General features: G+C 30.8%; 7 protein-coding genes and 1 long non-coding RNA gene across 9 annotated transcripts in view; 4 read left to right on the top strand and 4 right to left on the bottom strand.

The window, feature by feature from the left end:
• Positions 1–1,338: 1,338 nt before the first annotated feature.
• On the bottom strand, positions 1,339–3,233 carry LOC130015488 (uncharacterized). The gene is made up of 3 exons (XM_056105739.1): positions 2,862–3,233; positions 2,666–2,720; positions 1,339–1,460 (listed from the first exon to the last, which is right to left on the bottom strand). Exons 1-3 carry the CDS (start codon positions 3,231–3,233, stop codon positions 1,339–1,341), a joined length of 549 nt encoding a protein of 182 aa, XP_055961714.1.
• Positions 3,234–22,918: 19,685 nt separating this feature from the next.
• Positions 22,919–28,919, bottom strand: LOC126680671 (uncharacterized mitochondrial protein AtMg00810-like). Its single transcript, XM_050375832.2, has 2 exons — positions 28,767–28,919; positions 22,919–23,890 (listed from the first exon to the last, which is right to left on the bottom strand). The coding sequence occupies exons 1-2, from the start codon at positions 28,917–28,919 to the stop codon at positions 22,919–22,921; spliced, it is 1,125 nt and encodes a 374-aa protein (XP_050231789.2).
• A 7,342-nt stretch (positions 28,920–36,261) lies between these two features.
• LOC126681009 (homeobox-leucine zipper protein ATHB-15) lies at positions 36,262–42,737 on the top strand. 2 transcript variants are annotated; one of them, XM_050376363.2, is made up of 18 exons: positions 36,264–37,304; positions 37,553–37,712; positions 37,974–38,074; positions 38,174–38,264; positions 38,644–38,739; positions 38,833–38,946; positions 39,034–39,117; positions 39,210–39,365; positions 39,455–39,529; positions 39,685–39,791; positions 39,860–40,052; positions 40,256–40,441; positions 40,543–40,623; positions 40,854–40,988; positions 41,073–41,398; positions 41,626–41,731; positions 42,206–42,355; positions 42,451–42,737. In XM_050376363.2, the coding sequence occupies exons 1-18, from the start codon at positions 37,090–37,092 to the stop codon at positions 42,595–42,597; spliced, it is 2,523 nt and encodes an 840-aa protein (XP_050232320.1). In that variant the 5' UTR covers positions 36,264–37,089; the 3' UTR covers positions 42,598–42,737. The 2 variants fall into 2 exon arrangements, with proteins under 2 accessions (XP_050232319.1, XP_050232320.1); XM_050376362.2 differs by having other exon boundaries at positions 36,262–37,304; positions 40,854–41,398.
• Positions 42,738–43,137: 400 nt separating this feature from the next.
• LOC126682915 (uncharacterized) lies at positions 43,138–43,988 on the top strand. Its single transcript, XR_007641558.2, has 2 exons — positions 43,138–43,195; positions 43,356–43,988. It is a non-coding gene; the product is annotated as an uncharacterized LOC126682915 (long non-coding RNA).
• A 4,977-nt stretch (positions 43,989–48,965) lies between these two features.
• Positions 48,966–50,490, bottom strand: LOC126682343 (uncharacterized). The gene has a single exon (XM_050377991.2). It carries the CDS (start codon positions 50,378–50,380, stop codon positions 49,832–49,834), a length of 549 nt encoding a protein of 182 aa, XP_050233948.1. The 5' UTR covers positions 50,381–50,490; the 3' UTR covers positions 48,966–49,831.
• Positions 50,491–54,574: 4,084 nt separating this feature from the next.
• LOC126683120 (protein transport protein SEC13 homolog B-like) lies at positions 54,575–56,108 on the top strand. The gene is made up of 2 exons (XM_050378954.2): positions 54,575–54,685; positions 54,975–56,108. Exon 2 carries the CDS (start codon positions 55,011–55,013, stop codon positions 55,914–55,916), a length of 906 nt encoding a protein of 301 aa, XP_050234911.1. The 5' UTR covers positions 54,575–54,685; positions 54,975–55,010; the 3' UTR covers positions 55,917–56,108.
• Positions 56,109–62,571: 6,463 nt separating this feature from the next.
• On the top strand, positions 62,572–64,086 carry LOC126680251 (GATA transcription factor 12-like). Its single transcript, XM_050375334.2, has 2 exons — positions 62,572–63,059; positions 63,238–64,086. Exons 1-2 carry the CDS (start codon positions 62,742–62,744, stop codon positions 63,910–63,912), a joined length of 993 nt encoding a protein of 330 aa, XP_050231291.1. The 5' UTR covers positions 62,572–62,741; the 3' UTR covers positions 63,913–64,086.
• Positions 64,087–71,521: 7,435 nt separating this feature from the next.
• LOC126682439 (isocitrate dehydrogenase [NAD] catalytic subunit 5, mitochondrial-like) overlaps positions 71,522–72,089 on the bottom strand; it is a 4,646-nt gene continuing 4,078 nt past the window's right edge. The window contains exon 7 of the mRNA XM_050378135.2: positions 71,522–72,007. Coding sequence (XP_050234092.1) covers positions 71,816–72,007 — 192 coding nt within the window. The 3' untranslated portion in view covers positions 71,522–71,815. The remainder of the gene's footprint in view (positions 72,008–72,089) is intronic.

Genomic DNA, 72,089 nt, shown 5'->3' with positions numbered 1-72,089 from the left:
TAAACTCAAGCCGAAGTCAGAGTAACCCGGATATTATTCAAACTTGAGCTTAGAAGTTGAAGCACACTAAAACTCCAATCTATGTAACACGCTCGAATTCTTATTAGAATTTGGCCTAATTCGAATTCGGCTCGGTCCAACTACACTACTGCCCATCGATCAAATGTAAATTTGCATTTGATGAGTCAATAATTTAGAAAACTTATTTCCCAAAGTTAAAAAACATGTGAGAGTTTGTACTAAGAATTTGAAATAATTGTAACCGACTAAAGTCTAATAGACTGATTTTAATTTTATTGCAGGTGTGTATTTTTTATTTTAACGGATCCGGTGCACTCCGCTGATCACCTTGGTGTCTGCACTTAAGTTTCAAAATTATTTGCGAAGGATTTTTCTCAGCTGTTTTTCATTGCTGATACATTGCTTGTCGATTGATTCGGTTAGTTTTTCGTATCTGATTGCTATTACTATTGATTTTTAAACTCTTGTTATGATTCTAAACTTTTCTTATGTGGTGAAGTTTTGTGTATAGCTCTTGAACCTTGGCAAGAAATTACATTGGCGAAGCAGGTCAAGTACCGTGACTCCCATGTTGACTCCCATGGCCACTAGTTGTTTACATTAAACCTTTTTTGTTGCATGCAGACTCTGTTTCAAATTTGTACTTCAATTTCATTTAGTTCAAGCTCTGTTCTGCTTCCATACCACATTATGTTTGACCAAATTTCATTTCAAATTCAAGTCGTCAACATTTTGTTGGCTATTATAAGTGACCTTGGGCAAGCTGGGGATGTCCGCTTCTCTCAAGTGTTTCATGGCCATGGCGGCGAGTTGAATAAAGTTCTATTTTTCAGTGATATGATGATCTTTCATGCAGCTTAATTGCTTGAGTTATTGAAGCTTAGTTGATTTTATATGTGGCAAGTTTATTAGGATGTTATTAAATATTGCAATAATAATTTGCTTGAACAGAAGTCAAGTAAATTAAATATGGTTTTTGCATGAATCTAGTTGTGATTTGACTTCATTCTATTTGTTCATAATTTGAGTACAATGGCTGTTCTTTTTTGTTTTACAGCATGGAGAAGGCAAAGGAGAATATTTTACTCATAAGCGTAAAGTATCAATGGTTTTACTGCAGTTTTTGAAGATGAAGAAATAGAAAAACTTCAATTGATTCAATTTTATTAGTGTTTTATGTTTTATTTTACTCGTACACTTTAAAGTATCAATTGTTATAAGTGGTCTTAGAAGCTTTGCAATTCTATATACATATTTCATGGCTTTTATTTTGATATATTCAAATTTTAGTATTGCAATATCAGATATTTTTAAGACCTACATTTTGTTGTAGTTCATAGGGGTATCATAACCGCCTCCAGAGTCAATCTGGTTTAACTTGTCGAACCGCCTCCATAGATCAAATTTGTTGTAGTGATAAACAAAAACAGTGGCCACAGCTAAGAAATGTCAATATAAATCCTACTTGCAGCTTCTATTCGTGATAGAAAGGGAAGATTCATTTTTCTAAAAACTTAAAAAAGATTACTCGAGGAGGTCGTATAGCATCAACAACAGCAACATCTTACAAACTAGACATTAAACAAAATGGGTAGCCTCCAATTGGACTGTGCAACAACCAAATTGAACCGCAATACCGAACCTAACTGAAATTTTAATTTTAGTTAAGTTTTATGGTTTAAACGATTTGATTCGGTTTTTGTCAACCTAGAAATTTGATATTCGGTTTTCAATTCGGTTTTAGGTTCTTACAAACCAAACCGACCGAAAAAAATTGAATAACAAATATTTTTATTTTTTTTGAAAAAATTAAAATTAATATGTTTATTTCATCTTTAGTCTTTATTTTTTAATTATATCTAATATATAAGTTAACAAATTTATTATAATAGATAAAACACACTAATAATATATGCAAAGTTATTATTAATTAATAATTTATTAATTTTTTATATAAAAAAACTGGAAAAAAATAATTTTAAAAATTTGGTTTTAAATCAAACCGAATAAATACAAAAAAATTTGGTTTTTTAATTTCGAATTTAAACCAATTTCTATATCGTTTTGCTTTTAGATTTTCGCCCAATTTTGATTTTTGATTTTTTCGGTTCGGTCGACCAAACCGACCGATTGCACAACCCTAGCCTCCAATACATTCCATGATGCAAAGTATAAAACATGCAAACATAAGTTTTCTCCGAGCTTTTCTTATGAATAATAATAATAATAATGCTCATGCGTCATGTTTTACATAAAAGGATAATTACAACTTTTATTATACTTAGTGTGGCCTTTACAGTCTTAAAAATACAATAATTAACTTAAGCTGGTAACGAAATAAGATATGAGAAAATAATCAGAACATAATAGCATTCTATCAAAAAAAATAAAATCAGAACATAATAGCAATTGCGAATCAAATTCTCTGTTGTATTGTATATGCGATGAAAACAGAATAAAACTTAAATGTTTTAGCAAAATATATCATCCTTCTTGATTCAATCTCTTAAGATCAAGAAAATGCAACTTTTAACATCAAGAAAATGCAATCTACTTACAAAAGATTAACCAACACAGATCTATAAACCCACTAAAGCTAAGAAACAATCACTGCGCATACTGGGAAGTTCTTTGATACACTAACCTTTTTCAAGAAAATGAATAGAACCAGAGCCTTTCTTGATTAAATCACTTAGATCCTTTTTCAAGAAAATGAATATAACTGAATGAGAGACCTTTCTTGAATCAGTCTTTCATACTAACCCTATCAAGATTCAAGAATGCACACGCATCTACATGGACCGTAACAATTAAATTCACATAAAGAAAGGTAATCCCACTGTATAATCGTGAATGACGAGATGGCGGTTATTGCGGGCGCGGGACAAAATAACGGCAACGCCGGGTTCAGCTTCATCAACGGTGGGAGGAAAAGGAGCCGGTACTCCGATAGCGGGCGGACCACGAGGATCAGGCGGATAAACGATAGTCGGAGGCGGACCATGAGGATCAGGCGGATAAACGATAGTCGGAGTCGGACCATGAGGATCAGGCGGATAAACGATAGTCGGAGGGGCAGGAGGGGGGACTTCAACCGGAGAGGGGAGTGCAACCGGAGGCGGAATGCGCGGAGGCCGTGGGAAGAAGTAGACAAGACTCCTCGCATCTGTAGTTTCAAAGTTCATTTGAGACCGGTGATGGTTTGAGTTCATTGCATTATTTCGGTACTGGTTGTTAGCGACTGAGGATAAAAAAATTTCCATCGGAGAAAGAAGACTGGGAAGAAAATGTAAATATGGTTTAGGAATAGTTTCTGAAATTTATTTTGATTTTCTCCGTATATATACACACAAAGATGGGCTTGGGCTGATTATAATTTGGCTTTTTTTTGTTGCTGGATAGTAAAAAATAGGGAAAAGTGGAAAACTACCTGATTTTGTTAAAATAATCTCAAAAATACTTATATTCTTTTTTATTTGCGGACAACACTTACAGAACAAAATAAATTGCACCTAGCTTTGATTTAATAAAAACATTAAATCTAACACTTAAAATCTTATTTCTCTATTTTTTTATATTTCAATCTATATTTAAACCCTAAATCCTAAACCATGCTAAACCCTAAATTTTAAATCATGCTAAGCCCTAAACTCTAAACTCTAAATCCTAAATTATGCTAAACCCTAAATTTTAAACCCTAAACGGTGCTAATTTCTAAATTCTAAGCCCTACCATGCTAAACTCTAAATCCTAAATTAAGCTAAACCTTAAATTGTAAACCTTAAACAATGCTAATCCCTAAATTCTAAACCCTATCATGCTAAACCCTAAATCCTAAACCCTAACTCTAAAATTTTAAATTTTAAACCCTAAAATCTTAAACTTTAAATCCTAAACTTTTAAAAGTGTGGTAAATGTTGGATGAAATAAAAAAAATAGGATCAAATGTTGGATGAAATAAAAAACAAAGGGGTCAAGTGTTGGATGAGATAAAAAGGTAGGATCAAGTGTTGGATGAAAGAAAAAGATAGAATCAAGTGCTAGATGAAATAAAAAGATAGAATTAAGTGTTGAGATAAAAAAAAGGTGTTCAAATATTTTTGGGATTATTTTCAATAATCAAGTGCTGAGTCTAATTTCCTCTAAAAAATAAGGCAAAAGTCTAAAAAACCCTTAAACTTATATCTGAATGATTAATACGTCCTTAAACTTTGACTCGGTGTGATTAAGCCCTGGAACTTCTAAAATTGAATTTATGTACATAACACCATTCATCCTCCGTTTCAAAAAAGACAAAAATTCTAAAAAAAACCCAAAACTTTTGCTTGAGTAATTAATATGCCCTTAAAATTGTTTTAAAATTTATAACATGTTTATAATTTTTTAATATATATATATATATATATATATATATATATATATATATATAATATTAAATTTAAATTATAAAAAAATTATTTATTATTAATTATTCAATATTAAAATGAAATTTAAGATTTTCCTTTTACATTTTAAAAATACTGAAAAATTATATTATATCTCATACTATTAAATGAATTATGCTAAACTTATGACGGTTGTAATCTTCCTCTTTAGGTTGCTCCAATTTTTATCTTTTTTTGAAATTATTCATCCTTTACAGAAAGCTTTCATCACTGCCTATGAGTAATGGATTTATTTTCCAGGCTTCTTAAATCCGTAGGAGAAAGTTAGGACCATGGGCAAATCGAACTAAAGTATCTGATTTGATTCCATCTAGCTAATTAAGTAGGAAAACTTTAAAAAAATTAGAGAATTTGTTAAACAATTTTCATAACTGAACCAAAATCCAGCTTTAGTTTGATATAAATTTTTCACTATTTTAACACAATTTGGATATTAGATTATTCTAAGAGAATTAAATTTTAATATTGTATCAAATTTAAGAATACATACTCATACCCTTTCCAAAAAAGACACATACTCATATTTGCATGGCATGATTATTGAGAAACCATTTTTTATTTTTTTTCTGCTTATTTTATCTTTTTGCAAAGTTAATAACTCCTACTTCATTTTTTCCCCTTTAATTTCTACCTTCAATTTAAGGGTAGAATTGGAACTTTTTTACGTCGCGTTAAAAACGGAAAAAAATTAAAGGTGTGAGGGGTTTTGAGTATTTTTGCCTTTTCAAAATGACTTCTAAACTCTTTCATCATAGATTTCAAGAAGTTTAGTTGGCTGAAGAGGGGTTGACTAATTAAGTACACAAATCTCCAAAAATGAGACTTTAATTTCATTTATATCTTATAAAAAAAATTATGCAAAAGTCTCCAATTTTTTTAAATGTTTTCATTTATATCTCAATATTTCAAATAAGTATATTTTAGCAAATAAAAAAACAATATTATTATTAATGTGTGTCAGCATCTCATTTGTCTATATTTAACCGAGTCAATAAGAAGAATGGCACAAAAAATTGAACAATTTAAAAAGTAAACTACTTAACCATCAATAAACAACATGGTGAACTGACAATTTACTAATTGTTAACTAGCACTATACTGTCATATTAATAAAAGAAATATAACAGTAAAAATATACATGTTCAGCAAATTGGTGAAAAATTGTTCAATGCCTTCGACATAATTTATCGGGTATTCACTTTCTCTGTCGCCACATGACTGGGATTCATACCACCGGCATCATATTGTCAAGACCAAAAGTTTACCATCGTTGTCACATGACCACGAACTACACCCCCCCCCCCCTTCATTATTGATCACGAATTTACTCGCTTTGTTGTCTGACCTTTCGATTCCATTGCTAAATCTCTAATCACATACCTGATACGATATTACTGGTGTACACAAAGTCTTATTGAAGCCTAATAGGTAAGTTTGTTTCGTCGGAACGATATCGGTGTTTTCGAAACATATACGATATACCTTTGCAATCAATTTATATACACAAAATAATTTGATAAATTAATGCTTGAAAAGTAAGGTATAACTCACAGATCGTGCGTCCTTCGTACGACGATAAGAACTCTTGAAATTTTAAATTATGACGCCTTAGAATGCTACGAATCTATCAAGAATAAACAAATTAAAATTTATACTTTAAGGCTTGTATTCATACACATAGACTCCAGTCAATCACATATCATTTACATAACTCAATCAATTAATGTCAATCAATCATTACCATTTCAAAATTATTATTATTTTCCTATTGAAAACCATTCTCGTATTTTCATATTCGTTTTGAATTCGTTCTCAAGTTTAGCTCTGTTAAACCTTTTCTCGATAAAATATCCTTTAAACAATTTTTTTTCTTCAGAAACTTTGCTCTTTCTTTTCTCGATACGATTTCTCATTTTTTGTCGGCTAAGTACTATACTCAATGCTTGACGACATGTGTCAAAATCTCGATTTCCATAAGCCGACGTCGTCGTTGGCTTATTTAGTCTATCTTTATTAGCCCGATTATAAAATCAGAACCCAATTCGACAATATCAATCTAATTCTCAAACATCGATTAAAAATTATTTTTATGAAACATTAGAAAATAATGATTTCTTTTTTTCAGAGTGTAAACCGATAATTTCAAATTTGATCAATTTTTCTTTTCTCTTTTCTTTCAATAATACTCTCAAAATACCAATGAGCTATAGCTCAAATGGTATAAGCGCTAGGCAGCAAACTGCTAGGTCGTGGGTTCGATTCCTCCCACAAGCGCTCCCCCTCCCCAATTATCAAAAAAAAAAATACTCTCAAAATATTGTTTCCATTTTCTATTGTCAATTCAGCCCTCTTGGCTCAAATATCGGGGTTTGGGTAAACATACCAAAAACTTTCTAAACTTTTTAAAATTTGCCATTCAATCCCTTTTCAGTTATTCCTTTTCAAAACTTGGTCAAATTTACTCAAAATCATTCATTCATATTTTTGGGTACTATTTCAGTCCCAATTCATCAAAATCACTTATTTTGGTAAAATTATTATTTTGGTCCTTAAACTTTATTCTTGACCAATTAGGTCTAAAACTTATAATTTCAACCAATTACATCTCAATTCAATTTCAAATCATATCAAATCAGTTCATATTTTCAGAAAATTCACTCTTTTAATTAATTTACCAAAAAGTCCCTCATTTTGACAAAAAGTTCAGTTTAGTCCTTTACATTTAAATTCCAATTCAATCAATTCAAATATGATTTTAAATTATCAAAATATAATAATCCGGACCTCTTATGTCCAGCATTCCAGTTTTGGTAAAATATTCTTTTTAATCCCTCAATTTGAGTAAAAATATCTTTTGACCCATAAACTTGTCAGTTTACCAAATCCAACCGAAACTCATCAAATTGATATATCCTTAGCAATTTCTAAGATATTTTTCATGATCAAGACATGATTCACATGAATATTAGGACATGCAAATCGAGTATTGAATCTTCTTGGAATATCTTTGGTGCTTTCCAGTAAAATTAGTCAAATTTAAAATGCTTTTATCTTTTTGCTTTGATAATCCCATCTGCAAATTTGATTTGAGATTAACAGAGCGGGGTCTGATGATAAATGAGAGTTTTTAAGAGAGAAATTTGGGAGTGGAGTGGTAAAATTGTAAATTTATAGATGGGGTGGCAGTATGATAGTTCGTATTATATACAAATTTCTGAAATTATAGTCGAGGAAATGACATGGTATACCCTGATTTTCAGAATCCTTACAAAGATACCTCCTCAAAAGTTAAGTTGACAAGCGTACTCTTTTTTTAATTTCCTCTTTTCATATTTACGCTTTTTTCCACGCTGTTACTTCGGCTGTCTTCTTATGCTTTTCTCCACACTTCATCATTTGTTCGATCTCCTTCTCCAACCGTTTCTTCTTCATTTTTCTCTAATTATTATCAAATTCAAAAAAATATGTGTTCTTATTTGTTCATTCAGAGTTTTGCTTCAATCTCTACTATAAAAGAGGTTTTATATGGTTAAAATTGGTGGGTGACGAAAATTACAATGATAATTTTCAGCTCCCTCTTCAGGTTTATGGTTGACGAAATCAAGTGGCAAAACCAAACCTAATTATTTTGCCACCACTGAGTAATCTCTATCATTGTTTCATCTAATAACTCAGTTCTTAATTTTTTTACATTATTTATATTAAATTTCAGTAACTATGAACTGTATTTCAATATGATAATTTCATAATTTTGAGGTGATTCTACTAAAACTAAGATATTAAAGATCATCAACATTATTGCTGATGATGTTCATTGATATTTTTCCAAAATCTCTTTAAAATGATATATGAAAGTAGAGTGGAGTCGTCACTCCACATTGTGTAGAATTAACTAAATCTAATCACCTCTCTTTTCTCAAAACCTAAACCTCTTTTTTCTCTCAAAGCAAACTCTAACCGTCTAGAGTTTTTTTGTTGTTTCTTCTCCGGCAGCCGTCAATGGTTTGATTTTGCTGTTAACGGTAGCCATCCCTTTATATATGTTAATTTAATTTCATAGATATAATAAATAGCCAATTCTTTTCCATTTTTTTCTTGATGGATTAAGATTTATCAACGAAGCGCAATTCAATTACCAAGAAGCGAAAATAAATTGAAGATCATCAACAACAAAATAGAATCGTTTATGAGCTATATTAGGTTTATTTATTTTTCCTTGTTTGTTTTTTTTCTCAATGTTTTATTTTGTCCTTTATTTGTGAAAGGTTTGTTGTCCTTCCTTTGTGGAAGGTTTGTTGTCTCTTTTTTATGAAGGAGATCATATGAAGTGGTGGTTGAACCGCATGATGTGAGTTTGCGGGTGATGAGTGATGGATGAAGTTTGATCGAAGATTGATTGAAGACTGCACTTAATTAGCGAAACAGTTAATAATTTATTTTTATTTTCGTAAGTAAGATATGCGAATCATACAGCATGTTGTCTGTTCTATGTCAGGTAATCAGGTTTCGTTTCGAATTATCCCGAATTTTTTACAAATGTAACTGTTTCATATTCGATTTAATGAGATTTGATGAATTCAAAAAAAAAACTAAATCTAATCAATAGATATTAATTAAGTAAACTCATTTTTAAAAAAAAAAGATTAAATAGATTTTAAGAGATCCAAATTGCTATGGAATAATAAGAAATTTTGGATCTGTTTTATATGTATTTGATTTTAATTTTGACATATAAATTCATAAATTAATTTGATCTTGCTCTCCATGAAAGTATGATCAAGCTCATACACTGGGTTGAACAAAGTTAATTGATGAGGTTAATTGATGGATGAATGGCTGAATAGTTATTGAGTAAAGCTAACTTAGATTGGGAAGTAATTTTGTGATACAGTGCTGTTTATCGGAACTAAAATGTAGCTTCTATAGGTTTTTAAGATACAATGTTGTTAATAAGAACTGAAAGGTATTAAATCAATAAAGAAAATAATCTACCAAACTACAAAGCAATCAGATTAGTTGGAATTTTCCACTTTATCTTGTTATTTTTGCATTTGTATATTTAACTAGATTTAATTCTTATTTTTGTTTATATGCATGTGTTAGTGATTGCTATCCTTTTTTGCTAATATAATTTTTGGATCTTAATTTTTTGTCAAGATTTACTATTTTTAATTAACACCATTTTTGTCAATTTAGTTCAAGCAAAATGGTCGCAAAATCAGTTTCTAAACATAATTTTTTCAAAGAACAACTGAAAAAAAAAGGATCAAGTGGCTGTGACAAGCGAAAAGGTCAATGATGTTCGAGTTGAATCGAAAAGCGATTTAAGTAAGAGAAAAATCAGTGTTGATAATGAATCTAAGCTACTCGGAAGCTACTCAGAAGCTACTCACAAACTACTCACAAGCTACTCGTCATACATCTTATATTTTTATATGTGGTTTGTTTAAAGCTAATTGTATAATGTGTTGTTGTTTTTTGAACTAGTACAACTTGTTATTTGGCAGTTTTTTTTGTTTCTCGCAAATTATTTAGCAAATTATTAAATGTTAAAAGCTATTAATGAGCTATTGAAAAACTACTAGCGAGCTACTGAAAAGCTACTGAAGATATTGAAAGTAAAATGTACATTTATATTTGCAATGAACATTATTTTGGCTCATAGCTTTAAAATGACTAGCATGAATGAGGCAAGTTCAACACCACGTAGATTTTTAAGAGGATAAAGACATACTATTGAAAGAACGCGAACCATTATCTATTAATACAAAAGTCAATAAATATAAATTAAAAAAAACATAGTTAGTTATTATAAATTCACAAATGAATTACGCATATTTTTAAACATCTATACATAATTATATAGTCATAATATGACTAGAATGATTGTGTGATCATTTTTATTTAGCAATATTTTACAAGTTTAAATATATATTTTTGAACACTCCTCATCTGCAACTTCCCTGCTGATTTTTAAGTATTCATGTTTTCTTAATTTTTCTCCTTTTAGGTCTTCCATACTTTAGTTCTATCATGTGGCGAGTGCACTTTTTTGCAAGTCACATTTGATGATATGTATGACATATTTTGATTGCCAACTTGAGATAATCAGTTTGGTTTTGAGACCTGCAATTATTGATCAATTATAATAAATATTAAAAGCTACTAACGAGCTATTCAAAAGCTACTAACGAGCTACTTATAAACTACTCAAAAGCTATTCAAATCATGCCAGAGTAATATATTACGTAACTGCAAGAAACTGCACTACATAGACAACAGAACCAGCAACAAAAAAGCATTAGTTTAGCAACATAATACTCTAGCAAATACAAAATATAAACACTTTAAACAAAAAAATATTACGTAATGTTATTCACCTTCTACTTTTCATATTTTATTTTAAATTCATTTAATATATTTGTTAATACTAAAATAGACATATTATTGTTGTGTATATAACCATTGAAATAAATATAATAACAAGTGGATCTCCATTTCTCAAACCGGTAACAGACGCTCAACAAAATAATCGCATAAATCACAAATTAAGGGAGTAATATATAATTATGTAACATTCATAAATATTCAGAGTATGAAAATAACTTCAAATAGTTTTTTAGGCATTTCATCGAACATGTTGCATGCATTATAAGAAATAAGTAAAATGTATATATAAAGATAATAGTGCTGTAATTGCTTCTTTTTTCTTTTCACAAATCCAAAATTTAAATCTTAATATTTACTAGTGACTGATTTTCTTTATAATTTAGTTTCCTAATTGACAGCTAAGTAACAATTTCATCATTGGAGCAAAGAAGGAAGAAAGTAAAGATAAAAGTTTACAGAAAAATAAAATTACACATAAGAGAAGATGATGGTGGAATCGCTGAACATATATTGCAATCCATTGTTAAACTAACACATATTCACTAGTGGTGCTGTAAAACCACCGCCTGAACCACCGTTGAAAGGGAAACCTAATAGCAGTGGCAGATGAAGAGGAAATCGAGCGCAGCTCCGATGGAGAGTAGAAACCGGACAATTTTCTTTGCAATTTTGAATTTTTTTAATTAAGAATTAATTTTGAATTGCTGTTCTAGTTGAGGTATGTTTGCTATTTTTCAATCACAAAAGGCGTATGTACAAAGCCTAACTTTTTAATAGGAGAGTGTTTTTGAAAAGACCAAGCCCAATTCAAGCATTTATGTACAAAGCCCATTATAGTCTAATAATCACCCATGGATCCTGACTTTTGTGGGTTTGATCACAAAACACTCTGATGTTTAAAAACAATCACAAAATCCCCTGAATTTTTGGCGGCGCCACTCACGCCCATTATGGATGAAAATACTTCTTAGGTTTTGGCGTCTGTAGTTCTAAAAAAAAAATTGGCGGCGCCAAGTGTCAGCTAAAATATCACCAAATATTCAAAAAAGACCCAAAAATACCCCTAAAAACATTAATCAAATAAAATTTCAACCACACTTAATCACACCCAACCCACCTGGTCAACCTATCTACCGCCGCCCGTCGATCCAAACAACTCGCTGACGCCGCTCTCCAGTCGTCCTGTTCAAGAATAAAAATCTGGTTTTCAAAGAACGGATTTATGTTCTTCAAGAACAGATTTGTTCTTCACTGTTTTTGAAGATGATGACCGAAAAATTTTCCGGTCATCTTCAAATCGGAGAAGATTACAGAAAAAAAATTCGGCGGTGGTTGGGTGGAGGCGATGGTTGGGTGGGGGTGGTAGTTGGATCAATTGTTGGGTTAATCGAATGGTTTATATTAGATTGAGTTAGTTTGATTTTTTGATTTTTTTCTAAATTAAATTCGGGTAGTTTTGTTGTTTGAAATTTTTTAAGGTTTTTTGCTGACGTGGCGCCGTTAGTTTTTTTTAAGAATGATAGTTGGCTGAAAAGAAGGCGCCATAGGTATTTTGGTCATGTTTGGAGTTTAGGAGGTTTTGTGAGCGCCGCCACAAAAATCAGGGGGTTTTATGATCGTTTTTAAACATCAGGGAGTTTTGTGATCCAACCCCCAAAGGTCAGAGGCCATGAATCATTATTAGTCGAAATTATATATAAATTTCAGATATAGTTCATATTATAAACAAATTATATACGGATTGTTTACGTATATTCTCTGATTTATATACTGATCATATATATATTAGAAATTAGAAATTTATTAAGATAATTATTAAAATTAGAGTACTAATTTAAATAAACTACTTACAATACTATATCAAGATAATTGCTAGAGTACTAACTCAAACATACTACTTTATTTAATAATTATTATTTAATCATTTATAATTCTAATTAATATAAACTATTTTTAATAAATTACTAATTTAATTATTATTTGATATTTTTTATTTAAATTTTCTATAAGTAAGATGAACTATTTCTAATTAACTATTATTTCAATAATTATTTGATATTTTATATTATTTAAATACAATTTGCAATTATAGAAATAATTATTAATTAAATATAAATATAGTTTTTTTAATTCATAATAAATATAATTATTTGACGGGTCACACTACGAGGCACATGTAAAATATGTAAAGTGACACTAATATTTTTTTAAAATAGCATTTTTTGTATAAAGAATATTTAGAGAGTATTTTTGTAGGATAATTATACAACACAACAGTTGCGCTATATCATTCATGAAACAAACTAATGAGGTGTTAGGCATGTGCAAATATTTAATGATAAAAATATGAATACTAATTAAAAATTCTCTATCGCAAATGTTCATTAATTTGTTATAAAAGTGATATGGTACAACCGTATAAATACTCATTTTTGTAAATTTTTCTATTTTTTTTGATATTTGTGTAAAAACCCCTAGTTTAATTCTTCCACGGGCCTTGACATCACAATTTGTCCTGTTATTGGGCCGGTACAAACAATTTTTAAAAAGTTCAATGTGGACTGATTTTTAGTTTTAAAATATTAAAATTTGAATTTCTTTATATATTTAAATTATCCAAAAAAATCAAATTCAATAATTTATGCAAAATTGTAAAGTTAAATTATATACTATACTTTTATTTAATTTAGATTGTATTCTTAAAATTACTATCTTTAAACATGATATCAAATTGGTTGAATTAGGATATGGTAAAATCTACATACGATTAAGATGATTAATTTTGACTTTTATCCGATGGTTAGATGAACAAAGTACATTAAAAGTAAATATCTGATTCTTTGGTAGATGAAGTGATGAAGGCTGCATTAACAAGATAATTCTTGATTAATTTTCTAATGGAAATGTTAAAGAACAAAGATAAAAAAAAAAAAAAAAAAATCTATATTTCAGATTTTGAAGAAACACAAAAAAAAAACTTCTAATTTTTACGTTGGCTAATTGACGCTAGGCAGTATTTTGCCTTGGCTTCTTCTTATCAGGCTATCAGCCATCTCTCCAAATATTCACACTCAACTATGTAGTTTATATCGAGATTGTTAGATAGTTTCATTACTGAAAATCTACTATAAAAATCTCGACTCTAGCCACACAGATTGTTGTTAGTGAACCTGCGAACCGGTAATTTCATTCCTGGCAAAGTAAGTAAGCTGACACCGCAAAAGAAAGACCACATTTTGGGATCACTAGGTATAGATAGTTCTTGTACAATCTCCATAGATGCAATACTACAGACAAAAATTTTTCTTTCAGACCGCAAAAGGAATTGAAACCTACCATGAATATTCCTGTAAGGAATAAAGGATTGAAATAATTCTCGTTTGATTTTCAAACAATCCGAACGGAAGTACTATCTCTTTACCCCATTTGAGATTCTTATAATCATTGAGCACCCGCACGTGAAACTCGACTTTTTCGAGGTTCATATGACCGAACCCTAGCGTATTATTCCATTGTAGAGTCCAAACTTTGGTGTGGTTGGAGAACAATATAGAAGTTCGACTGGAAGTCTCGGTTTCTAAATCAAGAGAGATGATTGTGGTTGGAGAACAATATAGAAGTTCGAGTGGAAGTCTCGGTTTCTAAATCAAGAGAGATGATTTCTTGTGGTACACTCTTCTCTACTCTTATGGAGTGAAGGGTGCCGATTGTTCTGTAGACTGAACCTTTCTCTTCGAGTTTCGTCATAGAAGTAAACCGTGGGCGAAACGGTATAGTTCTCCACGCTAAATCTCTCCCGAGAGTCAATATCTCGGAGCTTGCGGTATCATCATCCGTATCTTTGTATGCAGCTATTAGTTTATATTGGTTAGTAGATGCAACATACAGAATATGCATGTATATGGGATCCTTATGGAGGGGATCGGGTAGAATCATACCGTGGTTTGTTGTAGGGTTTTGTATCCAATATTTGGAAGTAACACTGCTTCTCGTGACCAGCAAGCCATCTCGAGCGCTGACGATTTTGAAAGTTTCGCCATCGATAGACACTAGGCCTTTGAGAAATTGATGAATGGAGATATGGCTTTCTAAAAAGTGGCGATATTCGGTTAGTAAATCGCGCCAGGACTTGCACACGGTTTTCATTCGAAGCAGTGTTTTGATCGGTAATCGGAGCAATATTGTGGTAATTATTTCTGGTGGAAGATCATGTATTCTTCTGGTTCTTAAAGTTTTTGTTAATACCGTGCATATTATCAGAGCCGTACCGACCCCTCCGACAAGGCTGACAACATGCAAATGTTAGCAGATGACTTAGTCTCAATTATGTACAGCTGCATATATCTTTTATCTGAGTTGTTATGATCTGTATATTCAAATCTGCTAACAGCAAACACTTTGCCATAGTACGAAGTAGGTTCACACAAGAATTTTTCGATAATGATGGGTTGGCCGGAGAAAGTAAAAGTTAATCTTGAAAAAGAGTATTATCAGATTTAATTGTATCTTATTGCTGTTTATATACTAATCCTATTTGAATTTTAGTAGGATAGGGTAACTAAATTAGTTATCCCTATAAAACTTATAATAGGATTACAGAAATATTATCTGAAACAACCAACGGATTAGCAAAAAACTATATTACATATATTATATTTTATTATTTAATTTAGATTTAATTCTTAATATTAATATCTTTAAACATGATACCAAATTGGTTGAATTACGAAATGGCAAAAATCTACAGCGTTTGAAATATCTGATTCTTTGGTAGCATTCACATGCAAGGCAATGAAGGCTGCAATTGCCAAAATAAATACGCTTAAAATTGGGTTATTGATTCTGGGAGTCACTGTACTTTCCCAAAGTTGCAAAATGGTCACCGAACAATTTTTTGTTCCAAAATGGTCACTGTACTTTGTGATTAGTAACTTCCGGCGATCACTAAATGAAATCCGGTGACTTTTGTCCTATATGGCTTGCCGGAAGCTGACTCACACCTTTCTTTTTGCCGGAAAATGTTTAATAAATTAGGGAAGAAGATGATGATGTAGAAAAATAAGAGTGATATCGACAATGACATGGCATAGAGGAAGGTGTGAGTAAACTTCCGGCAAGCCACGTAGGACAAAAGTCATCGGATTTCATTTGGTGATCGCCGGAAGTTACTAATCACAAAGTACAGTGACCATTTTGGAACAAAAAATTGTTCAGTGACCATTTTGCAACTTTGGAAAAGTACAATGACTCCCTGAATTAATAACCCCTTAAAATTTAACTTTTTTGAACTTGATTTATCTATGGGTACATGGTTAGAAAATATAATTAAAAATTCAAACCGTTCTAAATAGTTAACCGGTAAAATATAGCTTCGTTGTTGATACCATTAGCAGCGTCGGGTAATGATGCCAAATAAAAAAAGAAAATGCATTGAAGGAACACGGAAATAGAAGGAACTAAAAAAGTAATTTTCATATTAACTGATGGACAATAGCTTAAATGGTATACGCATTGGACAATATTCTACTAAACTCGTGAGTTCGACTCATCACTAGCCAGCTCCTCATACATTGCTTGGTACCCACTCTTAACGGTGTAGTTTATAATGAGATTGTTAGTGAACCTGTGAACCTGTGGTTTCATTCCTCTTAAAGTAAGTAAGCTGACATAGCTAAAAACAGACCAATTTCTAGGATCACTAGGTAGAGAAAATATTTTCACGACCTTCGTCGATGCAATTTCATAGACAAAGCGTTTTCTTTGGCACCGCAACGAAAAATGAAAGTCGCCATAAATAGCGGCATGAGGAATAAAGGATTCAAACAATTTCGGTTCGACTTTCAAACAATCCGCCAACGGAAGTACTATCTCTTTATCCCACTTGATATTCTTATAATCCTTGAGCACCAACACATGAAACTCGCCTTTTTCGAGGTCTATATGACCGAATCCTATTGCATCATTCCATTGTAGAATCCAAATTTTCGTGCACTTTGAAAACAAAGATTGCGGCAGAGTAATTCTAGTAAAAGTCTCGGTTTCTAAATCAAGAGAGATCATTTCTGGAGGTACACTCTTGTCTACGCTTACGGAGTGAATCGCGCCGATTGTTTTGACAATCGAGATTTTCTCTTCGTCCGTCGTCATAGAAGTAAACCGTGGGCGAAACCTTAGAGTTCTCCACCTAAAGTCGCTCCCGAGAGTGAGTAGTTCGCAGCCTGCGGTACCATCCTTGTCGTTGTATGCAGTTACCAATTTGTATTTATTAGTAGATGCAACATACAGAATCTGCATATATATGTGATCTTTATGGTGCGGATCGGGTAGAATCATGCCGTGCCTCGTGACAGGGTTTTGTATCCAGTACTTGGAAGTAACATTGCTTTTCGTGAGCAGCAAGCCATCTCGAGCACTCAGTAGTTTAAAAGTTTCGCTATTGATAGACAATTCGCCATTCGGAAATTGATGAATGGAGATATGATTCTCTAAAAAGTAGCGATCCTTGGTTAATAAAACGCGCCAAGACTCGCAAACGCCTTTCATTCGCAGCAACGATTTGATTGGTAATCGGATCAATATTCCAGAAATGATTTCTGGAGGAATATAAAGTTGCTTATTGGATTTGCTTAAGCTTCTTCTGGTCCTTGGAGTTTTTGTTAATACCGTGCCGATAATCAGAGCCATACCGACCCCGACAAGGCTGACAACAGACGACCACTTTGCCATGATCATGATTGATTGGCCGGAAGCTAAAAGATATTCTGAAAAACACAGAGAGATTGAGGTAGGTTTCAGGATCAGAGCATTTTATTGTTGTTTACTAATGGTTTTTACCACCTATTTGAGTTTTAGTAGAATAGGGTAACTACATTAGTTATCCCCTAGTTAGCACAGACACTTCACCCAATTCAACGTTTTCCGTTTCAGAAACTCGTCGGACACTTGACGTTTTGGATGAATGGTTTCTATACAAATGACAATTCTAGTCATACTATGATAACAATAAGATTCTATGAGTTATAACAACTTTACAAAATATAAACCATATCAGAATATATAGCTAACCTTATCAACAAGTAGAAAATTTGAATTTAACGAAATAATTAAAATAAGATAACACTAATAAAATTACCGCACAGAAAAATGAAAAAAGGTAAGACTATGTAATTCACTGATCAAAATAATTAAAAGCAGTACCCGTAGTTTTCCAGGTTCAAGATGCTCCTGTTTTCCAAAATCCAATCAAACCATCCACCAACAGTAAATAAACCTAACACTTATTGGACTTGAGATGTTGATCACAAATTCACAAGATTGGACTTAGACCATCTACCTCTAACATTGGGCTTGGACCATCTACTTCTAATATTGGGCTTTTAAAGACTATGTTGAATGCAAAATTATGGGCTCTAAATCAATGAGAGCAAGGTTCAAAGCTAATAGATGGCATGGAAATGAAATGAACAAAAGGTCAGTCCGCCCTTAAATTTGTGTTCCATAGTCAAATAAATTATTTCAAATTTTTTTAATCAATTAAATTCTCAAATTTATATTTCGGGATCAAATAGATCACTTTTAGTCAATTAGTTCTTCGAATTAGTGTTTCGGAATCAAATCAGTTTGCATCTGAAATGCATATTAGGGGTTGATGGACCTAAACTAAGAGAGTTTGATGATCTAACTGACTAAAAAAAGTTATAAATGATTAGAAACACAAATTAGGAGATCCAATTAACTAAAAATGACAAAAATAACATAATTGATCCCGAGATACACGTTTGAATAGTTAGATTGACCCTTTGTTCGAAACGAAATTCAAAATTTATTTTCTCTTGAAAATATTTCTTAAAAAATCATTTTAGATCATTTTTTATATAATTGAAAAGAAGAGGCGCTTTTAAAAGGGATGAACACATGACCTTAACATAATATTGTCCAACGCATATATATTGTTGATTAAAAATTGAATTAATTTATAAACTTACAAATAAATTAGTACATCAAACGGAAACATATGTAGGGGTGAGTATGGCTTGATTTGGTTTATTAAAATTCAAATCCAAATCATATTTTAAGGGAAAAAATTAAAACCAAACCGCACCAAAAATTTATACAAAATTGTGGTTCTGTTAATCAAACTTTAGCATCGGTTTCAGTTCAGATTGGTTTTATTTTTATATACTAGTTTTGCATTACGTGCTATGCACGTGGCTCGTAACGTAACTCGTCAATGAACATATTAGTAAATTTATTATAATTATATTAATTTTTTATTTATAATTAATATTAAATTAGTTAAGAATTTTTGTAAAAGTAAATGTAATATATTCAGTTATTAATTTTTTTCATACTAAATTTACTCTTCTTTTAGTTTTATAATAACTATAATTAAATATTAAACTTAATTTTATTAATAATATTTTTAAAATTAATAAAATAGAAATTTAAATAATATTATATTGACCAAATATATTATTTTAATTTTGTAGTTCAATCAAACTAAAAGATAGGTATTCCTACTAATTTGGAGACAATTTAGTTATTTTTTACATACTAAAAAATAAATTGGAGATAATTTAGCGACCTATTCTAATTAGGACTTTAATTACAATAGTGATTAATTAAATAACTAATTAGGTAATGACTATAAAACCTTTATTTAGTAGTAAACTGAAAAGGATTATTTAGTAAATTTGCTTGTCCCCCCCCCCCATCCGTGCTTTTATATATAGTACTAGTTTTTCGCCACGTGCTACGCACGTGAGCTACATTTATATGACCCGTTATTATATTAAATATTAATTAAATTGTTTAATGTAATATTTAGTTTTTAATAAATTATTATAAATTGTTTTTATTTAATTTGAGAACTTAAATTGTGCATGATATTTATATTACGCGTTGTATATATTAAATATTAATTAAATTATTGAGAATGACTCGTTATATTAAATAATATTTCCTCTAAAACTAAAATGTTAACAAAAAAATAAAACACTCTAAAATAAGTAATTAAATAACATAAAAATATTAAATATGATATTATATATAAAAAAAGTGTATTCATATTCATTTATATATATGATATTATAAAATAGTACATAAGGATTAGTAGTAGTTTTATACTCTGTAATTATTTTTATTTTTCTAAATCCTAAATGAAATCTACCTAATATATAATTATAATCATATATAAAAATAAAGAGGGATTTGAATTGCTCAGTGTCCTATTTTAGGATTAACATATTCAAATACCAGTTTATAACTTTTTTTTTTCAATTGTTGCACTTTTGGTTTTCAATGTAACCTTAAATTATAATCAAACTTAGATCACAATAATTGAATAAACATATATATAAAATTATATAACAAATATAATTAAAAATTACTATTATATACAAAAAAACACAATCACCTTGTCATCAATCAATTTTTTAAACCGATTTGGAGAATGTGTGTTTTCATCTTTATTAATTTCAACTTGATGCTTATTGAAATTTTCTTCATCATCCATCATAGAATAAATTTGAAATAAAAAATTGATTGTGTTAATATTTTTAAGAGCAAGTATATATGTAGAAGCAAATCCCTATTGTAGTTAATTTAAACTACAATTGTCCATAAAAGAAAGTAAATTGGTGTAAAATACTGAGCAATGAAGAGATCGGGTAAGGGTCCACTTAATCAACATCGCCCACTTATAAATTGCAGTTTAGCTTAAACTCTTCAAAGTAAAATTTATTATCTTTAATTATATTTATAAACTATTTAGTAATTGAAGATTAAAATTTAGTTACTGACATGGTGTTTTTTAATATGAGGTTAAGCTAAATTACAATGTCCATACAAAAGAAGATTGTTAGAAAATACTCCGGATTCTAAAGAAATTGGATAAGGGTCAATTTAATCAACATCATCCACTTAAAACTTGTAGTTTAGCTCAAACTCTCCAAAATGAGAATTACAATCTATAATTATATTTATATTTTTTTAAAGTTAAACTCCTAATTAATTATTTTTAGTTTTATTCGTTTGAATTTATTAAAGCTAGACTCCTACTTAACTACTTTAGTTTAGAATTGAACTTGTACTAATTTTGTAAATTTTTAATTTATTGAAGGCTAACATTGTAATTTTGCCTGTTCCCCCCCCCTTCACACTTATAGAATAGTTATAGATAGATAGATGTATATATACACACATGTTATATTTATATTTAAATAAGTAAACTACTTACTTATTTACACACATACACATATATATGATATTATTTTAAAGTTTGGTTTTTCGATCGATTCGGTTAATCATTAGTAAAAACTGGAAGATTCTAACCTAGACCCGGTGCATGTAAAATTCATGGACCAAGCCAATCAAATGCATCAAAATGTGAAGTGAGAAAAAAAAAATTATATTTCTAGCATTTGATTGGCTTGGTTCATGAATTTCTCATGTACCGGGTTTAGATAAGAATTTTCCGTAAAAACCAAACTAAAAATCATATTTTTTATAATTTGAAATAAAACCAACCTATTTTAATTATTTTAACCAAACCAAAATAAATTTTGTATTAGTTTGGATCGGATAAATAGTTTGCTCACCCTATAGGACTGGTAATTTATTTTACTTACTTTATTTTTATTTTGTTGAATATCAACTATATTCTTTAATTTACTTTGCTTCTTTTCTTGAGGAAAAAAAATGAAAATAGAAAACAAAAAGGTCACTTCATTCATTAATGTAAACAAACCAAATTTTGCAGAGATTTGTTAATGAAGGCTGTAAAAACAGTAGTACATTTTATTTTGCTGCCGCCGACTAAATATGGTGGCAGGCAGTCCTATCCCATCATCACTTCCCTTGCCACATCAGCAACCAGCTCAGCATTAAAGACTTTAATTTCTAAGTCATCCCATTTATGGGACCTACCATAAAAAACTAAATTTTGCAGTATTATTTTATTTTAGGAATGGACGGTGGATATGATTGCATCTGGCCTAATAGTATCCTAATAGTATGGAGATTTTGTAGGGCTAATAGTAGATTTTGACAAATTGAGTTTGATGACAAGTAATGATGATGATCTGGTCTCATCAGACGACTCTGATCATCATTTTCCCAACACAAATTTGAATTTAATGTTTAGATGTTCTTGTTAGATCCGTTCTTCTAATTCATCTAATCTCTTTCAAAAAATAAAAATATCTAATCTATATGTTCGGTTGTGATAGTGTATTCAGAAAATTTAATCGGAGAACGAATGAAGAAAAAATCAATTTGATAATTGCTTCATACCAATAAGTATATTGTTTCATTCTTCTTTAAAAATTATTCAGTATTCAGTTCGGAAGCATAACCGTTAGTTCGACACCAGAATAAACGGTTGACAAATCAAGATATGCAGAACCGGCCTAAAACTTATTTCACCATAGCTTTGATCGATTTTGACCGATTGTATGCCCAAACCGGACCGTGGCCGGGATTATCAGCTACTAATAGCTACAATCACAAATTGAGTCTCTAATCCAAACAAGCATAATGACTGAGTGATGCTTTCAATTGCGATTGCAGCCTCATTTAATTATCAAATTTTTAAATTTTAGATTCCTTAAAAGTGAAGACAAAAGGGATGAAATGAACCTCAAAACAGAAACTGAAGCAATGGACACATTAGGAAATAATAGCCATCACATAATAAATCCTGACGGGGCAAGAAATTTAAAGTTGCAGTCAGTCAAATTTGCTTTCTTTTCTAGTTAATGCAATTCTGCTGCACCAACTAATAGAAGAAATTTAGAGTATATGATATACCATTGTTGTATTAAACGTGAGCCAAAGATAATTTTTATTGAATATAATCGGTACAAATATATAGAGGGAGCAGTTGTACAGAGTTTGAGATGTATGCTAACTCTATCACTACAATCCTTATTGAGTTGAACTACATCTTTATTTGTGAGAGAGCTGAACTATAATCTTCCTTATTATCTATGTTGTTATACCAGATAATGATAATGCTGATCTTGGTGAGGATTTGTTATGCTTCCTTATCACTCCATGTGTTGTCAACCAACCTTATCTCTCCATGACAAATCCTCATCTTCTTTGCATCTGTTAATACCCTCCCGCAAACTTGGCCGGGGCCGGAGGCGAAGTTTGAAAGAGCAATAATTAAGGGCAGTTTTAGGTAGTGGTTTCGTAAGTGCATCAGCTATTTGATAGGTAGTAGGAACATGTTTTGTAACAAGGAGACCAAGTGCAACTTTCTCACGAACAAAGTGGTAGTCAAGCTCAATATGTTTGCTGCGAGCATGGAAAACAGGATTGATAGTCATATGAAGTGCACTGAGGTTGTCACAATAAAGCACTGGTGTTTGAGAGAGAGATACACCAAGATCCTTGAGAATAAAGGTCAGCCATGTTACTTCAGCTGCAGTATGTGCCATAGCACGATATTCTGCTTCCGTGCTAGAGCGCGAGACAGTTTGTTGTTTCTTAGCACACCAAGAGATAGGATTACTTCCGAGGAAGGTGCAATATCCAGTTGTGGAGCGACGAGTTGACGGACAACCTGCCCAATCTGAATCAGAAAAAGCAGATAGATCAAGTGTAGTGTGGGAAGTAAAATCAAGACCAAGATGAATCGAACCCTTAACATATCGCAAAATTCGACGAACCATTTTAAGATGAGATATGGTAGGGGCATGCATAAATTGTGAAACAAAATTAACACTATATGAAAGATCAGGCCTAGTAAGGGTAAGATATTGTAAAGCTCCAACAATACTGCGATAAAAACTAACGTCATCCAACATAATATTGCTATCAAGACCCTTGGTTTTTTCTTCAAGGGGGGTGCTCATCGGTTTACAGTCTACCATTTGAGCTTTTTCAAGAATGGTGAGCGCATAGTGAGATTGAGAAAGATGCATTCCATGAGTTGTGTGCGCGATCTCAATGCCAAGAAAATGGTGAATGCGTCCTAGATCCTTCATAGCAAACTCAGTGTGCAATAATTTGATAAAGTTGTCCAACACCTGCGAATTTGAACCAGTTAGGAGCATATCATCAACATATAAGAGAAGGATTAAAGTGCCGTGAGAGGAATGTGAGATAAATTATTGCACACTGAGTTTGATACCAAGAAGAAATTTAGAGTATATGATATACCATTTACTGTTGTATTAAACGTGAGCCAAAGATAATTTTTATTGAATATAATCGGTACAAATATATAGAGGGAGCAGTTGTACAGAGTTTGAGATGTATGCTAACTCTATCACTACAATCCTTATTGAGTTGAACTACATCTTTATTTGTGAGAGAGCTGAACTATAATCTTCCTTATTATCTATGTTGTTATACCAGATAATGATAATGCTGATCTTGGTGAGGATTTGTTATGCTTCCTTATCACTCCATGTGTTGTTAACCAACCTTATCTCTCCATGACAAATCCTCATCTTCTTTGCATCTGTTAATACTAATTACGTTAAAACTTGCTTCAGAGTTTATATGATTTAGTTATCTTTGACATTTTTTATTTATTAGATTGCATTTCAGAACTTTCATATTTGACTTTAATGTTATTGTCATCAATAGAGGTGTGCACCTTAACCGGACTACCAGAAAAACCAAACCAAACCAAAATCGAAAATGGTCATTACGGTTTACGTATGATAATATTTATTTTAAATTAGTTTAATTTGATTTTTAAATTTAAAATAACGATAAAACCAAAAAACTAGATATTTATAATTAATATATATATATTAAATAAATTATTTTATAAATAATCATTTTTTAATTCAAAAACCTTTTAATCTTACAATTACATTTCAATTTAAAAGATTTATTGTAATTATGTCTATTTTCGAATCAATTGCTTTTTTATTTAAATTTTTGCATTTTTTATCAGTTTTGATTTTATTATTTTCTCTATCAAACTAAATATAATTATCTATCTTGCACTGTTGCACATATAATTACTTAATTAGTTCAATTATTAAAATTTGAAACTGTTATGTAATCGACTTATAAAGGATAAATCTTGCTGACCCAGTCATTTTCATTGCTAGCGATAAATTTTGCCCCACATAAGCGAAATAAGGATTTAATTGCATAAAAAGTTGCTTTCTTTTAAATTGACCTTTTTATTATTCTTTGGTTTTTTAAGAGGATAGAACAACAATATTATTGCTGTTTGAAAAAGAAACATCAATTTCTTATGAATGATTATTGGAGTAGTGACCTGGGAACTATAAGTAACATCATTCATACACTTTTCATACTTATATTTAGGCCTAATTGTTTAAAAATAATCTATTTTCTTTTTAAAACACCATTTATTTTTTAAATTTTCAAATTACTAATTTTATTTTATTTTTTAATTTTCAATTTCAATCGTATTAAATTTTAGAATTAAAATATTTTTATTTTGAAGAAATATTCAAATATAAGTGGTCTCATATTTTTATATATTTTAAAATATTAAGAGTTTATTGATATTGCAGTACTGCACGTCAAATTTGAATGATATATCTACATTTTTTAAATAAAAAAATTTCAATTTGAAAGAATTAGTACAAATAAATTGAAAATAAAAAATAAAATAAAATTGATAATTTTAAAAATTTAAGATATAAACCAAATCTATACTATATATAAAAGCACGGATGGGGAGGAACAGACAAATTTACTGAATAATCCTTTTCAGTTTACTACTAAATAAAGGTTTTATAGTCATTAACTAATTAGTTATTTAATTAATCACTATTTTAATTAAAGTTCTAATTAGAATAGGTAGCTAAATTATCTCCAATTTAATTTTTAGTATGTAAAAAATAACTAAATTGTCTCCAAATTAGTAGAAATACCTATATTTTAGTTTGATTGAACTACAAAATTAAAATACTGTATTTGGTCAATATATTATTATTTAAATTCTATCTTATTATTTTTAAAGATATTATTAATAAAATTAAATTAATTATTTAATTATGGTTATTATAAAACCAAAAAAAAAATACGTTTAGTTAGGAAAAAAATTTAATAACCGAATATATTATGTTTACTTTTACAAATTTAATTAACTAATTTAATATTAATGATACGTAAAAAATTGATATAATTATAATAAATTTGCTAATATGTTCATTGAGGAGTTACGTTATGAGCCACGTGCATAGCACGTAATGCGAAACTATTAATTAAAAAGGTAGGATATTTTTTTAAAAATAAAAACAACATTATTATATTATAATATATTTTTAAAAAATTGCTTGAAATTTTTCAGGAAAAAGAAAAAGTGAAATTCCCAAGAAAAGAAGCATTAATAATTGCTAATTTTATGTCTTTTTTTTCTTCTGTTTTATAAAGGGATGAAAAAAAAAGAATCATATAATATGAACTAATAACAATATTTTTTTGTTTATATAATTATCTCTAATTAACAAGTGAATGTGATAAATTATGATATATAATCTAATGATTCTTGATGGATTCCGGCATCTCGACGGCGTTAATTCTGCAAAACAGTGTAGATGGCTAATCGGACGGTTTGTCCGATTAGCTCTCCGATGCTTAAGTCAGTTTAGGCTTAAGGGAGAATAATTGTATTTGTTATAAGTTATAAGTTGTGTGTTTAGACATACCTCAATCTCCTTTTTATAGTAGTTGAATGTATACCTTGTAGATATGGAATAGGAGAGTGATTCCTATTTAGTAGAGTTTGACCCTGATTAGGAGTGTCCTTCCTTATTCAGACAGGAGTCCTATTTAGGAAGATATTCCTAAATAGTCTCGTCTTTCTAAGTTGGAGGCTATCTTCCTAAGTTGGAATCTGTATCCAAATAGGACAGAAACTCCGAATATGCGTAGACCTTGGTGATCTTATCCGAATCCCGGGGTCGACGTGCTTTGTCCGAGTCCTCAGGGATTCGGTCTTTATGATGTCGAATGATGTATTCCAGTCAAGGTGAATTCGGTGGATTCGGCCCTTTGGGCGGGAGTCTGGTGTCGTCTGAGAATAAATCTCCTGCGACTCGGCTCCATTATAAGTAAAATAGGATTCGGTATCCATCATTAGCCCTCCCGCAAGTGAGCTGACGTCATGGTATTTTATGCCTTGGAGTATTTTAGCTTTATTTGAGGCGAGTCGTTTTGTATTCCGGCGTTCCTTTTTGCTTCTTGAACAAGATTCTAGTTTTTCTCCTTTTTCGCATGTGTCGTTCATCTATTCGTTATTTTTTGAAGTGCATTCGTTCTATCTTCCTTTGTCTTTAAACTGTTGTATTTGTTTCATTTTTCATTTTTTACTCTTGGTTGTTCGAAAGTAGCTTTGCCTTTATTCTCATCTTCAATATTTAATTCTCGTGTTTGATTTCTTCTTTTGGCGAGACTCTTGGTGAATCTCGTTGATTTATTTTGATGGCTTATCTCCAGGTATTCCTTTGTTCATGTCTTGATTGTTTTGTGTTCTTGAAATTTCTTCAATTGTCTTCTAATTTCCAATCAATTTTGTGATTCGATCCATCGGCCTTTTGAATTTTATTTGTTTATTCTTTTCCTCTTTGTTGAGATCTTTATTCTTCCTTTCTTGGTTTTCATATTTCAACATTCCTGTGTTCTTTGTGCTTGTCTTTATCTTCATTAATCGAAGTCTTTTATTCTAGCTGATGTTTACTCTTTTAATGAGTAATTGTTTCTTCGAGGTGACTCTTCTTGTTTGCAATTCTTTTTTATTTTGGGTTGTTTTCTTCTTTCTACATATATGAGTCCTTCAGGCTCCTCCACAAATACGCTGATCTCATAGGGTATTTATGCCCGTTTTTGAGATCAGGTCATTCAATTTATTTCGTCGATTTTCCTTGATTTTAATTCTTTTCGGGCGGACTGTCTTCCTTTTTTAGATTTGTTCTTCTGATTTGGGCGAGTTGTTTATGATTCGTTGATTTGGGCGAGTCGCCTTATTTGGGCTCTTGGCTTTATTTTTACCCGAATCATTTTTAGACCCGATCTTCTGTTTTGAGATCTTTCGCATTCCTTTTGATTGGCGTTTTGCCTTTCTTTCGCATTTCTCTTATTTTTCGGCGCTTATCTTGCTTTCGCATTCCTCTATTTCTTGGTGGTTCGTCTTTCGCTTTATTTTGCTTTATTTAGTTGATTCGCCTTTCGCTTTATTTTGCTTCGAGTTGATTTTGATCTTTGATATTTCGCCTTTGGAGTTAATCTATACTCTGTTTTTGGCATTTTGCTTTTATTTTTAGAGTAAATATATACTCTAATTTTTGGGCGTTTCGCCTTTATTTTAGAGTAAATCTATACTCTGGTTTTTTAGGCGTTTCGTCTTTATTTTAGAGTAATTCTATACTCTGTTTTTTTGGCGTTTCGCCTTTATTTGTTCCGATTCCTTTCTGCTTTGCTTCGTTGTATCAATTAAAGATAGTTCGCACCATTGGGTATGACAAACGTCTATATTTGACAATGGGCGATTGGCACCGTCGGGTATGACAAAACGTCTATACTTGACGACGGGCGATTGACACCATCGGGTATAACAAAAAGTCTATACTTGATGATGGGCCTTTTGACTTCTACCTTATTCATCCTTCTTTCCCTCTTCGGGTTTTCTTCATGGATTCGGCCGAATCTATCTCTTCTTTCCCTCTTGGGGTTTTTTTCTTCAATTTTCATTTTTGCCTCTTGGGCGGTTTCTTCCTTCTCCTACTTTTTCTTTGTCTCTCAGGTCTTTTCGCTCTTCGCCTCTAGGGCCGTTTCGTTCTTCCTTTTATTGTGTTGATAGGGGTGAGCACTTCAGTTTCACATCGTGCAAGTCGAGTTCTTCAGTTTTGATGTTCTTTAACGCCTTGACTATATTTTCTTCCATATCCGCTACATATGTGGTTTTACTACGATGTGCAAATTCAGAGGATTCGCCTTTGTCTTCTTAATTTTTCTTTTTAGATTGACTGTGTGGGGCTCTTTTACTTTTGCTCTTCCTTTTCTTTTGCTTTTCTTGGAGTATTTTCCCTTCGTTCTCTCTTCTTGAATTTTTGGTCCGCTCATGGCTTCGTTTTAGTTTTCACTGTTTCGGATGGTATCTCTGTGATCTTTTGGCATTGTCTTTGTTATCCTCATTCCTTCCGTTTTCCTCGTTTGCTTTGTTGTTTTTAGGGGTATTACGCCCTTCTTCTTTATTTTTCCGGTTGTGTTTCCTCTAATTTTTTGATCTTCAATTTTTGGTTTCTGGATCGTTTCTTCAATTTTGATTTTTTCCTTTGCCTTCTGGGACATCTTAACCTTCGGTTCTTGGACCATTTCTTCAATTTTCGTTTTCGTCTCTTGGGCGATTTCTTCCTTCAGCTTTCTAGGACATTTTGACCTTCGGTTTTTGGACTGGTTTTGCTCTTGATCAAAACTTTCTCTCCATCTATATGTTTGTTTCGCCTTCGGTTTGTCTTTCGAAACATCTCCTTCTTTGCGTCTTGGGTCGCTTCACTTTTCGCCTCTCGATCCATTTCGTTCTTTATTTTTTGTTGGGCGTTGTTCGCCTAGTTTTCTGGTATTTAGGACATCTCGTCTCTTCTTCCCTCTTGGGTTTTTTTTTCAGGATTCGGCCGAATCTATCTTTTTAGGATTCGGCCGAATCTATCCTTTTAGGATTGGGCCGAATATATCTCTCTTTTTTTCTTAGTTTTATTTGACTTTATTCTTCCTTTTTCATATACTTTTTCCAATCATATAATGTATTTATCAAATTTCAATTTAAAAGCATAATAATTGAAGTCATATAAAAGTGAAATTTAAACTATACTTTATTCTCTATTTGATATTTTAGAATCAAAATAAGTAGATTCATAAGCAAAATAAATAGATTCTGGAAAGAAAGACTTATCGTGATTTAACTACCGTTGATAATAAGATAATATCTCCGATTCGTCAATTTCAAATGTGATTTTGATGATGTTAGAAAATCCTCCGTCAGAATGCAGTATTGTTTATTGGAGTTTTCTCGAGACTCTTCAAATTTATCAAAAATTGCTTCCTTTATAGTGTTTCGAACGAGGCATGAGTGTCTCAAAAATATTGTCTAATCCAGTAATTTGACGTGCTTTTAAGTGGCCATTCCACGGCCGAAGACCTGCATCTCTTTTAAATATAAAGAGTCATGCTTATTAAACCTCCTGCTTCCTTTGAATTTGGGCAATAATCAACATAATATGAACTCTGTCAAATTCCTTCATTCATGGGGCTTCCTTTTCCACGTGCATGCCTCCCTCATAATAATTAATCACTTTATCCTCTCTTTTTTCCATCAATAATATGATATTACCTGCTTCCTTTTCGTTTTTTCAATTCCCATATTCACGTGCTTCTCTTATCAATTACATATGCTTCATGGACACCAATTAATTTTGGCCAACCAATTAATTACGACGCAGGTTTTTTCTTTCAACTCTTTCGATCTGTTAGATCTATATATTGTTATTTCAGGTTAGTCCCGTTGGATGCCATCCTTCAATAAAAATTTATTTGGGTTCAGAAAAGCTTTTTCAAGTTTGAAATTGTTAAGCTTTTCCCACAGACGGCGCCAATTGATGGATTCCGGCATCTCGACGGCGTTAATCCTGCAAAACAGTGTAGATGGCTAATCGGACGGTTTGTCCGATTAGCTCTCCGATGCTTAAGTCAGTTTAGGCTTAAGGGATAATAATTGTATTTGTTATAAGTTATAAGTTGTGTGTTTAGACATACCTCAATCTCCTTTTATAGTAGTTGAATGTATACCTTGTAGATATGGAATAGGAGAGTGATTCCTATTTAGTAGAGTTTGACCCTGATTAGGAGTGTCCTTCCTTATTCAGACAGGAGTCCTATTTAGGAAGATATTCCTAAATAGTCTCGTCTTTCTAAGTTGGAGGCTATCTTCCTAAGTTGGAATCTGTATCCAAATAGGACAGAAACTCCGAATATGCGTAGACCTTGGTGATCTTATCCGAATCCCGGGGTCGACGTGCTTTGTCCGAGTTCTCAGGGATTCAGTCTTTATGATGTCGAATGATGTATTCCAGTCAAGGTGAATCCGGTGGATTCGGCCCTTTGGGCGGGAGTCTGGTGTCGTCTAGGGGTGTGCAAAAACCGACCGAAACCGAATAACCGAACCGAACCGACAAGTTCGGTTCGGTTTGAAAAAGTAGAATATTTTCGGTTGGTCGGTTCGGTTCGGTTTTTAGAGTAAAAAAATTTCAGTCACTTTTACACGTAAACCGAACCGAAAAACCGATCCGAACCGAAATAACCAACCGAAACGACAGGTTCGGTTCGGTTTGAAAAATTAAATTTTTTCAGAATTTCGGTTCGGTTCGGTTTCTTAAAAAACCAAAAATTTCGGTTCGGTCGGTTCGGTTTAACCGAATGCACACCCCTAGTGTCGTCTGAGAATAGATCTCCTGCGACTCGGCTCCATTATAAGTAAAATAGGATTCGGTATCCATCAATTCTCTTCTCCAGACACATCAAAACGACAAGGTTCAGCTAACACCTTATCTGTTCCCTAACCTTCACATTACATCATATACCCACCAATTTTATTGTTTACTACATTTATCTATTTCCATATGTCATATCATATCTTTTCATTTCATTTCATATCTCTATACAATCTGTATTAAATAAAACAAGAAGATAAATGTGTAAAAAATTATACTTTGAAATACATTATATCATCATGAAATGCATGTATGTAACTGTAAGCTGGTTGTTGTTATTTGACAAAATACACGTTTGAATCCGTGCATTGTTTTTAATTATATTTTTCTGTAATAATTTATATTTTTCTAGACACTTCAAGAACGATCGAACAAAATTAAGAGACTTTACTTTCAATCAAAATAAAATAAAGGACTCCAATTCAAAAAAAAAAAAACAAAGGATCACATTATCCCATAAACCTGACAAAAAATATGAAAAACATTTAAATTAATAAAACGGATCACTTTTATCCTGAACTTGGCAAAACCGGGTCAGCCCACCCCCCCCCTCCCTAAGCTGACGTGGCACCTTAATTGAAAAATAAATTTATAAATAACCTTAATTTACACTAATTAATCATACTTAAACACTAACTAAACACAATTATATTCTAATAAATCTAAGAGTCTTTTTAAATTTTATTTTTATTTTTTATTTTTTTTGTATTCCATTGAGAATCGCTGAAAAAGATGAGCTGCTGCTCATCTTCTTAAAGGAGCAGTAGCTCCTCAAAAATTTGCTCATCGAGGAACAGATCTGCCCTTGAAGAGCGGATCTGAACACATCTAGATGGGTCTGTTCATCACATCTATTAGGAAGCGAAGAAAATTGATTCTTCACTTCCATTAGAAAGTAAGGAAGAGACTCATATAAGTATCTTCTTTACTTCCATTAAAAAAATAAAGAATTTTTCTTCACTTCCTTAATAGAAATGATAAATAGACCGATAAGTCTGTTTTGAGAAAGAACAGTTCTCTTGGCCTGTTCTCCAAATTAAAAAAAATTACAAAAAATTAGCGGATTAATTTGTTATAATGTAAAATTTGAAGGATTAATTAATCATTTTAAGTTTTTAATTAGATGGATTAAATTGTTTTTTTTAATTATTAAGTATTAATTTACAATGTTTTTAAAAAATTAAAATTATTTTAAACTTTTTTCTATAAAAAACCACATCGGTAAAATGAAATCACTATCAAAATCGGAGAGTGTATCCCACTCTCTTACGTGAGAGTGGGGAGGAAATTTTTATACCAAATTTGATAAGTTCAGGGTAAAAAAAGCGATCTTGTTTTATTGATTTGGTGTTTCTAGTACTTTATGCCAAATTTAAGGGATAAAGTGATCGTTCGTTCAAAAGAAAAAACATATAAAAGCAAACTATGCAAATCCTCAAGGGATGGATTCTACCCATTTAAAAAAATGTATGATCTTACATATACAACTTAAAAAAATTATGAAACAAACATGATTTTTTAAGTGCTTTTCAAATTGAACTCACAAAAAACACAATTTATTTCAACCATAGAGTAATTATTGAAGCGAAATAAGCTAAGAAAACAAGAAAAAAAGTGATGGAAGAGGTGGTTTTCCGGCCAAAGTGGTCAAAAAGCCACCTCCTCAAACTAAAAGTTTTGAATTGTGTTTAAATAGAAGAGAAATGATTTTATTTTTAGAGAGACAGAGAGAATATTAAATTAATAAATTTAAATGGATTATTTTTATATTCTTTTATTTTCAAAGATAATGGTTTTGGTTGAAATCAATAAGAAAAAAAAATCAAGGACGTGATAAGCAACAATTAAGTTAACGACAGTGAGAGGAAGCTTAAATGGTGTAAGCGTTGTGAAATATTTTATTAAAATTATAGTTTTAATTTTTCTTACGAACACTAAGAATTTATTTTTTTATGACTTATCCATATTTTACTTAAGTTAATTTTATATCGAAATTAAACTGAAATACAATTGTAACAACTTTAGAATTATAATATTTATATTATATGGGCAGTGAAGAGACGTATACATTTATATTTATATTTATTTTATAAAATATAAATAGTGATTGATAACAAGATAAATAGAACAGCTGCAAAAATCCAACGATAAAATATAAAGCTCGCCAGACCAAAAAGGCGAAAACCCAAGCCGAGTAACCAAGGACAAAAGCCCAATAAGCAAACAACAACTAAAGACAGCCACATACCGGATTAACCATTGCACCAAATAGACGTTTACTTAATACACCCCTCACCTGAGATTTATTATCACTAACACTAGTATTACCGAGCAAACACTGGGCCGAGTGCAAGTCACCTCAAGATGGAAAACACACACCAACATCGTGACAAGGAACATCTTTTGACAATAAGTACCTCTTATTAGAGATACCTTGATACTGTGCCGACGTATTTCACAATAAAAAAAAATAAAACATGTCTGCAACGTACACTCGGTCTCCTACCAATCAAAGCTACATCACTAAAAGTATGCTTTTACTGCCACATTATCACTTATTATATAAATCCTAAAAATAGATAAAATTAAAGTTAATACTCTTTTTACTCTATGCTTCATATTCTTTTACTTTTTATTTTTTTATTATTCATACTTACTTAGCAGTCGAAAAGGTGTTCCAGATTTTTATTCCGGCGCCCTTCTAACGGTCGTTCTTCGGATCTCAGGTGAGTTTTGTGGACCGCACCCAGCTCAAAACCACCATGATAATCCGCAAGTTATCAATGTTAAAGGAAAAAAAAGGATTGGGGATAAGGTACACAAATGACCCTAATGTTTATCCTGTGACTCACATTACCCCCTAATATTTTTTAGGTCTCAAAAATGATTTTAACCTTACCAAAGTGTAACAAATATACCTTCCGTCTAACGGTAAAAGGTTATATTTGGTATACTTTTATAAGTTAGTGTTATATTTGTTACACTTTTGTAACGTTAGGGTTATTTTTGAGATTTCAAAAACATTAGGGCGACGGCTAATTGTATGCCGCATCAGCCGAGTTAACGTTCAAACACACTACCGTTAGACGGAGGGTATATTTGTTCCACTTTAATAATGTTAGGATTATTTTTGAGACTCAAAAAATATTAAGGGTGAATGTGAGTCACATGGTAAACATTAGGGTCATTTTTTACCTTAACCCAAAGAAATTGTATAGATTTTGTCACTGCATTCTAATCACCACATGTGAATTTAATTCAATTTGAGTAAGTATATTTTATAAAGGCCTAATCACTAAAAAACCCCTCACCTTTAAACTTTTTTTCAATTCCACCCCGACGTTGAAAATTTGTCAATTTTACCCACTTTTGAATTTTCCGTTTTCAATTGTACCCCAATATTTTAATTTTTGTTAATTTTTTTACTTAAATGATGAAATCATTCAATTAATTAAGTCTAAACATGAAATTAAATTCTTTTTTATTCAAAAAAGTACAAATAAGTCCTTTATTTTTAAAAACTAACTAAAAACCATAATCTAATTAACACTAATTTAAATTCTTAATTAATTTAACTAAATTTAAATAAATTTTAAAAAATATACAATTAATATATGCAAGACATGGAGAATGTTTTAAACAAATTTCCAAACGCAAAAGACGTTAATTTAATTTTTCAGGGTACAATTGAAACACAAAAATGCAAAATAGTGTAAAATTGACAAATTTTCAACGTCAGGATATGATTGAAAAGAGGCTAAAAGGTCGGGGTTTTTTAAGACATTAGGCCTTTTATAAATTGTACTAATGAATTTATCCTTATTTATTTATATGATGTTGCTAAAATTTGATTCAGACATGGTTAATTCTAAAGTAAAGAGATTAAGATTCGCATAGTAATTTATTCTGCAAAAACCCTAACCGTTAACATTTATCGTCTAATATACACAATTCACAGCTAATCCAATGTAGGGGCACAAATCTAAAATAGGATAAATCCAAGGAGTTGCTGACCTATTTTTTTTGTCTGCGCATGATAATGACATAACATATTTTTATTGGTTAAATTTAGGCGTTTTAATAAAAAAAGTTTTAAAAAAAGAATAGTTAATTATTAAATTTAAAAATTTGGAATTCAGCTTTAAGAATCGAGACGCATGCAAAAAAACTCATCATGGTGTCCTCTGCAACCCACGCCAACTTCTCTCTCTCCATGCCTTTCCTATTTTTATAATTTCCCTATTCCCGCTTTTTTCCTTTTTATATGCCCCTCTCACCTTTACCATTTTACCCCTAATCCCAATTTTACTTTTATGAATTATTTTCATTTTTAAAATTATTATTTTAATTTTTTTAAATATCATTACTCTGTTTTTAGAGTTTTTCATTTTTCTAGTATGTTTTGTGTTATTATTTTAAGTTAGCATGAGGAGATATTTAAGTCGGTTAAGAACTTACAATATTTGTTTGTACTTCAATTTCAATAATTTTAATAATTCAAGTTTTTTGTTTTGCTTAAGATGTTTTCATGTTTGTTTACACTTCAAATTTAATATCTTAGACGAATTATTAAAACCACTGAATTATAGTTGAAACAGAGTAAGACGAGATACATTCCTTAAAAATTTAAATAGTGCCAGTCACTGCCAAAAAATTCTTAACATCTGAATTCTACTGTTTATTGTAGCCTTCAAACTTAACATTTGAATTCTAAATGTTGGACATTAACCTACTCATGGTTCATTTTATCTCACAAACGTTCTTTTTAACCTACGAAGTATTTTTTTTTTAGCAACATAGCATAACATTTAACCCCACAAAAGCTGAAACAAGGCTATTTTCGTCATTTCAAGACCCTCACCCATTCAAAAAAAACCATAACCAATAAAGAAACTCTTACAATATTTCCTCTGCACAGTAGTCTTTATGTCTGTAGCTGAAAGTGACGAACCAATCACAAAACTACACCCACAAAACAATTACCTCAAAAAACCCAAAACCAACCAACCAAAACCACTCAAAATCTCTTCTTTCTCTAAAAAAAACTCAAAAACTTTACTCTTTTCCACTTTTTTTATGTTTTTGAGTTCTGGGTTTTGGTTTTCCAAACACAATTCACATGTAGCAAACAAAAAGACTCAAACTTTATCACTCTTAAAATGTTTCTGAGGCTGCTGGGAACGGTTGTTTATGGAGCTTGGATCACTGATACGGTACCGTTTTGGCTTGTTCATTGGATCTCTTGATTGATTTGATACTATAGTTAACTTCTTTTTATCTGGGTGTTGATTAGTTAGTCTGATCTTGAAGTTCTTTTAGTCAAATTTTTCTGCTTTGTTCTTGTATTTGTGTGTATGGAGGTTTACATAAGTTTAGTTTTTTTACAGTTTGTGCCCATTTGTTTTAAGTTTTTGCATTTTGGGTGCTGTTAGGTTTGTGTTTTGGTAAGATTTTGATATTAAGGAGGATAAACTTTATCTAGGGTTTGGTTTAGATTCTTGTAATGAGCAGTGTTGATTGAGTTTTAGGGTAGTGAGTGATTAGAGGAGGGTTTTGTTGTGATTGAAGGAAAGTTAGCTACTTGGGTTTTGGTTGGCTATGTGCGGATGTTTTGAATCGGGTTGTAAGAGTTTCGGCTAGAGTTCGAGTTAGTTTTGCGGAAGCAAGGGGAAGATTCAAGGAAGTGCAGTTGTTTCGGGTGTTGGTGAAGATATTTTGTGGTTTTCGGGGATTTTGTATTCGGGGAGATGGCGATGTCCTGCAAGGATGGTAAGCAAGCTGCAGCTAACTTGGACAATGGGAAATATGTCCGGTACACACCTGAGCAGGTCGAAGCCCTGGAGAGGCTCTATCACGACTGTCCGAAACCTAGCTCCATTCGCCGTCAGCAATTCATTAGGGAGTGCTCGATTCTCTCTAATATTGAACCGAAACAAATCAAAGTTTGGTTTCAGAATAGAAGGTATATTGATGATTGCTAAGTTTCTCATTCAAGCAATTTCTTATTTGCTTTGCTTTGATTCTTGTTTTGGAAAATGTTGTAACCGGCTTAAATTTATTCATAGGAAGTGGTAGAAGTTAAATGTTTATCTGTTTTTTTGTGGGAAAATTTAATGAAGCTGACAAAAGTTACTTTCGATCTTTTAGTGAGTAAAATATTTATTATAACAATGTGTTTGATCTTTTTTCTTCCCGTTTTTAAATTTTCAGATGTAGAGAGAAGCAGAGGAAAGAGGCCTCCCGCCTTCAAGCGGTGAATAGGAAGCTGACGGCAATGAATAAGCTTCTCATGGAGGAAAATGATAGGTTGCAGAAGCAAGTATCACATCTGGTGTATGAAAATGGCTACTTTCGCCAACATACCCAAAATGTAAGAATTCAAATCCTTATGTTACATTTATTTTATGGTAATTGTAAATGTCGTCAACAAAAGAAAAAAACAAAACGATAGATCTGTGTATAAATTACTTATTTCACTCTATTCATCTTCAGACTCAAGTAATGCACTTCTCTTTTTTGAATTTGTGTCAGGAGTCAAGTGGGTCTACATGCATTCTTTTATTGATGTGTCTATACAATTAAATATTTCTTGAACTATGGATTAAGATATTGTGATTGTTTTCTCTTGCAGACAACACTTCCAACCAAAGATACAAGTTGTGAATCGGTGGTGACTAGCGGTCAACACCACTTGACTCCTCAGCATCCGCCAAGGGATGCTAGTCCTGCAGGGTTAGTGGAATGCAGTCGTTGGGTCCTTTTTCTGTTATCGTTGACAACTTTTGTGGCGGGTGTTAAAAAATTGAATTCATGCTTTGTATTTTTTTCCAGACTTTTGTCCATTGCAGAAGAGACTTTAACAGAGTTTCTTTCAAAGGCCACTGGAACTGCTATAGAGTGGGTCCAAATGCCTGGAATGAAGGTACTTTAGTTTTTTATACATTTTTTGTTTTCAAGTATTTTATTTATTAACAACTCTTTTCCTTATAAAAGTTAAAAAAATTTGCATTCATATCTCTTCTTTTAAATTCTTTTTGCAAAACGTATATGATTGTTGAATCAATGACTTGCTTAGACTGAGCTGAACTTTGGAACCTTAACTGTAATAGTTGCACGTCTAAATGTCATAGACTGTCTTTGTATACTGATCATTGCCCTTTTAATCCTAATTTTTATTATGCAGGCAAATAAGTTCCTTTTTATTATTTATAATTTAGATCAACCATGAAAACTATATTTTTATTGTATTAATTTATAACTAATTTTTTTTCTGACTGCAAAACAAATATTTATTTGCGCAGCCTGGTCCGGATTCCATTGGAATCATTGCTATTTCTCATGGTTGCACTGGCGTGGCAGCACGAGCCTGTGGCCTAGTTGGTCTAGAACCGACAAGGGTAAGTGTATTTCGTTTCTTTCCTTCTCTTCCATTCTCATGTTTCGATTCAATGAGCTAGTAACACTAATGTGCTGCAATACAAACTTTGCAGGTCGCAGAAATCCTCAAGGATCGGCCATCATGGTTCCGTGATTGCCGAGCTGTGGATGTGCTGAATGTACTGCCTACCGCCAATGGTGGAACTATTGAGCTGTTGTACATGCAGGTAGCTGTTACTCATTTTTTATTAGTAATGTCTTTTTGGATCCTATATTGGAATTGCTGTAAGAACTATTCCTATTATACATTGTAGCTCTATGCTCCGACAACATTGGCTCCTGCTCGCGACTTTTGGTTGCTGCGTTACACTTCTGGTTTAGAAGACGGCAGCCTTGTGGTATGTTCTTAAATATTTGGATTTGTTATTTATTCCTTCTGCCATTTGTATATAACACTCTTGTCCATTTTAAACTCTGATGCATAATCTAGATCTGTGAGAGATCACTTAAAAATACTCAAAATGGCCCGAGCATGCCACCAGTACAGCATTTTGTGAGAGCCGAAATGCTACCAAGCGGTTACCTTATAAGACCTTGCGAAGGGGGTGGTTCAATCATACACATAGTTGACCATTTGGATTTAGAGGTACATTGTCATTGCATAATTTTTATTTTTTCATTTTGTTGGCTGATAGTAAAATGAATGTTGATGTGAATCTTTAATTTTTTAACTAGCCTTGGAGTGTGCCTGAGGTTCTGAGGCCACTGTATGAATCATCAACAGCACTTGCTCAAAAGACAACAATGGCGGTATGCTTATTAGTCGATTTTCATCATATTACTAATTTAGTATTATCACTAAAAACCTAAGATCTGAATTTTGAGTTGATATGAGGGCCTTCTTGTTTTATGTTGAAGCAAGTGTAAGATTCATAGCTTACTATGTCTTTTACATTTTCATTCAGGCTCTGCGCCAGCTAAGGCAGATAGCTCAGGAGGTTTCTCAATCTAACGTGGCCAACTGGGGCAGACGACCTGCAGCACTGCGAGCATTAAGCCAGAGGTTGAGCAGGTTAGTACCTTTCTGAGTGTGTCTGATAGTTCTTACCTTCAATTGTAACTAACATATCCTTACGGCAGGGGTTTTAATGAGGCTCTTAATGGGTTTACCGATGAAGGATGGTCAATGATGGGAAATGATGGCATGGATGATGTGACTATCCTTGTAAATACATCGCCTGAGAAGTTGATGGGATTAAATCTCTCCTTTAATAATGGCTTTCCAGCTGTCAGCAATGCAGTTTTATGTGCCAAGGCATCAATGCTCTTACAGGTTAGAATTCCCAATTTTTTATTCCAAAGCTCGGCTTTGTTTCATTGAATTAATTTGAAGTAAATGTTGCTGTAAGTTGTAACACTAAATCCCTTAATTGTTGCGTGTACTTTCAATCATACTTAAATATTTTATTGTTCTTTTATCTTATGGCAGTCTGTAACTTTTAGTAATTCTCTCTTTTTGTGCTTTTCCTTCTTCAGAATGTTCCTCCTGCAATACTTCTTAGGTTTTTGCGAGAGCATAGATCGGAATGGGCTGACAACAGTATTGATGCATACTCAGCTGCTGCTATTAAAGTAGGCCCTTGTAGCTTACCAGGGACTCGAGTTGGTAGTTTTGGAGGCCAAGTCATACTTCCACTTGCTCATACTGTTGAACATGAAGAGGTCAGCGAGATGCTAGTAATGGATATCTGTATGCAATGATACTAATTCACTATTTCTTTTTTATCTCTACCTATTGAGCAAATTTTCTTTCGGTTAACTAGTTCTTGGAGGTCATTAAGTTGGAAGGTGTTGGCAGTTCTCCTGAGGATCCAATAATGCCCAGAGACATGTTTCTTTTGCAGGCAAGCATTGTAACTGTACTTTAATATTTCTTGTATAAATATTTTTTGGATTCATTAGCTAATTGTTCTGGTCAGTGTTTTACATTTTGAATGTGAAATGAAAGTGGATGGGTATTTACTGCACGCCTATTGTCATATTTTTCCTAGCACATGAGCACCCTTTACTTTTTGTACATTGTTATTGGTCTTGGCTTTATGGCTCACTTTCCCTGTTGCTTTTGATTTGACAGCTTTGCAGTGGAATGGATGAGAATGCTGTGGGCACCTGTGCTGAACTTATATTTGCTCCCATTGATGCATCCTTTGCTGACGATGCACCTCTTTTGCCTTCTGGTTTTCGTATTATTCCCCTTGATTCTCCCAAGGTAAGCTATGAGTTTATTTACATTGATATTCTATTCCCTACCTTTTTCAGAGCCTTTTTGCTTACCCAATTTTTAATGATGCAGGAAGCATCTAGTCCAAATCGCACACTGGATCTTGCATCTGCTCTTGAAATTGGACCCGCTGGAAACAAATCGTCAACCGATTATTCTTCTAATTCTGGATCTACAAGATCTGTGATGACGATTGCATTCGAATTTGCCTTTGAGAGCCATATGCAAGAACATGTAGCATCAATGGCTCGTCAATATGTTCGGAGCATTATATCTTCTGTTCAACGAGTTGCATTAGCACTCTCTCCTTCTAATTTGGGGTCACATGCTGGACTTCGAACACCACTTGGCACTCCGGAAGCCCAGACACTTGCTCGTTGGATCTGCCAGAGTTACAGGTATGTCATGCACATGTCGCCAATTTTTACGGCTTTATAGTATGAAACTGGCATATATTGTTTAAGGTAAATCCTCGACGACGAATGGAAAAAATGTTACTCATTTGATGCTTGTGCTTGATTGCGAGAAATCGATATATTGTTCATATTTTAAGCAGTTTGAATTTCTTTGGTCTGTAAGTGTTCAGATTCCTGTTTTGCTTCATGGCATGCTCAAAACATTGCAGGTGCTATTTGGGTGTAGATTTACTCAAAACTGGCAGTGAAGGAGGCGAATCTGTACTCAAAACGCTATGGCATAACTCTGATGCTATTATGTGCTGCTCACTAAAGGTGCGCCTGACAAATAAACTTTTTTATCCTGTTTTTGGTGGATGTCATGATATGACCACCTGAATTAGGAATCTTTGTAGTCTAGCAAATACCACTGTGAATCTGTCGTATAACTCTCAGAAAGACTGGACTATTCAGAATCAACATGATCCTCTTAAGATACATCGAGTAAATTTTTGCTAGTTAACTATTATAGCATCATCATTTTCTGTGCCAAAGACTCTTTATAGTTGCTTTTTTTTTTAAATTCCTTATTCAACGATTATATTGAATTTGAGGAAATAATATCATTTGTCATTATCAACATTCAAATCTATAATCTAGTCTTGCCAACTGTACAAGCTCTAATGATGGTTAGCATCTTGTTGATTAGTTACAACTTTGGATGCATAGGCATTTCTATTTCCAATTTCATCAAATTCTAGATTATTTCCTTGTCGAGCCAGTCTGATCTAAAGGCTATTGCAAATGCAGGCATTGCCGGTCTTCACTTTTGCAAATCAAGCGGGACTTGACATGTTGGAGACAACTTTAGTTGCATTGCAAGACATTACTTTAGAGAAGATATTTGATGATCACGGACGAAAGACTCTTTGCTCCGAATTTCCACAGATAATGCAACAGGTTTAAACAATTTTTGTCATCCTGCTGCGATGCTTCGTTCATTATGCCGATACGTTTTGTATGCTTCGTCTTATATGTTTTTTTTCTTGTGCTAGGGTTTTGCATGTCTTCAAGGCGGTATATGTTTGTCGAGCATGGGGAGACCAGTCTCGTATGAAAGAGCAGTGGCGTGGAAGGTGTTGAATGAAGAAGAAAACGCGCACTGCATCTGCTTTATGTTCGTAAACTGGTCTTTTGTCTGAGGAACTCAGTGAAGTTTGGTAATAGAGACAGAACTCTAGAAGTATATGTTGTTTTGTTGGTTTGTTTATCTATTATCTACGACAACGTTGGATTACATAGAAGTACCTACAAGGCACCATGCCTTAGTTCGTTTGTTTTATATCCTAAACTTTATTTTGAATGTTGGAACCTGGAACCATGTTGATGTTCCTATAAAAATGACTTTGGTTGTTGTACTGACAGTATAATCACCAGGTCCAGGATTGTAATTACTTTGCTTTCAGCTGATTTCTTTTTAAGTGCTAGGAACCTATATGGCAAGACACTTTGAGTCCATATTTTATCCAAATTGATATTGAGACACAATCGCAACCATTTTAAAATAACATTTTAAAAATTAAAAGGTTTGGTTATAAATAATAATAATAAATAAAAAAGATTTAGATCATATAATAAGCCTTTTGAAAATGTATCTATTTGCGTTGGCTATCCTAACATGCAATAAAAATATTTTAGTTCAGTTATGAGTAATTTTAATAAATATTGTTTCAGTTAAATATAGAGGAAATTAGGCCCAGCACCACAAAAGGCCTAAATATTCTCAACAGCACCGTCCAGGTTCTTTTCTTGCAAAAATACGACACAAAGTTTATAGGTTCTATATTTCATCTTTTTTGTTTGTTTCTTACGATTAATCTTTTTACTAATATGGGGCTTGTGATTGTGCTTGGATTTGGCATATCTTTGCTGCTTTTGATGGTTGATTTTCCCCTTCCAGTTCTTCTTTCTCTATGTTGGAAGGAATCGGATGCAGCGGCAGTGGATTTGTTGTTGGCGACGTTTCAGATAAGAAATGAGTACGAGTTTAGTCGATCGATAGGTTTTTACAGAGCTGCTGATATAAGATGATTCTGAAGCTCATTTGGAAGGTGTTGCCATGATTGGCCTCGTTGGTGTCTTGCGGCAGCTCGACAACTTCTTAGAATTGCTCATTCTATAATTCTCTCGTTCAATTTACCAATCAAAAAATCCTACACAAAGACATGGCTCTTCACGCTCTGGTTATAAAAAGTTCTTCTTCTTCTTCTTGCATTTGTCCTGCTAATTGTGTTGTTAATTTTTATGTCAAGTGTGGTTGTTTAATTAAAGCCAAGTTCGTCTTTGATCGAATATGTAACAACAGTATGATGTTGGAGGCTCGTAAAGTGTTTGACAAAATGTCTTAGAGGAATGAGGTTACATTGGCTAGTATGATTTTCTTGATATGCATATAACGGCGTGCTTTAGAGGCTTGCGAGATTTTTGAAATAATGTTTGGAAAAGTTAAGGATTTGAATGAGTTTGCTTTTACTAGTGTCAGCCTTTGCAAAACTAAATGGCCACTATCTTACGAAATTGTTTCTTTATTTTACCATGGTTATGATTTTGTGGTGCTTTGCTTTTGATTTTTGCTCTTCCTTTTATAATTATTATTACTTTGTCATATATGTTTTGTTTTCAATTCAATTAAATTAAATAATGGGTTTGACTTTGTTTCTGGTAATATTGTTTTCAATTCAACTGAAAAAATTACATAGTCGAGAGGATTCGAATTGGTTAAATCAAAATTGGCTATCAAAACTCAAAATTGGCCTTCAAAGTGTTTGATGCAATGTTTATGAGAGATTATATTTCTCTAAACAATATAGGCTTAATACAGTTCACAAAAAATAAAAAAAAATTGAGTCAATGAAATGTTTATTACATTCTAATTAATGGTTTTCAATGAAATGTTTGCGTGTTTAACAAACTATAAAAGTATAACAAATGAATGTAAGATTTGCCCCATACTTCACTCTTAAAGTTGCACAAGAATTTCTTATGGAACACAAGCTCAAGCAAACTTTTTTATAATACGACTAGTAAACTGATAGTAAATTGTTAGTAAACTAAGTTATTTTTTTAATAAACCGTTAGTAAATTTATTTTTTAAGTAAATTAATAAAAAATCTATTTTTATTATAAAATAAAAGTAATAAAGTTGAAATTAATTTATTACACTTTTTATAATACTATTTGATAAACTAAGTAATTATTCATTTTAATATTTTATAATTTAAAAATGAAAAATAGTAATTTGATTTTTAAGTAAACTGATAGTTGACCATCAGTAATCTCTTAGTGAATTTATAGTAAACTGTTAGTGAACTTATAGTAAATATATGTTTATTAAACCATTGATAAACATATTTTATATTATAATAAATTTTATAATAGTTATTTCTAAGTAAATCGATAGTAAGTCATTAGTAAATTGATATTAATTTTTTTTTAGTAATACTATTAGTAAAACTTAAGTAAATTGATAGTAAAATATTAGTAAACTAATTATTAGTAAATATATGTTAAACATGTTATAAACTTATTTTTAAATTCATATGAAATATTTTATCATATCCTTAAATTTTTATATTATTTTCAATTTATAAATTTTAACAGCTGATTTATTTTTTAGTAAAACGATAGTAAACTGTTAGTAAATTAATTTATCTTTTAGTAAGCTGATAGTAACATGTTAGTAAACGGTTAATAAATTAATTATACTTTATATTTAATAAATTAACTATAATTTTTAGTAAAACTAGTAAACTGTTAGTAAACTGATGGTAAATTAAATTATCTTTTAGTAAACTGATAGTAAACGGTTAATACATTAACTATACGGTCAAAAAATAAATTTAAAATATTTATATACTTTAAATAAATATTTCCTTTCATTGATGCATTTCTGTTGGAAGTGGTGATTGTAAATTGACGTCTAACTATTTGTTTCTCATTTTCTTGGTAAGATCTGTTCTACTTCTACTTCTACCTCACCATAATTCTTTAAACTCATTCTTTGATGTAGGCAAAAATTAAGAGCATGAAGTCACAACTCAATAAAACTCTTCATTCCACTGATACTACAATAGAGAGATACGAATTGAAAGAAAAAAAATGGAGTCTCCGTCCGAAAGAGAAAAATCAAACTCGTTATAGGTATTGTTGAATTAAAGTAGCGCATATCGTCATGAAAGACAAAGGAGTATGTACAATTATATCATAGTTTGCAGCATATACTTTCACTTCTTCAAATTAATTTTTTTCTAGCATTTATTTATTTTTCCAGTTTTTTGCTCAAGTAAATGATTTGCTAATATATCATGCCAAAGTTTCTGTCTTGCTAAAATATATTTTTTGCTAAACAATTAACTGTACTTTATACTTTATAAATTAAATATTTTTTTTAGTAAAACGATAGTAAAGTGTTAGTAAACGATTAGTAAATTAACTTATCTTTTAGTAAACAGATAGTAAACTGTTAGTAAACAGATAATAAATAAATTATACTTTATATTTAATAAATTAACTATATTCTTTTAGTAAAACGATAGTTAACCGTTAGTAAACTAACTTATTTTTTAGTAAATTAATAGTAAAACACTAAATTATCGTTTAGTAAACCGTTAGTAATTTTGGTTTTTAAGTGAACCGATAGTAAATTTATTTATTAACAATCCGAAAATGAACCGAAAATAAATTGCTAATAATTTAGTAAACTGTTAGTAAAAGTTTACTATCAGGTTACTAAATAGGTTTCCTAACCGAAAATAAATCAATTTAATGGGTGGAATCTATTAATAGCTTTCCTAATATTCACCAAAAATATGGGTGCAATTTAGTGAATAAAGATGGAAAACTAACAGCAAATTAAAACATTAATATTTGAAATTTATTCATATAAAATTATTGTTTTTTTCATCTTTCATATTTTTCATTCCTTTCGTTTGATATAGAGTTTTATGTTAACATTGCAAAATAATTGGACTTGTGCAGATTCAAAGGTTTTGTTTAAACAAGCAAATAGAGTTATTTAAAGGAACACGACAACTTATGATTAAAAAAATGGGGCAACAAGCAACACAAAAATTCTTTCAAGAAGGTAGATACGTGGTGGCATTAGGAAGCGCATTAGGAAGTAATGACTTCATTAATAATTAGTTATTGCCGCTTTACACTTATTCATGGAACTACAATGATAAAACTTTCATTTAGCACTTATCACAAACACATGAAGGGCAACTTAGAGTACGACTTTTTTTTCCAACCCAGGGACTAACAGCAAACCAAAATCCATGCACATAGGCCATAGCCACATAGGCATTTTCAGGAACCAAAAATCCATACACATATTCCGCTGGACCAAAATCATCTCCACAACCAAAATCACCTCCACAACAGCCCTCCTTCCTCACTGCATTTCCGCGGCACCATCTTAAAACGGCATTTTCACAGCAGGAAGGTGACGGCGAGATGCTTCCGCCGCACGAGGAGGAAGTTGACGGCGAGATGCCTCCGCCGCACGAGGAGGAAGTTGACGGCGAGATGCCTCCGCCGCACGAGGAGGAAGTTGACGGCGAGATGCCTCCGCCGCACGAGGAGGAAGTTGATGGCGAGATGCTTCCGCCACACGAGATGTAGCTGTAGAGTTTGATAAAGCTGCCATTAGCAGCATAATCAATTTAAGATGGAAACATGAGGAATCGTATTTTGGCAATAATTTTTCAGTCAAACTGTATATTTCAATAATTTTTAGTCAACTGGTGTCGTTGATATTATTTTATCATTCTGAGGGTATTTGTCTAAAAATCTCTTAAATATAAGCCTGTTGAAAACATTTCTACAGTCGACCCTCTAATAGTTAATATTCTATAAATTAATAATTCTAATAATTAATAGAAAATTGAGAGAACCAACTTCGTTACACGTCGGATAATTAATAATTCTATTATTTAATAATTAATAAAATTTAAAATATATTCTACATGAATATTAATTATTAGAGAGATTTTTTTAAAGAAATATAACAATTGATAATTTATTTGAGACAATACTAACCTTAATTCATAAAGTGGAAGTTAAAATACCATCAAATTATGACTTTCTTATTCTTTTGAAAAATTTTAAAAGAAATTATTAGATAAACAAATTAAAGTAAGTAAAGTATCTCTAGTAGCCAATGACCTCTAGCTCAGTTGGCTAAGAGTGAGGCATCAAGTCTAAGAGGGTGTGGGTTCGAATCCCCTCGTGGACAAAAGAAGATGAAGATATTGAAGATATATGGAGGAAGGTACGAAGCGTCAGAAGCGTCAGAAGCAAGCGGCTGCGGCATCGTCCGCCATGTTTGGCGAGCTCGGAATAGCGATAAATTCAACGTAAACGATGTGGATGGCGTGAATGGCGTTTAAATTTGTAAATAGTAGTATATCTGTAGTTTGTTTGTAATAGTGTAGTTCTATCTCTGTTAAAAAAAAAGTATCTCTAGTAAATAAAATATTAAGAAATATTTTACTTTTTGAATACAACTTCTTAATAATTATTTTTTGATTTGATATCAATTGATATTTTTTTAAATTGAATATAAAATTGTTTCTTTTAAATTGAGTGATTGTAAAGTGTATTTAGTTAGTTTTTTTTATAATATAATATTAATATTAGGTCTATTAATGTAGATGCTTTAAAATATTTTTTATAATTTTTTATACAAATTCAATAAATTAATAATTCCAATAATTAATAAATTTTTGATCCACCATTTGTATTAATTATCAGAGGGTCGACTGTATTTGAATTCTGTTGGCAATCCTCACATGAAATAAAAGTTTATTTGGTTGAGTTATGAGTAATTTTAATAAATATACATTTTTAATTTTTTTCTTTCTAAAATCAATATTTTGTACAAGGAAAAAAAACATTTTACAACTTTTCAATGGCATAGTAACTCCAAAATACTTCACTTTTTTGATTTTATCATTTATATTCAACCTTTCAAAAATGTTAATTCGGGCCCAATTTTGATGAATATTTCAATTGTAGGAATAATTTTTTTTTTTAAAGCGGAACTTTTTCAATTTTTTTCATTTATGGCACGATCTTTTCTTTTTTAATAAAACACACCCATAAAAAAAGGCCATAATTTTTTTTTTGAAAAGATTTGGCTGTCTTTTGAAAAAAATAAATAATTGGCAACATTTGAAGTGAACTAATTAAAATTAAGCTAAAATAATTCATCAAAAAAAAAATTAGGCTAAAATCTACATTTTTGAAAGGTTGGTATATGTATTTGAATATTTTTTTGAAAAGGTGAGATGTTAATAAGGGATTTCAAAACATACATTTTTTTTTCATGTGTTTAAAATGATACAATACGATATATGTGTCTAGAGGCAATATTTTTGCCTGCTATATCTAACTTTATGTTGTTTGATCACGAGTACGTAAACTATAAAGCAAAAGAAAAACAAATCTAATTAATTAAAGTTCAAAGGAAACATAAATAATTTATTGAATTCATAATATAAAATCTTGATACATGAAACTGAACTAAAAATTAATTAAAGACATTGAGGGTTACAACAACTTAAAGCCTCTTGTTATTATTACATCCATGTCGGTTAAATTAGACAGTTTCTTCTAGCTATAGCTTGACAACGAAAATGGCAGAAACCACAAGAGAATACAGAATTCTGATCCGACTCTGACTTCAAACCCGGAATCTCGTATAACATTCAATAATATCACGTACCACTGATTATTGGACAATTCCTAATCTTACGGAGCGAACTAGGTTCGCTTTAGTGTTTTTCCCTCTAAAGACAATTCCTATTGATTAAATAAAATCCCTTGACTCCAAAAATAAAAAAGAAATCTTGTTACATATGATTGCTAGAAATGGTACCAACCAAAGTAAGAAATTTATAAATACTAGCCCCTTAATGAAGAAATAAAGATTGAATCCAACCAAAAAAAACCTAGTTATAAAGGCTGGTTCTTGAAAAAAGGAAGCTAGGAAAAACCTTGGGTTATAAATATTATACGCTTACCCCACTATAATAAATTTCCAAAACGACTACCGACATTTTATAATTCAATATTCATTTTCTAAACAACATGAGGTTATCAATTCAGGCTAAATCTCACCTATGTGGCCGACAGATTGTCACATAGATAAAACTTAGCATGAAATAATCGGTTAACCTCTCGTTATTTGATAAATGAATGTCGAGTCACCAAAACATAACACATTGAACGTCGATAACCGTTCTACAAAAGTACTATAGTTGAATAACCGTAATTGCTACACAAAATTCGAGCTTTAGCCGAATCTCAAAAACGCCAAAAAGAAGTAAAATAATTAATAGATTAGGGCATAAGTTAATTTAGGGTAATTTATGCTCAATTTCCCAAAGAATTCATATCTCTAGTAATAGCTGCAATACAGCTAGAACTCCTAGCAATTCCTCCACTATTATTCTTCTGAGAGCCTTTAGGAAAAGATTGAGTCCTTCTTGTGCTTCTTTTCAACATTTCCCTCATGGCTTCAGCTTGGAACAGAACTGGATAAGCCCTATCGAACTTATTAAACCTAGCACAAGCACTCATATGTATATTCAGGGCTTCTTCCATTTTTTTCCCACCTTTTTCCATTTCTTCTTTCACTGCCTCGGAGCACAATCCACAAATCCATTTCCCTAAGAATTTGTTTCGAATCCGATCGATGTATTCGTGCGTGCACTCTTCGCTCATTCCGCAACACTCGCATTTCGCATCCTCAACCTCCGAGATTGCCGGGAGGGCCGGGAGTTTGAAGTCGCTTACGTCGTTCATTGCGAATTCTTTGCTCAATTCGAATGACATGTCGGATTTCGTTCGGTGAAGACTGTCGTTGGACAGTCTTGGTGGCTTGGATGACAAGGTGATTGCCTCTCCATGTGGTGGTGCCATATTTTTCTTAAAACTTCTCTTGATGAATTAGGGTTTTGATGAGAGTGGTGAAATGTTGAGAGATAACTTGGAAAGCAAGTTTTAATTTTGCATGCATATATGGTAGATAGATAATAAGATGAAGATGCATATATATAGTAGATCACTTGTGTTTCTTGAGATTTTGAAGAGTAAAATATATGTGGATCTTGGAAATTCACCTGTCAATCATCAATGCAAGCGTGAACAACCGTGAACTTTCATGATTTTTCAAGAAAGATTTAGAAAAAGCAAATGGGTATAGATTAACTTTTTATATTTTTTAAAAATATAGTGTTAAACTTATGAACCATATATTAGGAAGGATAGAAGATATTTTTTTTCATATTTTACTGTTATTTTGCCTTTTTGGGTATGTATTTAGAGTGTAGATTTTCCTCTACCGTTCCTTTTCTACAGACTAATAGTTGATTTAAAAATGACTACTAGCTAGTTGGAGTAAATAATTGCAATGGATCTTTGTATCAAATGAGGCACTTGATAATTAACTTTTCTGATATTTTTTTTTTGAGAAAACTTTTCTGATTTCTATATATGCTATATATGCATATGTTATATATATATAACTAAATTAAACCATTCTTAAATATATTTCCAAAATTAAATTGATCATTAATTAATCATTATCAGTATCTTTTCCGAAGTTACTTGATGATGCAGAAATGTGGATGCGGATTTGAAATTTATGGGAAAATAGGATCAAAATAATTTAGATAGTGGTAGCTAGTGCGAATTAGACGAATTCTAAATCTCATTTGATCGCAAATGAACCAATTATCGATACACATCAGCTTTGCTCATGATGATCGTCGCTTTTGGGCCAAATTCATTCGTTTATTCCTCCAAATTAAATTACAATTACAATTTTTATAATCATAAATATATCTATTTATTAATTTCATTCATAATTCCTTTTCAGTATATTATTAGAGTTCCATTATTTTCTTATAACGGAAACCTTAAACTTTAAGAGGGCAGTTTTTGATTAATAAACTCGACAACGTTTATGTATATATAATCCTTTAATTATCCTGTATGTTCTAATGAGCTTAATATTATTACTTTTTCTAAATTAAATATTTTAAATGTTAGGAATTGTTTTTTTCTTATCTTCCATTAATTTTCCCTTTAACCAATTATTTGTTCCTCCAAAAGTAAGTACACAAATTGAGAATTAATCACATGTCAGACTATTCAAGCCATATATTCTACTACTATACACATATCGTTTTCTAATTAATTAAAATGATAATTACATTAACGAAAATGACTTCATAAGCTATTCACAACCATAACATAGCTTTGCTTCACGAGCATCTAATTCATGCCAATAATTCCTCAAACAGTTGAATTTTGGTGTCACGAAAAGATAAACAATAAAGAAAAAGACTGTGAATTTACAGTAGTAGTGAAGGAAACGAAATTTAAGCTTTAATATATGGTGTGGGTTGATCTTGTGGAGGACGGACCTATTTATGCTTTATGCCAAATCGACGTCGTTTAATACATTTAGACCTGTACATGTACCGACCTTGGATGGAATTCCTAGATCCAACCGGGTTTTCTCTTTTAAACGCAATTTTAAGTTCTGTCTAGATCTTATATCTACCTTTGAAGTCCGGTTTAACATTATAGCATACGTGTTTGGTCTAAATTTTTTTAAATCTACATTAAAATTTAAATAATTAAAAATTCAATCTCGTCCATATAAAATGAATTTATTACAGGCTACGGGTATAAAGAAATTAAAATAAAAATATTTAAATTCAGTTCAAGATATATATACGAGTTTGACCGACCACCAGATACCTAGCCCCATAATCCGGCCTACGAATCCAAAAATGTGAAGGATGCATCCGGCGGAACACCATTCTCATCAAGAAAAACTTGAGAGATATCTTCATTAGTGACCATCTCTATAATTTCTGATTCTTGATTTGGATATTCAAAATGATCATCACCATTTATATTCTTCACTTCAATCTCATTATCATCTCCATAATCCATTAATCCCTTCCGCCCCAAATAATAATTAATTAATCTTATATTTCTTTCACTTGGAATTTTATGATATTTCACATTGTAATTGATGTAGTGAGAGTTCAATTGGTGGAAAAACCACATAAAAATTAGTACAACCAACAAAATTTTAATACCAATCTGTTTGTCCAATCCTTTCCATTTCTTGATTCGCTCATTCGGCTGATGGGAGATTAAATTTTCTTCCATTGATCCCTGCAGTCAAAATGATTCATCAAAATTTTAATTTTTGTGTTATGCTTGATGATTAAACTTATCGTGACGATTTAGGTTAAATTACATTCTCAAATTCGAGTTAGAATGACATCCAAACTACTCGAACACAACTCGAGTAAGTTTGAATTTAATAAAAGTAATTACATAAAAATATTATATTATGTGATGCATTTAAAATATTGTCATCTTAATTTTTTTTATTTTATATATCAATTAAGAGGATAAAAATTTAAATTTTGGAGATATAGAAAGTCAATATTTAAAGAAAAGACCGTCTTAAGCTTAAGCTCACAAACCTCATTAATCTCTTACCTGATAATCGAGGCCGACTTGAGATTAAACTTGAGCCAGGATTCGAGCTAGATTCGAATTTCTCTAGTCAATTTTAAATTATTTTTCGAATAATTTATACACCAATGAACAATATATGGTAGCAAATTTAGTAATCAAATATGAATATTTATACAGTGAAAAATGTAAAATTAACTAGTACCTTAAAAATGCTGGTTCGATGATGAAGCAAAATTGTAAAAAAAGTAGCTAATTTTGATGGGATTTATAATCTAATTAAAAACAACTTGATTATGAAAAAGAACAGAAGAATTTTAAATTTTTGAAACGGGAGTGGTAATTAATGAAAATCAGTTTTTAAGAACTTAAAGAAAATAATTAATGTTGCCGTCTGTGTATTTTTCCTTTCTTTGAATTTGGCCTTTTCAATTAGAAAAAGGCAGTCCATTTTCTGACTATGAAAGCATCGAAAAACAGGCTATTAAGATTAGTTGCTTAACGTTTTTCCATTAAATTTTACTCATTAATCTTCAATGAAATGAAAATAATAATTTTGAGAATTAGCGAGCTCGTCCCCTTTTTAACATTTGAATATCTAAAAAGGGGTTAAAATAATTGGAAGTTACATACGAGTTGTAGCTCAAATGATATAAATGCTGAACATCAAACTTTCAAGATCGTGGGTTCAATTCCTCCCACAAGCAGCACTCCCCCTCCCCCAATTATAAAAAAAAATAAAAAAAATTGGAAGTTACTGACTTTTGATTAATTTTAAAATATATATTTAAGATTGATTTATTTTTTTAAGGCTACCAAATTTTAATTTGTTGATCATTAGTCGCTATTTTAGTAAAATCAAACTACAAAAAGCAGTCGTAGAACCGAAATCCGAACTATATACCTTTTAATAAATAAAATATCCACTCATACTTACCACGTCACGTCCAAATTCTAATTCTTTGTCAACTTTCCGGTTAGATATCATTAAGTACTAATTGGTGATCAACAAATTAAAATTCAATAATTCTTTAAAAAATAAATCAATCTATAATATCATTTTAGAATTAAACAAAGATTTATTAGTGCTTTTAACTCATCTGAAATAATAACAATTATTTTTAGTACTTGAGGGCTTAACCTAATAGTAAGTCAGTTTTTGTTCATGAGTTCGGAGGTTCGATCCCTACACTCCATTGCCTGTAGTTTCATTTGGTTTAAAAAATAAATCAAAGACTATTAAAGGGGTGTTTGGTTTAAAAAATAAATCAAAGGCTATTAAAGAGGTGTTTGGTTTAAAAAAACAAATCAAAGGCTATTAACGTGAGGCTTAGCATAATAGTTAAATCAATTTTTGTTCATGAGGTCTGAGGTTCGATCCCTACACTCCATAGCCTGTAGTTTTACTTGATTTAAAAAATAAATCAAAAGCTATTAAAAATAACAATTAATTTCTGCTAACTCCCGCTAACAACTAACCTAGATTAGACAAAACAAAACAAAATATAAATTAGTTTCTTATAATATATAAAATAAATATGGCCCATTAGCTTAAGACCCAAGGCCATAGCCCAATTATTAATGCCCAAAACTCCGAAAGTAATGGCCTTTTGATCTAATTCAACCGGAGAAACAAACCAAACCACAAAACTCGTCTCTCTCGCTGGTTCTTCCGCTCCCTCTCCTCAGATCTCGCTTTCTCATCGCCGCTATCAAATTCAGGTACCGTTTAATTCTTTTTCCTCAAATTATTTTCTCAATTTCACGATTTTCTATGCCCTTTTAGGTATTCAATAGATTAATATTTTAACCGATCCCTAAATTTCTTGATCTTGACATTTTAATTTGCTATTTCTTAAATCTAATTTACATCTGGAATTTATCATGTAAGATGGAAATGTAGTTATTATGTTTGGATGTTCGCCCTAGGTTATGAATTACTTGAATTACTTGTATTCAGATTGTTCTAAATGGGCATGAAATGAATTTTAATATTTTATTGATTGGGCAGGCGAAAAGGATTAGTTTATTTTGATAAATTGAGAGAATGCCTCCTCAAAAGATTGAGACTGGTCATGAGGATACAATTCATGATGTGGTGATGGATTATTTCGGTAAGCGGATCGCGACGGCTTCGTCGGACCACTCGATTAGAATTATCGGGGTTGGTAATAATACCTCTCAGCAGCTTGCGAAACTAACTGGTCATGTTGGACCTGTTTGGCAATTAGCTTGGGCGCACCCGAAGTTCGGGTCTTTGCTCGCTTCGTGTTCTTACGATGGTCGTATTATAATTTGGAAGGAGAGTGCTCAGCATGAGTGGACTCAGGCTCATGTTTTTGATAATCATAAATCTTCAGTTAATTCAATTGCTTGGGCGCCTCATGAAGTTGGTCTTTGTTTGGCGTGTGGTTCTTCGGATGGAGATATTTCGGTCTTTACTGCTCAAGCTGATGGGAGCTGGGATACGGCGAAGATTGGTCAAGCTCACCCCGTTGGGGTAACGTCAGTTTCGTGGGCTCCATCAACTGCTCCCGGTGCTCTTGTTGGTTCTGGTTTGCTCGACCCTGTTCAGAAGCTATGCTCAGGTGGTTGTGACAATACTGTGAAAGTGTGGAAGCTTTATAATGGGAGCTGGAAGATGGATTGCTTTCCCGCTCTTCAAATGCATACAGATTGGGTGAGGGATGTTGCGTGGGCACCCAACTTGGGTCTTCCAAAATCGACTATTTCCAGTGCATCTCAGGATGGGAAAGTTATTATATGGACCGTCGTAAAAGACGGGGATCAGTGGGAAGGTAAGGTCTTGCATGATTTCAAGTCCCCTGTTTGGAGAGTCTCGTGGTCTCTCACCGGAAACATCTTGGCTGTTGCTGAGGGGACTAACAATGTGACGTTATGGAAAGAAGCTGTAGATGGGGAATGGCAACAGGTGACAACAGTTGATCCCTAAACCTGAAGTGCTTAAATTTTTAACTTTCTATACTTCATTATATTATGAGATTTGTTTTTCTCTTATGTTATCCATATTTGGAGTGTTTATTTCTTAGACGTTTTATGGATAAACATTTTGGATTTTAGATGTCGTGTAGTTTGCAATTGAAAATCCATTTAATTATGTGAATTCATTGGACTTTCTGTGTCATTTTTTGTTTTTAGTATTCTGGTAAGCGGCTTTTTGCTAGCCGTTGTTTCTTTGATAATTTTCTTGAATTAGTGTTGTGTGTAGCTGTTTGTATGTCCTTTTCCCTGCGTAGTGTTTCCAATTTTTAATTGCATAATTGGCTGAAAGTTGGTCTGATGCTCTAAACTCGATGCTCGAAAACTAGACCGTAATGACGAAGAACTAAGTTGGTGTTTTAAGAGTCGATACTTTTCTTTTTAAGGTACAGTTTTGTAGCTCTGATAGTCTTGGTCTTTCAAACTTGCTATTTCCCTCCTGAAATGGATTTAAAGTAATAGTTTGGAGAGATTTAATGGGTAATTGACTCTTGGAGTTGCTAAACTATGACTTATTTTATTTTGCCAACTCATTTTTGATTTGTTTTGCCAACTCATTTTTTATCTGTTTTGTTTTAGTTTTTTAAAACTTTAATTTTATCTCAAAGGAAAGTTTTTATGCCATATATGTATGTATGTATGTATGTAGAAATTGGGTTTTGCTTTTGTCTTTTACCATGTGACAATCGGTTTTTGCAAATTTTCATTTCATCAAAAAGTTTTTAATTTAGATAATACATATGCGGCAAGTTTTCATGTACAAAATAAGCAAAATCTGATTGGTAAGCTGAAAAATTAACAAAAATAAAATGACCGTTTATAAATGCATTTTGATCTGGCAACCTACTATTGAAATGAAATCAAAGTTTAATAATCAAAACAAAACAATCAAAGCAAAATGAAGTAAGACGATATTTAGTACCTATGAAAATCAATATCCAAAAAAAGACATAAAATTTGACGTTAGATCTACCTATTATGTTGTTGTAGAATTATAAATTAAATTCAAAGCTTTTGAAGGAGAAAAGGTATAAGAACTCTGAATAATTTGGTTGTGGAGAATTTGAGAATGATCAACTCTGAGTATTCACTGAAACAATAAATATATATTTTTATTTGTGTTACTATAAATTGAAATATGGAGCTTTCTTCTTCTATACCAGCGAGTAGTATTTTATTTCACCCATTGAAAACGAAATGGAAGGGAAGTAATTAGAGGAGAAAATGAGTGTTTGTCTCGTACATTGATTGTGTCATGTTATATTTACAACAAGTCAATGAACACTTACGATACGATTAAAATTATTAAAAATTATACATGACTAGTGTAAAATTAATTTGTTGCACAATTAATATGAGAAAATTGAAAGAAGCACTGAGCACAAACTTTGAGCCACAAAGCGCATAGTTTTCACAATAAACACTTGAGGTCTAAATCCGTTCTTTTTTAGTTGTCCATTTAGCAAAATATATTTGTTTCTAATTAGTTGTCTATTTAGAATTTCAATGTGATTTTAGCTATTATCTTCCAAATTTACCCATCCCTAATAAATGACTCTATATTTTAACTTAAAAGGCATTTATTGACTAATAGGGTTATATTAGTATTTTTCTTTAAAAATTAAGACAAAAGGAGCACTATCTTGGTATGTGTAATATTGGCTAAATGGACAATTAAAAAAGAACAGAGGGAGTAAAGAAAATAAATCTGGAGCTAGCTAATAGATACTAGGCCAAATGTTGTAAAAAGGCCAAACCTTTCACAAAGGTTTTACAAAAGTCCCGACCTTTCAATTTTGTCGATTTTGACCAAAAACTGATTATTTGGTTTCACAAAAGTCCTGACCTTTCAATTTTGTCGATTTTGGCCAAAAATGGATTATTTGGTTTCACAAAAGTCCTGACCTTTCAATATTTAGCATGCCACATAGGCGTCACATAGGCAAATTGAAATCAATTTGAAAGTTGGCCACAATTGAAATTAAATAATTTATTTTTGGCCAAAATCGACAAAATTAAAAGGTCGGAATTTCTGTGAAATTTTTATGAAAGGTTTGGCCTTTTTAAGACATTTGGCCTATGTTCAATAATGAAGCAACTTTTATTTGTTAAATTCATCATGAAGCAAGTTTGTCTCTCTATTTCTTAAAAGAAAAATAGTCTGCACGTGCCAAACACGTGACAACAATTGCCCGTGCCATCATGTTAGTAGTATATAAGTAGAGGGGTGTAAGAATCAAACCACACTGAAAATAATAGGTTAGTTTATTTATTTATGCATTTTAAAAAAAATATTTGGCTTGATTTTTAACAATCGAAATTTTCCTTGTTTTAAAGGTTGTAATGGATACTTTCAATAACAACTAATATCATACGATTATTTTAATTTATTTAGACGCATGAAGTGTGTCCTTTCTATTATAAAATTCTATGTACTGATTGATCAATCAGATTTTGATTAATAGAACTTTTTTATTTAAAAAAAAAAACTGAAAAACCAAAAAAAAAAAAGTGAAACACATTCATATAATTTTTTTTAAAGATACCGTTGTTGGTTTTAGGATAGTATTGTTTCTTTATATATTCAAATGTTTAAGATGTACGTTATATTACAATTTAGTTTTGAATTGATTTCTAAATTTAATATTTAATATTTTTTCATTTGAATTAAGAAAGGAACAAAATTCTTATATTTTTATTGAATCGAAAATCAAACTGAATTGAACTAAAATTTAGTCTTTAATTCGATTTAATTTTTATTTTCTTTAAAAACTGAACAATTATTTATTCTATTGAACCGAATCGATTGATGCACACATGAATACCTAGATTTTTGGACAACAATGTCATTTCACCCCTCTAGCTTGCTATAACGTTAAAATATCAAAATCTTAGATTTTTATGACAAAAAGCCTATAGTTTACCATTTCTAGTCAGTTTACACCCTAACATTGACAAGCTAACCCAAATTGGTGTGTAAGTTGATACAAAACTGACAAATTGTGTGTTGTATTTAATTAGAAAACGTAAATTTGGACACTTTTGATCTTTTTGAAAAATTGAAGGGGCGGAAACGAACTTTTGTTAGTTTGCCGGAGATGAATTGATGATGAAGCACAAACGCACGTGCGAAAGAAGCATCAAGGGAAAGCCTCAAGTGGGTTACAGCCACGTGGAGGTTTTGACCCACCTCCTTACATTTTATTGCCTTTTTTTAAAAAAAATTTAAGCCTAAATAAGAAGTCACATGATTGCTGACACTACCACCTCCTTTGTCACGTGCTCCATGGGCCCTACTTAACTCTTTTTTCTTAAGACTTCATAACTTAATTAATCAAATTAATCAGTGATTAGTTGAGTTAATGTTGTCACTATTTTCTTAAATTTACTGTTTTACCGCTGTAAAACTGAAGCAATAATTAGGTGAGCATTTACAAAAATTACTCCCTCCAGTCCATAATATTTGTCGCATTTGACTTTAGCACAAGAACTAAAAAACAATTAATATGTCTTAATTTATAGACACTTTTACTAAGTTAACCCGATATTGAAATTTATTTATATTTATGACACTATTTTCATTTATTTATTGTAATTCTTTCAATAAATTAATGGGGGCAAACATGAAAAAATAGCAATTAACATTCTCTTAATATTATAACATGACAAATATTATGGACAAATAAATTTCTCAAATGCGACAAATATTATAAACCGGAGGGAGTAATATATTCAGACATAAAAATCAATAAATTAGTACTAGTAGTACTAGTGGTTATAAATGAAAACTTATCCATTTTATGATAGGTTAATTAATGTTAACCTTAATTTAGGGATTAGTGTCTAATGACTAGGGCTCTCTGACTCATTCTGTAAGTTTTGAAAGAAATGTTTAATCCGACACCTTAGCATTATCTTGTTAATTGATTTAACAATTTTAATTTAACGTTACTTATTTTGAGTTGAAGTTCAAAATTACTTTTATTTGTAAATTAATGTTTAATTTGGAGAAAATTGATAGCTATAATTGATCAATTGAACAAGAATATAAATTTACTTTTTTTTAGAATCAAGATGTAAATTTACTTGAAAAGATAGTTGATATAGTAATTTAAACAAAAATAGATAAATAAATCTGTCTATAAAATATAAATAGATGACAAGGATATAAATTTACTTGAAATATTTATTTGTCTATACATGACAATTTAGGATTTTCATGTAATTTTTATAATTTTATTTCAAAAATATATATAATTCAATTTATAAAATTAAGAAATAAAAGAATAAGATATAAAAGCATTTTGATAATTTTATTTTAGTTAATATTAAAAAGAATAATTAGTGAAGGTTTATTTAATTGCAATCAATTATTGTTAATCTTCTACATTAAAGGCTGTATCAAGCACAAGCCTTAAGCAGCCTTTATAAAGTAATTAAAAGTTAATAAATCATTAATTACATTTTTTATTTATTTTATCTATTTTTACAAAGTGAATACTAATGAAACAAATATATCTTCAGTTTAGTTTAACTTTGAACTTAAAAAGATTGAAAAGTGAAAAATAATTCTGATAAGAAGCCACATAGATGAGATCATGACCGTTGGTTGGATTAAGTTGAGCTGTAAGCATCGTGCTTAAACGTGGGCAGGGAATATAAGAGCAGGTAATGATAGGCCATTTTGTAATAAGAAAGATAAATTAATTACTTAAAATTAAGTTGAAAAATAGTGACTTAAAAATTAAAAAGAAAGAGATAAAAATAAAAAAGCGCAATTCCCAAGAGAAAAAAATAATTCGGAGCAGAGGAATCGGGCTGTAAACTTGGACACTAATGGAGGAATCACAGCGACAAAATCTGCCACAGATCGATTCTTTAGGGTTTTAATTATATATTTCACCTTAAAATGTAACTTAGCTAATTATTTGTGCTAATCACTTTATACCAAATTGAAAAAATTATCTTTACACTTTATATTATAAGTTACTATTTATTAAATTAAATATAACATATCTCTCTAAAATTAATGTCTAAAATGTTCATTAAAGCCGGTAAAAAATAACATAAATTATTAACAAATATTATTAATGACTCTTTCCGTCTTAAATTAATAATATTTTAAATTAGTATATTATTTTCATTTTATTTTAAAGTATAGGCACTCAATTGTTATTTTATTGAGTATTATCTATATCCTCATTAATTATAACGTAATGTATTAGAAAGAGTACTACAAAAAGATAAAATTTATTATTATATTAAATAAGAACAAGTATAATGTTGGCAAAAAATCGAAATTAGACCTAAAATGATTTCAAATAGAGAAACTTTAATAAATTAACTCAATTATTTAGATATTAAATATTTTAATATCCATATTTATTTAAAGTGTCTACTAATTTGTGATGGAGAAAATAAAATGAAAACTAAATAAAATAAAATAATGTCGTTTAAATTGAAACAGGGGGATTTTTTTTCCTAATTAATGATTAACATAACTGGCTTAGATAAAATTGCGAAAAGCTGCATGGTAATTATGCAAACAAGAGTAATAGTACATGAAGAAATGTGCATGTTTATGTGTTATGGCTGTCGCTCTTTTAACTGACAGCTTTGCTGTTAATGCTAATTACACTTTTGTTTCTATAATATCAAGAAAATTTTGCTTAATTATAATTTTCTTTTTTAAATTATTGCCAAAGCATAAATATATTAATTCCACTTCTCTGTTCTATGATATATATGCACTTTCTTTATAATTTCATTTTTTATGAATTTTAATTTCTCTTCAGTATAATCTAAAAGTCTGATTTAAATGGATATCAAATTTATAAAACTAATTTAAAAGGAAACATGATTTTTTTATCTCAAATATTTGCAACTGAAATGTAAATTAAACTTATAGAATATCAACATTCTTATATGTATAGTCATGTGCATTGCAACTAGCAATTGCATTACCATTACTTATAGGTAATCAGTTTTCTTTATAACTATAAGTAACAATAAATAAATTAACTTGCCAACTCATTACTTAACAAAACAAAAGAATACCAAAGAAAACTTAAAAACATAAACTTAAAAACATAAGGAAAAGAAAAAGTATAGCATAGTTTACATTTAAATTTTTTACTCAAATAAACAATATTGTTAATTTTTAACTTTAAATTAAGATAATAATCTATTATTTAAAAGATTAATTGTAATACATACACTTATTAATTAAAAGATAATATCCTTTTCAAAAAAAAAATTAAAAAGATAATATAATTAAAAGGAAACAAAAGATAGTAAAAGAAAAAAATATATTATAAATTAACTCATTTTGATTAAACAACATAATAACTTTAATATTTCTACTTGTTATAATTTGTCTATAAATTTGAAACAAGTAATATTGTATTTAACCTGCCATAAAAGAACAGAAAATTATCAGGTTTATTTAAACTTTACATTGAACCCTAGTTTAATTAAACTTTACAGAACTTGCAAGAGACTCCCCTATTATTTAATCTATATTTCTCTGCCATGCAAAAATAAAATATAAAAAATAAGACAAATTGCCCCCTAATTTTCCTATATTTAAACTTTGACCCCTCTTTTACTCATCAAAACCCACCCAGTCCTACTCCACCAGACCATCACCTCCAACACTCTCTCGTGCTCTTACTTTCTCTCTCTAAACCCCATTCTCTCTCTACATTTCTTGAAAATTCTCTCGTTTTTATCCCTAACGTGTTGCGCACGTAATTAGTGATACATTTTATTAGTTTCAATGGAGGCACCGCAATTCTTCATCGGAGGATATTTCAGCGGCGGAGGAGCTTCTTCTAATGCGGCGGAGTTCTTGCCTGAGAAGAGTCAGAAAAATGGTGACGCTCATTTTGCCGTTGATGACCTTCTTGATTTTCCTAACGACGATGATGCTATAATGAGCGACGGTTTTTTCGATAATATTTCTAAAAACTCCGTTACTGATCATTCTAGCGCCACTTTTACTTCCAATGATAGCCCTAATTCTTCTATTTCCGGCAACCAATTTGGTTATCAGAGCGTTTCCGATTCTCATTTCTCTAGCGAGCTTTGCGTTCCGGTGAGTTAATTAAATGAAATAGTCGAAATACAGAAATGACCCACTTCTCAATTTTTTTTTTAGAGATTATTACATTATTAATTTGTTTTTTTTTTCAAAATCATTAGTATTTATTGTCTATGGAAATTAGGTTTTTTTAATAGTTATTTAAGTTTGAATTTTTTCAATTTTTTTACAGTATGATGACATGGCGGAGCTAGAATGGCTATCGAATTTTGTTGAAGACTCATTCTCTACCAAGCAAAATTTACAAGCTAACTACCTCCATATTTTTCCCGGAGCCAAAGCACCCACACCCGAATCCTCATCATCTGAGTCCCACTCGGACCAATTGGCCCGTAACCCTAATAACCCGATGTTCAGGCCCGAAACACCATTACCCGGTAAAGCCCGTTCCAAGCGCTCTCGAGCTGCCCCATGTGATTGGTCCACGCGCCTTCTTCATCTTTCGTCGCCCGTTAATATTAAAGCATCGTCCGAGAATCAAAGAAATGGCGAAGTCAATCCAGGTACGGATGCTCCGGTTCGAAAATGTCTTCATTGTGCTACCGAAAAGACTCCTCAATGGCGGACTGGGCCCATGGGTCCGAAAACATTGTGTAATGCTTGTGGGGTTCGGTACAAGTCGGGTCGGTTGGTATCCGAATACCGACCCGCTGCCAGTCCGACATTTGTGTCAACAAAGCATTCGAATTCACATAGGAAAGTTGTGGAGCTTAGGAGGCAGAAAGAAATGCAAAGGGCACAGCAAGAACAATATCTACACCACAATTCAATCTTTGGTGTATCTAATGGTGGTGATGATTACTTGATTCATCATCACACTGGACCCAATTTTAGGCATATGATTTAGTGGTCTTTGAGGTAGAATTAATTAATTTTTAGTATTGTGTCCTCAAATTTTGAATTAATTTTGTAGTTTTTAATTTTTCTCAAACAAAAAATAATAGAATTATGGGGGAAAGGAGACAAAAAATGGAAGTTATTTGCTTGTAGACTCAATAATGGAACTCTTAATTTTTTTCCATTGGCAAGAATCATCAAAATGATTATCTAATCAAATTAACAATACCTTAATTAATTATAGATTGATACATAATATATAGTATAGTTGATGAAAAATTAAGAAAAATTTGGTGACAATTTTATGATATGGTGATAAAACTTTAATGCAACCTTGGCCCACACAAAGTATGGTGTGTCCATGCCCAAATGTATATTTGCACATGAAGAGTTAGTTGGCAAGTTCATAATCATTCTTTCATATGTATTTTTCCATTTTTCTTGATAGCCCAATTTTAAATTGCTCCTTTTCATTTCTTTGTTTCAAAGTTAAGTTAAAATTTGACTGCAAAAGTTCATCTCTTCAAGAAGTTGAGTGAGTCTTAGCTTTCTTCATATTTGGAATTTAAAAATAATAATTTTTTGTATGCATTGCTACTTTAAACTTTCATTATCATTTAAAATAAATATTAATTAATACTATTTCCATTAAATTTTATGTATATCTTACCTTTTTATATATATATATATATATATATATTAAGAGTATAATAAGTAATATAATAATTTTTATACCATTATAATTGAAGTGATAAAACAAATTATATAAAATATATAGTTTATAAATAACTAATTACACATTCTTTGAGCTAATTAAATTTATAAATATTTGCATTAACTTATGATTGAAATTAAAATGATTAATAAACAAATAAAGAATAAATAGGAATAAAAAAAGGTGTAAACAAATAGAAATAAGCCATATTCTTTGGAGCATTATAAAAAAGTAAAAAGAGTGAGGAATTTTTCTTTTACTATTATAACTAGAAATAAACAGTTTGAACCTAGTTTTTTTTTTAAATTTTAATAATACATTCATGTACCACTAATTATACTAAAGCTGCAAAAACAAAACCTAATTACTTTTAGTTACTTCATTCTAGCATAAAAATAACCATCAACCCATACCTTAATATTATGATAAAAGTAAAGCTGGTAAAGAAAATTGTGTTGTGTAACCTTTTTTGCTTTTTAACCCTAGAAAAAATTAAGAATAATATCCCTTTCTCTTGTTTATTTTCTTTTCATTTACATTATTGTTTCATTATATACTAATCTATTAATTAATCTAGATTTTCAGGATCACTAAGATTATATAGGGCCCTTCTTTTAAAAATTCTTTAATTGCTTTCTTAACTTTCTTGTCTATAATTTTTTAATGAGATAGTAGCAAGATAGTTGGGCATGGATTTCAGTGAAGAATAATGAAATCAGGATTTTCTATATAAGTACTTAAAGTTCATTAAACACCGTGTTATTAACGTACCATCTACATTGGTTTAAGGTGAAAATATATTCTTATATACGTAAATGAAATCAAAGTACGGTATAATCGAGAAAGGAGAAGTGGAAAAAAAAAATGAAAAAAAAGTCAATGTAAAACTTTGGAGAGGAATTAGCTACTTAGCTTGCAAAATGGGGTGTTCCATCAAGGTCTCATGTGAAAGAATTAAGTGATTATTCAATTTAGAAAAAATTATATATATTGTATATCAATTTCTATTAGGTTAATTATAAATAAATAATGAGCTTCCGTGTGTTTTATAATTACAATATAAATTTTAAAATTTAATAAAATTAATCATTAATTTTTAGTTCTTGATAAATTAGAACACTAACCTATTTTCTGTTGAAATACACTGATGTGGACGTTGGAACACATTAACTTCTATTTTTTTTAAAAAATGAAAACATCTCAACGTCTGATTTGTTAAAATAAAAAATTAATTACTAATTTTGTTAAATTTTAAATTTATATTGTAATTACAAATCTCAATAAAGGTCGTAATTTTACACTAAATCCTTTGTATTTATATGTTACTTAATTATTTAAATTTTATTTATTTTAAATTAGCACTTAAACTTTTTAAGTTATATTATTTTTAGCTATTTTTAATCATCATTAAAAGATAACTCTAAAATTTATTATTTTATTGTCATTTAATTTTAAATAGATAAATATGTCATTTTTATAAATAATAGCTAATTATTAATATAAAAATGTAATTTATATATTTAATTATTTTGTTTTACCACATTGTGTGCCCATAAAACGGTTAAAGTATATGTTTGCTATTTCCGCGTTCTAACACAGTTTAAGAAAATACAATTAATGTTGTGATTTTTTAAATTTTTTCATCTTTTCTTAATATATGTTGCCACCAATTTCTATTTACTTGTAGATATTAATAATACTAACTCATTAGTGTATCTTAAATAGGAGTATTATTTTTTCGAAGTGGACAATATTTTTAGAATAAAAACATTTATAAAAGTGGAAAATTCTATTAGAACGAAAGGAGTATAATTTTAAAAAATCTAATCAATGATTTAAGGAAATAAAAATTGATACACTAAAAAGATAGTAGATTCAAAAAGTTTAAATATCATGTATACATGTAATTTCCGTTCAATTTAAAATAATTAAAATGCTATGTTATGGGGTGAAATGTAATTGTCCACTTGATCCTATACGTTTGCTCTTCCTTAGGGTCCATATAATATTAATTACTTGTCAAATCTCTAATATTCTTCCTAGGTTTTGATTAATTAATTTAGGCAACGGTCATCAATCCACTTTTAATTTAATTTATACACGACTTACATATTAGTTGGCGCCACTGTATTATACCAATAATTAACTTGGAGTGAGAAAATAAACAAAGTCAAAAGTTTAATCAAATTGAAATTAGCGGTTAGATAATAAAGTGATTTAGATTTACGTTTGTATCCTTCAAATTCAATGATTTTTGACTTAAAATTAGAACTAAGATATCAAAAGAATTGCACTTAACTAGTTCATTTACAATATAATATACAATTATACAAAGTATACATAAATATTGAAAAGTTAATTAAAAAAAAAACTACTTTGTATAAAATTCACTTATATCCTCTCACTTCAAATTAATAGGCATTGTTCAAATTCTAGAACTCCGGAGTTCTAGATAAATTGAAAGATTACGAGAATCTGCCCAAGCAGATCCCTGAGGACGAGAAAGTGACACCTGCGCTGTAACCAAATCTTTTTATCCTAGTAGATACCTGCATCATATTGAATGATGATTGTATCACGTGATGTAGCCTCGCGAGACGTACTTCTCGTGGTACGATTTGCTATGCGATGAAACCTCCCTTCTCCGACTTTTTAATAGAAATGAGAATATTTGATAGCAAAATCAAATTCTTTATTAATCACAAATGTGAGCACTAGCTCAGTATTTATACTAGTTCATAAAAAATAACCGCTTTTTCATAGCTAATGCCAGCTAATTGCCAGCTAATCAATCTAAAAACACACTTGATGTATGACTTTCTCTGATGACAAATGCACACTGAAAGAGTGACCTCCTCAATTGAAGCATGTTTATCACACAGCTAGATCCTTAAGCTGCAAGTTACTTCTTGAATTGCTGACATGGCTTATCAATAGGATCAGAAGTTTCTGAGTTCTTTACTTCACAATCTGTGGAAGTATCACCATTATATGAGCTGAGTATCGGTTTTGTTACTTTTTTAAACACTCTGAGCTAATTGAAACTCGATTCATACACTTGAGTTATTTGAACATCTTGGTTTTCTGTCCAAGGCTTATCTTGGAATATTGCTGAATCCGAACTTTCCAAATTGCCCATAGAAAATAGCAGATCTTTGATCATTGGTAATTTAGAAACAATGAAATCATATTATTATTGGATAAAAGCATGACAAATATCATGGTTATCATATTACAGTATTAAAAAAGTTATGTTTTTATTTATGTGTGGTTTATCGTTTAATTTTTATATTTTATTTATTAATGGTGCAATAAATATACCCAACAAAATAGTTTGTTCTCTCACAAATTGTTATTATTTCAATCGTTTTGTTGCGCAAGTATATTTCATAACATAAAAAAATATTAAAAATAGAAGTATATATGGTAATTTTTTATAGTTAAATTATCTTATTTAAATTAACATTATTTTTATTATAGTTTATGAATTTGGCATCCATAGAGTAGTAATTTTATCCTCACAAAAGTGATATAAAAAAAGAAAGAGAGCCACAAAAGTACCAATAAATATAAGCAAGAGTACAATAAAAGTACATATAGTATTATATGAAGAAGATAGATTGTAAGGACATGCATGCATAGACATGTGAGATATTTATATAATATACACATAAGATCAATAGGAAATTAATTAAAATAAAAAATAAAAAATAAAAAGAAGATGCATGTGATGAAGCACATGCAATACATGACAGTTTAATCTTTTTGTTTAATTAATTTTGGATAATATTATCTCTAAATTCAACAATGCCTTTGTTTGCCCATTGTCTAGGGATCTCTCCATGTTCCTTGTTCACTTCTTCATTGGTTTATTGTCGCCTCCCACTACCCACTCTTTTTTATTTCTTTATTTTGTCTCCTTTTTTTTTATTATCATAATCCTAATAAAACTAATAATTAATTACTCCTATTTTCACATTTGTGTAATTTTATGTGTTAAACATTATAAGTTACATGCAGAGAACTTGGAGGTAGATAAGAAAAACATAGTCCCAATCAATTTAGGAAATATTATGTTAGAAGTTTAAGTTAATTTGAGTGTTTTTGGTCACTTAAATCAAAATAACCGGTTTGATCGATCTATTTCGGATAATGTCATATATAAATAGGGGTGAAACCATCCTAAAGTTAGAATTGAATTCAACCCGGCTGGGACCGATTTTTTTAACAAAAGTAGAGGTAAATTTTAAAAATTTATATTAAATTTAAGGTTAAACACGAGTGGCCGGAAAATTACAGATGATTTTGAAATCAAATCCGGACTGAAAAAAAGTTTTGATTACGCTACTAAATGACATGCATATGAGAAACCACAAAAAAATTCTAATGTTAATTAATATTTGAGTAGCATAATGTAAGATGGATGTTACAGTGCTGCGAATGAATGGGGGTGGTGGTTGGATGTGGTGGTGGCCGGTGGGTGCAGGTGGTGGTTGGCTCTAGAGGTGACTGTGAGTTATTTTGAGTGGCGGTGCTATGTAATATGTGAAAAGACTAAAATATATAAATAATAAAAAATAAATAAAATATCTATTAAATTAAAATTTAAGAGCAATATAATTATAAATTAAAGTTTTTGCATAATATTAAAAGAGAAAGTAATTCATAGATTCCCATTAAAAATTACCTCACATATCTAATATCTTTAGATATGGTAGTTATTCCATATTTACATTGCAAAGCTTGTATCAAATTTGATCTCGAATTTGGCCTAACTTGAATTCGGCTCGATATTTTTATATAAAATATGAATTGAAAATTTATTTATTAAATGTATATTAAAAATTATTTATAATAATTTAGATATAATTTGGTCCCCTTTTAAAATTTATGTCAATATTTGCCAGGTTGCTTAATTACATAATCAATTGTATAGAATTTTAAAATAAAAGAACCAGTCAATTCTTATATGAATCAAACACTACTATATATATTTATTTCTATTTTATGAAATTTTGTTTGAATCAAATGCAAACCAACTTGTATGGAAAATTGAGCATTCTATTTTCTTTTAATTTTAAAAATTGGTTAAGGTAAAAGTTGCACAAATGAATAAGCTATAGGAACAAGAAAATGGAGTAGTTACATTGCAAGTTATGGGCAATAGTCTGTGTCATTGTCGGTAGGTAATGATTTATGTATTTAGTTTCTCATTACTTGAATTCATATATAGACAATTAGATATCGACTTTGTTCTAAATTTGCACCTCTCTTTTTGAGACGCTGTTACTTAAAACGTTAACATAAAAAAAGTGCAAATTTTAAATTTTAGTAACATGAGGATCATAATTGAGTTTTAAAAAACATGAAGGAACTACAAAAGTGTGAGTGGCAACATCAGAATTATTGTTTAGCCTTTTTTCTAAATTTTATTGATAATCCTTGTTTTGAAATTTCTTTATTGTACGTGATTTATTTATTTAGTCCTTATATTTATATTTTAATTCCTTAATTTCTGTTTAATCTGTAAAATAGCCCTTTTTTGGACATCCAGAAAAGGACACTTAAATATTAAACCATTTGCTCAATCTAAATTAAGGAATTTTAAGTCCCATATTAAACTGGTGAATATTAAATTAATATAATCAAAAGCATATAATATTTATGCATTCCTTTTTTTTTTCTGAGAAAAAAGAAAATAAGAATCAATGAAGAAATAAATTTCTTGTCCTCAATTTCACGTAGATAAGAAGACATGAAGCTTCAATGGGCGGCATGCAGAGAGAGGGTCGGACGGTTCTTTGGATAATAATTTTTACTTATTCCAATGAAGAAATAAATTTTCATTCAATAATTATTTAAATTAAACATAAATAAAAATATGGGTCTTTATCTCTACAACTATATTTTTTATTTGACTTATAAATGCACAAATGCACAATGATTCAATTTGAGTTATGGGAAAAAATGAAAAAAAATTATCGACTGAATAATTAAATTAGTAACTTCTATTTATGTCGCATTTTTTTTATAGTAATATTTATCATTTCGAAACATCAAAAGAGCATCTACTGTTATTTTTTGAAAATTTATCCCTATCAATAAATACTTACTGAGATTGAAAAATAAACAAACCTAAAAATAGTAACTAATATGAACAATCTAGCAAAAATGTATATAAATCAAAACAGACTTATCAATTTCTAGTCTATGTGAAATAGTCAAATGCAACTAATATTATAGACTTGGGAAAATATAATTTAAGCGAATTGAGTGAGTTTTAGTACATTTTAAAGAAAACAAAATTACTAATGAAGACGTATTTAATATTTGATTTTTAGGTTAAGTAGCTTATTTTTAAAAAGAAATAAAAGTATTTGAAGGTAAAAAATACACTCAAGCATCTCAAGTTGACATTCTTTCAGCGTATGTAGTATTATTTTTCCTGCTGCCAATAATGCCTGGTATAGCTTCTCTAAACCAACTTTGGTTCAGATTATATTTTCACACCTCATAGGCCCAACAACTTTTTTTTGTCCCGGATTCATAATTTTAAAAATAGTTCAGAAGCAGCTTCTTCATTTTATATAGCACATATTGATCATGACAAAATTGAAATTTTATTGATAAATCACCATTTAGGACCTTTATCTAAGGTGTGCTGTGCATTTATATTTAAACCAAACAGAACCAAATCAAAATTTGATTTTATATAATCTAAACTAAATTGAATTTATAAAGGTGCAAAAGATTTCATACAGAACAAACCAAATTATTCAGTTTAGTTAAATTTTAATATTTCTCTTTGAATTTTTCAATTCAATTGTACAAAATATAACTAAAAAGATTGTGTCCGAAATTGAACCAAGCTAACAATTCAATCATTTTTTTACTGTTATCAAACTGAACTAAACAATATCCATTCGATTGGATTATTAGATTTGAATTTTACTCAACAATTGCATCAAATGTAATTTAGCCCGGTTTAACAAATTCAATCATTTGTTCACATGGGATAATTTAACAGCTCCTCTACGTTTAAAAATAGCAAATCAATGAACTTCTATACAATCACCATAGTAATGTGGTCTTATTCCCGCCCGGAACACCTAAAAATTGGTTTTAAACATTGCTCTGAAAAAGAAAGATGAACTCTTTAGTTCAAAATAATGCAGATTAGAATTCCCGGCACGAATCTTTAAAGACGGCCAATAATCGCCTTTGTAAATTCGGTTGTAGATGAAGTGCCGCCAAGATCTGCAGTTCGGAATTTTCCATCGGCAATAGTGTGGAGAATTGCATTCTGGATCCTATCGGCTGTTTCATGGAATTCTAGATGGTGCAACATTGTGACAGCACTCAACAGCAAGGCCGTCGGATTTGCCAAATTCTAGTTGACATTTAAGCGGAGAGCAAGTTAAGATCAATATTATATATATATATATATATATATATATATATATATATATATA

This window comes from Mercurialis annua, linkage group LG5 (assembly GCF_937616625.2).
Source record: "Mercurialis annua linkage group LG5, ddMerAnnu1.2, whole genome shotgun sequence".
NCBI lineage: Eukaryota > Viridiplantae > Streptophyta > Magnoliopsida > Malpighiales > Euphorbiaceae > Mercurialis > Mercurialis annua.
Note: the sequence above shows the minus strand (reverse complement) of the source record. Positions and strands in the feature narration are given on the sequence as shown.

Coding starts and splice junctions, on each gene's coding strand:
- LOC126682343 (XM_050377991.2), bottom strand. CDS start 50,380: ATGGCACCACCACATGGAGAGGCAATCACCTTGTCATCCAAGCCACCA.
- LOC126683120 (XM_050378954.2), top strand. CDS start 55,011: ATGCCTCCTCAAAAGATTGAGACTGGTCATGAGGATACAATTCATGAT.
- LOC126680671 (XM_050375832.2), bottom strand. CDS start 28,919: ATGAGCGGACCAAAAATTCAAGAAGAGAGAACGAAGGGAAAATACTCC. Junction 23,891..28,766: donor ATCCTCTGAATTTGCACATC/GTAGTAAAACCA, acceptor TCAAATTCGCAG/GTGTTGGACAACTTTATCAA.
- LOC126681009 (XM_050376362.2), top strand. CDS start 37,090: ATGGCGATGTCCTGCAAGGATGGTAAGCAAGCTGCAGCTAACTTGGAC. Junction 39,792..39,859: donor TTAAGCCAGAGGTTGAGCAG/GTTAGTACCTTT, acceptor TCCTTACGGCAG/GGGTTTTAATGAGGCTCTTA. Junction 40,624..40,853: donor GAGACATGTTTCTTTTGCAG/GCAAGCATTGTA, acceptor TTGATTTGACAG/CTTTGCAGTGGAATGGATGA.
- LOC130015488 (XM_056105739.1), bottom strand. CDS start 3,233: ATGAACTCAAACCATCACCGGTCTCAAATGAACTTTGAAACTACAGAT. Junction 2,721..2,861: donor TCGTCATTCACGATTATACA/GTGGGATTACCT, acceptor TTCTTGAAAAAG/GATCTAAGTGATTTAATCAA. Junction 1,461..2,665: donor TATTCATTTTCTTGAAAAAG/GTTAGTGTATCA, acceptor GACATTTCTTAG/CTGTGGCCACTGTTTTTGTT.
- LOC126680251 (XM_050375334.2), top strand. CDS start 62,742: ATGGAGGCACCGCAATTCTTCATCGGAGGATATTTCAGCGGCGGAGGA. Junction 63,060..63,237: donor CTAGCGAGCTTTGCGTTCCG/GTGAGTTAATTA, acceptor ATTTTTTTACAG/TATGATGACATGGCGGAGCT.